The sequence below is a fragment of the Camellia sinensis genome, chromosome 4 (assembly GCF_055761805.1).
Source record: "Camellia sinensis isolate YWXY chromosome 4, ASM5576180v1, whole genome shotgun sequence".
Classification (NCBI taxonomy): Eukaryota; Viridiplantae; Streptophyta; class Magnoliopsida; order Ericales; family Theaceae; genus Camellia; species Camellia sinensis.
In genome coordinates, this window is record NC_138964.1 from 44897626 (window position 1) to 44969714 (window position 72089).

General features: G+C 36.7%; 1 protein-coding gene across 1 annotated transcript; it reads right to left on the bottom strand.

The window, feature by feature from the left end:
• Positions 1-17045: 17045 nt before the first annotated feature.
• On the bottom strand, positions 17046-27618 carry LOC114321550 (uncharacterized). Its single transcript, XM_082924721.1, has 2 exons — positions 24800-27618; positions 17046-17306 (listed from the first exon to the last, which is right to left on the bottom strand). Exon 1 carries the CDS (start codon positions 27495-27497, stop codon positions 24828-24830), a length of 2670 nt encoding a protein of 889 aa, XP_082780847.1. The 5' UTR covers positions 27498-27618; the 3' UTR covers positions 17046-17306; positions 24800-24827.
• Between the last annotated feature and the right edge of the window lie 44471 nt (positions 27619-72089).

Sequence of the window (72089 nt, forward strand, 5' to 3'; positions counted from 1 at the left end):
CCATGAGGCTAGCTGCTTATGTGATATAACTGCTTGAATGCCTGTGGGTGAAGGTTGGAATGTCTGAGTTGGAATAACTCATTGAAATCCGTGTTTTAGCCTACTTGCGAGTAGCAAATTCCAAAACATTTTTCCAAAACAAACGGATATGCAATGCTTATTCCCAAATTAGGCAATCTAGTCTATACTTTTGTGCTGTGTGCGTAACATAGTAATTCTAGGCTAATAATCGGGATAAGAACACATAACGTTTTCAAAAACGGATATCACGGTTAGTAGAGGCCGATCTTCGGATCGGGCGAGAGGGGGTGCTCATAGCTGACCTTCCCCAATCGTACCCAAGCTCCAGAGCCGAGGCAACCTTGGTGATGACGGACACGTGGCCATTGGCACCGAGTCAGGGTTTCCTAAATTCCCCCATAAAAAATATTTAGGTGGCGACTCTGTATCTGGCAAAGCAGTCCATGTTTGGCACTTCTTTTTCTAAAAATTTGTTTTCTCAAAACGATTTGCCGGATTTGGACTATTTGGTTCAGATTAAGGACCATGACACAAATCGAGTCCAAATTGTAGCACAAGGGCCTCACGCGGGCGCGTCTACAGATATACACGTTGAAGGCAAAAAGATGGGGCTATTCAAATTTTTGGCATGACGGTTGTAACAGGAGAACGAGGCTAATGGGGACACGCCACGTATCCTAGGAATGACATCGTGTTAGACATGCTAGATTAGTGGAAGGGCGTGCTGAGCAATCGACAAGACTTATTGAAACCGAACAACTTTTCTAGCTCGGCAGAGTTGGGCGTTCTTAGCTCGGCTGGAGGAAAATAATCCCAATCATGCTATGCAGATAGAATTAAGGGGCAGTTGAGAGGGTAATTTGTGAACAAATTGGACTGAGCTAGGAAAAATCTTCTTTGGGAGTTGGGCCACACAATAGGCTGAGATAAGAACTAGTGTAGCTTGGTCTTAGGCTAAGAAGACACTAGGTCGGTCAGAGATGGGTTGCCAGGGCCTAAACCTAGCCATCTGAGGGTAGTCCTTTATTGGACCGATGTGTTGTCAATGGAGAGGGCCGAGCTATGTATAGCTTGGCAGGGTGCCATTCGGTAGATTGGCTTCTGGTCACACGGCCCGAACCGTAGGGGACTGAGATAAAGCAGCTTAATCAGGAATCTATATCTGAGCATGAGGGTGTGACCATCTCACTTGGCTTGCAGTGATGAGGGTGTTTTGAGGATAATCTTTATCCTTGGGTATGAGACTCCTAAGAGGACTCTGCTAAGCAGAATAGAGTCCTACTAGGATTGTGCAAACCATCTCACTTGGTTGGTAGTGAGTAGGGTGTTATTAGGATAGGCATTATCCTTGGGAGTGTGATTCCTAGGAGAACTTCTTATAAGGAGAGTGAGAGTCCTACTAGGATTGTGCCAGATGAAATCTATAAAAGCTCATTACAGGACCTATGTACAGGTATCACAATTCTTATTCTCAAATACACAGAGTTTTTATGTCTATTGTCTATTTACTAACTTGGGCATTAGAGGGGTTTCCGGCACACACCCGCCGGCTAGCTCATATTTGGGTTTTCAGGTGGTAAGATGATGACGTTCAGAGGAGTGCAAACTTAATCAACAAGATTATACGAGACAGATTATTTCGTGCTCGTATCCATTTAGGTGGACTGTCAAAAAAATGGGGGGTTAATTGGTGATAAATCCAATATAAGGAGGGTATAAAACATTAGCTCCGAGAGATATTTTTTGTTGATGAGAGATCCATGCTTTGTGTAATCGTTTGGTGGAGAACATTTTGTTTCAAATTTTACCCTTTGCCTTTTTTTATCTGTTTGATTTTCGTTGACTATCTGTTGAAATTATTTCTATTTGTTGAAATTTTTTATCTATTAAAATTCTTATCTGTTCAAATTTTCTATCTGTTTATTTTTTTATCTGTTCAAACAATAGATCATCACCAAAGAAATCTTTCACTTTCATATTTAAATCTAGCTAATTGCTAGTCAGAGACCTCCATTGACAAAAAATAATAATAATAATAATAATAAATAAAAAAAATCTTAAAACATCTCTAACAAGCTTTTTGTTTCATCTCTATCAATCTGCATATCAGTTTTATCTAAAATAAAATTGACTGTTCCATTCTTCCATGGCCAAGAGAGAGAGAGAGAGAGGCGGGTAAATTTATCTACATCAAAACAATAGTAGAAAGAATCATGAAACACTATTATCACATTGGTTCAATTATAAAGTCAACAAATAAAATATAAAAAATCACTCCCTAGTCTATGAATCTCAAGAGTTTTAAGGCTCCAAGCAACTATTATTAAGCACTTAGATTTTATCATATAGGGGTGTATCATTTGCTCTTCTTATTTCCTTTGGAGCTTTCTAAAATAATGCATAAATTACAAGTTTATCAATTCTATCTATTGCTTACTGATTATTCAAATACACAAAAACAACTATTCAACAAATCATATATATATATATAAACATATATAGCACTAAGATAATAATATATTAGATCTATAGACATATTTTTCTATATTTGGTGGTGGTGATGGTGGTGTAGCTCGACTTTTTCGCACCCCCTTTCGAAAGGCGAAATAATCCCTACAATTCGGACTCCCGCGGTTCTGAACCTGATCTCACAAGTGCAATGCGAAATAGATAAACACCAAAGAGTCAAAATCTGGAAAATCTTTTGGAAAATAGATTTTGAATAAAAAATGCAAAAAATGGACTGGTTTTCCAGATACAGAGTCGCCACCTAAATGTTTTGTTTTTGGGAAATTTAGAAAAACCATGACTCGTGCCAAAGGCCACGTGTCCATCATCACCAAGATTGTCTCGACTGGGGAACTTAGGTACGAGAGGAGAAGGTCATGAATTGAGCACCCCCGCTCGCCCGATCAAAGATCGGCCTCTACTAATCATGATATGAATCTTTTGTATATTATATGCTCTTATTCCGGTTTATTAGGCTAGCATTACTATGTGATGCGCACACACACAAGTATAGACTAATTTTGAAAGAATTGGAACACTTGATTCATGTTTGTTTTGAAAATAGTTTTGAATATGTACCACTTGAAAAAGTGATCGCATAATGAACATTACTCAAATTATTCCAATTCAAGCAATTAGCTTCCATTCACAGACATTCAAGCAATTATAGCATTTAAGCAATTAACCTCGTGGCAAGCATGCTAAACGTGGCAACATTAACATGCGATATGCTAAAGCAAGTAAAGCCTCACCTAGTACTCCAAGCCAAGAAAGAAATGAGTTAGAAAAATACATGATTCCTAACTATGCAATATGACTAATGCAACACATGCGATATGCGATTACTAGGCTCGGCTACTAAACATGGCATATGAAGCAATTTGATAGCATACGGTCTAAGCACGTATTCAAAGAATGTTTAAACTTACAATGCAAGTTAGAATGATGAACTGAGTCTCGGTGCATGCAATACAAGTGGATGCAAACATGAAGTATGCTAAACAAAACGTGATGTTCCTAAACTAACCATCATAAGCAGTTAAATAAAAAGGAGAAAGACGTGGGGTTGGAAGACATACACATTATTACAACATTGCGCTTTCACGAAAAAGAGTCCGAATGAACTAACTAGCTAACTAATTAAAGCTAAGTTAATTATTACAAAACAAATGAAATTAGCTAAACTACTTAACTAATTATTACAATAACAAATGAATTAATTAACTAACTATTCTAGCTAATCAAATTACAACACTTTACCAAATTCAACTAGTTACAACTAATTAATTACAACAAATATTTAAGCTAAATATTTAAACTAAACAGGCTCTATATGCGAGGAATGCTCATGCACATGCTCGGTTTCCACTCAAAAAGGCCATTGTTTTACTTCTAGAAAGTCTCTGTTGCACAGTAGAACACTTATAATTTTGTCCACCTCCAGAATAGCTCTGCTCCGCTAAAAAAACACACTACTGAATTTTGCATTAGTGGCCGGCCGGCCAGGAGTGATGGCCTGCCGGCCACTGCTGCAGGGTTCATCTTGCTGCAACAGAGAACAAACAGAGCATGCATAGGGTATTCTTAAGGGTTGTCTGCACAACTCACCCCTCCTTATCATGAACAAATCAAAGGAGTAGTAAACTTGGTCCACAAACCACCAACTCAAGCAATTTCATTGCATGATGGCTTATGAATCAAAAAGTGCAATTTCAATAAATACAACAAAACAAGACACAAACCTCCTCCCTTTCATGAATTGATCAAGGGAAGTGGTGACCTTAGAAACTTGAACCATTTCATCACTTATGAGTATGAAATGCCTCAAGCTTCCATGAGTTCAATTAACGTCCGATTGAACACAAAACCAAATTCTTATCTTGTACTATTTTACGTCCCATTTTAATTACTTCATTTTAAATTACCAATCATCCTTTAATTCATTGTGTCCAAAGGGTGAAGTTAAGTCCTCTAATATAAAGAGGGCTCAAACCAAGTGTTGTCTTAGGCATGAAAGAGACATCATATCGTTGGTAATGAACCCCCTAAAGGATTAAACCATTAAGTATGACATCTCAATCTCATGCTTAAACAAACAAGTAGTTTGAAACCACTTTCAAAGCAAAACAAAAACCAAAAAAGGAGGGAGGTTGCAGAGGTGATTAAGAGTGATCACAAGTATGAAAAAGCCATAAATAAATGCAATCAACTCAAATAAGATGGTGTCCAATGTCTAAAACACCAAACTCATGAGGACAATTACACTGTAAGCATGCAAAACAAAGCTCAAATGTAACAAGCAACTAAAAACAGTACTAAATAAATCCTAAAACATATTGGAATTAAGACAAAAATAACTAGAACAATAAGTTAAAATATAGAGCATGCTAGGCTAGTAAACAAGATACAAGATGGGGAGGCAAACCCTTCTAATTTTGGATTTCAAAAAGTGTTTTTAGTTACTGAAATAACTCTGAAATTCAGTATTTAAAAGCTCAAAAAAAGGTGACAACAAGGTGGGAAACACAAGGATAAAGGCCTTGGAAGCTAGGTAGAAGTAATGGTGATCACTACTAGAAATATAGTTTTTTGCGTCTATTTTTTTGCGACCGATTGTTTAACCGTCGCAAAAAAAAAAAAAAATGCAACGGCAAATCAACCGAAGAGATCACTTCATCAACCGAAAAAAATTGCAACAGCAAATCAACAGTAATATCACTTCATTTTACTTGTCATTCAGGTGTCCAATTTACTTTTATTTATTTTCCATTTTACTTAAACCCCCGATCATGCCTAGACTCTCATTTCCCAAGAGATCGTGATCGATCACAGTTTCTCTGGCTTGTTCTTCTCTCCATTCACTTCTTATATACGAAGCACAGAGGAGAATCAAAGAGAGAAGGAGATCGAGGCCATATGATTTGGATCTCTTTTGATCTGAATCGATTTTAGGCCTTAGTGATCTGGATAGTCTGATGCAATTGCTTTGCCCTAGTTCGTTAGATGATCTGATTTAATCTAATCTAATGCTATTGTTCTGTTCGATTAGAGTTTTGATTTCAAAAATGAAGCAATGACCAAGGGCAATGAATAGGTATGGAGTTCTCTCTCACTCTCTTTCTGTAATCTCATCGTCTCTCTATTTTTTCGGCTAGGGTTTTTTTTTTAATGGATTTTACTAGTTTTTAGATTTTGTTGTTGATTTGAATTTAGTTACTCTATTACATCTAATGTTCATTTGAACCTACTCCAAATTGGAAAATTGAATTGCTCTGTATGTATATTGTTCATGTTTTTGAAATCAACTAGTTCCTATTGTCACCATTCAGTCTTCAATTATTGCTGCATTTGGTGAATTTTGTTATTTTGGGAGTTAAATACATAGCATCTGTGAATTTGTTGTTTCATTGATTATCAACTAGTTTGAATTCGTTGAGGCAAGAACTGGTAAATTTGAAATTGGAAGATAAAATGTCCAAGTGTTGAAAGAGAATAAAACAAATATGAGAAAATATATATATATATATATATATATATGTATGCTTAGTTTTCCCTAACAAATAACTCTTGCTTCCTGATTACATTGTAAAATAAGATCAAAATCTTGTTGTTACCAATTAATTTTACAAGAAATTTACAAAATTGTGGAATGGTTAGCAATGATATATAAAAGAAACTAAATACAATAATGACTTGGACCCCATTTTTTTTCTACCCCCTTGACCCCCTCTTCACCTGATTGGCTTTTTTTTTTTTTTTATTCCTTCTCCTTCAATCACCACCCGCCACGTGTCTATGGGGGTGGTGATTGGAGAGGGTCTCAATCATCACCCAACTAAATAAATGGTAAACAACAGCAAAAAGGTAAATGACAATCAAATTGCTTAATTTTTTTTTTAACTTGCATTTCATTTACATTTATCTAGGAACACAACAAGTTTATTCTCTTTTTTTTTTTTACTATAAATAATTAGTCAACCAGTAACTTAGTATCATTCAGTTGAAGAATAAAAAGAAAATAAACAACAGATTTCTAAGCTCAGACAGGTGGTCCGATAAGATATTTTTTGAAGGTTAGGAAAATGTACCCTGCATAGTTTCTATTTGATTTTAAACCCTTTCTGTATGTTTCATAGGAAGTACCTGTAATGTATTATATTATTATGTAGCGCATATTTATGTCCCTTGAAAATACTACTAGTTATGAGGAGTTCTTGTATATGTAGACACAATTTTATTACATGGAAATGCCCCATTGTGATCAATTTTTTTTTTTTTTTTGGGTCAAACCAAATGGAGATTGAATTTGCTCTCAGTTTTATTGAGATGAATGTAAATCATCTGCAAGTGACCATTCATGGGGGAAAAAAATTAAAAATGAAGGAACACTTATTGCTTTGTATATTTTGCAGATAAACCATTGCTTCTAGGGAATTGGGTTTACCATGTTAAACTCTATGCATTGGCTAAATCATAAAATACTAAAGCAAATTCTGCTTTAACATGCTACATGAATAGGTGTTTCTCTGGAGAAGGCACCAGGGCAACAATGTCTGATGATGATGTTTGATGGAAGTTTTGATGGACCTGACACCATGGGATTTGGTACTCTTATCCCTACAAAGAGTGAGAGATCCTTGATGGAACGTGTAAGGCAAGAGCTAAAGCATGAATTGAAACAGGTCTGGGACTAAATATTTGGTTGTGTAATGTTTTGTACATTTTCAGTGTCACTAACATTCTTTTCCTTTTATTTTTTTATTTTTATTTTAAATATAGGGTTACAAGGAGAAACTTGTGGACAATAGGGAGGAAATTTTAAGAAAGAAAAGGAGGAAATTTTAGAACATGAAAACAATTCATCTATCCTTGCATTGCTTCTTCACTATAGGAGGTTGCTGTGATTTTCTCCCTTGTAGCTTTTTTTTTTTAAGTCTTTGCATTTTTTTTTAATAATTATATTCAATAGCACATTTTGGAGATTTCCTTGTTTGTTAGTGATCTCTCAATCTTAGGACTTGTTACATTTTCATACCATTCCTCGAGAAAGTTTGCTTAAGAATTAGGTTAAATGCTATTGGTTTGAAATCTCTCTTTGATGTAAGATTTCAGTTGTCAATAGATGTCGCAATCCATGTTTCATCAACACCTAAGGTTGTATTTGTTTTACCGGAGAATACGGGAAAAATTAATTTCCAAGATATTCAGGTAATAAGGTTGTTTGTTTGGTTTGGAATTTCAAAATTTTATGGAATGATATTCCAAAATTTAAGCTGCCCGGACATCCAGTCATCAAAAAAAAAAAATTTAAGAAAAATATTGGAAAACAACTTCCTATAATTTAATCCAAATGTTATTTTCTAGATTTAGGAAAAAGTTATATAAGGAGTATCAAAACAAGAGTCCTTGTTGTATTATGATATTTAAAAAAACGAGACATGGTTGAAAATTTGCATCTGGTTAATTTCATTATCTAGCTCATGCTTCATACTTTCATAAGTCAATACAAAGGTTGTTGTAAGCATTGTTAGATAATGTTTTTGTTTTATACAAATAAATGGGCAAAGTTGATCATGTTATTTACATTTGTAACAAATTTAATGTCAGTAAATTCTAAAAACTTGAAAAGTTAATATTAAAAACTAATTGCCCTCTCCAAACCCCACTTTAGCGAGAGCCTCGTGTATTGGGTAGCCCTTTGTTATTGATGTCTTACAACACTTGAGAAAATCCTAACTTGCCTCTAGACATAGCCCATGAAGAACAATATTTGCGTAGGATACATTGCAATTGACAATATTTTGTTTCACTAAATATTTTGAAATTTTAAAGAAAAGCACTCTTGTATCCAAAATACCTCAACGGATACCATCTAAGTGATCTTTACAATCATGCCCCTATTATATTGCATCTGTGTTCCTGTTTTACATACAAAGACAAGTGATCTTCTAGGTTGTATTGTTTGCAAAATAATGAAAGGCTAGAGGCTTTGGGTGGAAGAGTGCAAATTCTCTATCATTGTTGAGAAATTCAATGGATCTTTAGTTATTGGGCCATCTCGTTAAACAAGGATTTTGATGGGGATGTTGCCTAGCCATTGCACTCATTCTCCACTTTGTTTTGGGCCTCATCTTCCCCCTACTTTTATTGATTGATATTCTTGTCAAATGAGAACAAATAATACAGTTAACTTTCATTGATTTTGATAATTATTACCTTTTAGGATCTTGTGCCATGATTTTGATGGGGATGTTTTAGGATCCAGAGGGCAAAGGGAGCTTGCACTTCTTTCTAAAAGCTAAAGGGTGGGGCAACTTCCATATCATCTGTTGTTGGGGATGAAGGGATGCACAGATCTTTGATAGCTTATATTTTTGGCATGTCTATACACCTCACTAACTCTGGCTTGGAAAAGGTAGATACTTGTTCTTACCCCTTACTGATTCTTGTGGAATAGTCTGCTTTCCTTTGTAATTTATTGCAACTCTTATGGATGGATCCTTTGAACTGAAAGAAAATTGCTTTAGAGTTGTGCTCATTTAAGGTTACTGCATTCCAGAATTTGACTTAGGTTGATGATTGGTTCTTAATTCTTATCTTTTACATAATGACTATCTTGGAGAAAAGAGAATTATTGGAAATATATAGTCAGTGTAAAACATATAAAATCAACCATCTTTTCAGGGAAGGAGGAAAGGTTGGTATGTGTTCCACTTGTACGTTTTCCCTTTAAAAACACCTTTATCTTAATATGTGGAAGGTATAATCGTAAGCATGCAGTTGTCTCTCTTTCTTTCCCATTCTCAACCAAATGTACTTGGGGAATTTTTTTTCTCAACCTTGCTTTTACCGTTTCCATCCTATCTTTCAATTGCCAAACCTCTTACTAATAGAACATCAAATAAATACAAAATCACTCAAGTGGAAGGAAATATGACCAGGCATTGTTATTTTTTATAGATGGAAAGCACTTACCAAAGGAAACTTTTGTTCTCCTTTTCTCTCTTCACTTTGTTGTAAAGGTTAGGTTTGCACCTAGTTCCCCTTGATTGATAGTGACCAGTTTTGACTAATGGCATTTTTTATGATGTTTCTTGACCAAAGAATCTAATTGACATTTTACATCCAAATAAAACAGGAATAGGATCTCCTATAGCAATTGTCCGCTCAAAGATATAAATTAATGATGGGCAGTATAGTATAGCAATCAAATGAACAAATTAAGGCTTAAAGATTTGAGGACCATTTAGTTCTTTTAACCTTACTGCAAGTGTACACTAGGAAGCATGAACACTTCTAAGAAGGTGGTGTGGCTTGTTGTACACTAACATGAAACTTGTCGGATACTTTCCCACACTTTTCATACACGTTTAAACGTATCCTACTATTTTTAAAACATTTCTAGACTCAAACACGCTTAAGGCATTTGGGAGATATGTGTTGCTTAAGACACAAATGAAACACTTTATAAGTTTGAATAAAATGACTTTGAATCTAAGGATAAAAGAAAATAATGTAAATTTATACATATTCTTTTCTCTTTGCCTATGGTGTTCTGCATCAGCAAGTTTTTATCAGCCTTGGAGATTCGATGGGGATTAAGGTAGAGATTCCTTCATGCATATTATAGGTGAAAGAAATGGCAAGACAAAATCACTTTTAACGCATGATTGATAACTGAGAATTTTTAAGCATACCTCTATTCTCTCTTCAAATTTCTCTTACTTCTCATCTCTTCTTCTCCTCCTTCTTTTAAACTGTCACCATTGCCTAGCTAGCACAATGATACTTCGTTGTCACCCATTACATACCTGCATAAATCTTATTGTTTTTTTAGATGTACTTTTTCTTGTTTCAACCTATTTTACTGATGTTTTGGCTTTGGTATGTAATACTGGTATGTAGATCTTTGATATCATTGGCTATATTTATCAATACCTTAAGTTATTGCGTCAAGTTTCTTCCCAAGAACGGATATTTAAGGAACTCCAGTATATTGGAAATATGGAATTTAGATTTGCAGAAGAACAACCTCAAGATGATTATGCTGCAAAGCTTGCAGGTTATCTTCTTTTTGTTCTTTTTACCTCTTGCATCTGCTTTATTATATTCAATTGACAGTCCCTTAGTTTGAGGTGTTTAAATTGCTTGAGTGCAATTATTTGCGATGAGTTTGGCCTCTTGCTGCTAGCTCAGAATAGACTTCATTCACTAATTCATTTGCTAGCACTGGTGCCTTCTTCTATCATATGTGGTCCATCATTTTGAAATTCTAAGTGCTTTTGCACTAGGAAAGTTGGTAATGGAAGTTGTTTGGATACTTGCGAACCAGAAATGAGATCAAGAACATATATTTTGCCAATGGCAAAGATAATTATTATGGATAGCTTTGACAATAAGCATGATCTTAGCGTCTTGTTGCTAGCTCAGAATAGGCTTCATTCACTAATTCATTTGCTAGCACTGGTGTGATAACCCTGTTCCGTATTATGCTAATTGGTCCTTATTATGAATGTGATTATGTGTTTGATATGATTTTGTGTGCCATTTATGTGAAAATATGTGGTTTTGAATTTCTATCTGTTCACCGTAGGAATATCTGTTTGATTATCTGCTTTGGAGTTTAAATTGAAGGCCCTATCGGCTGCGGAACCCTGAATTGACTACGCCATTGTGATTAGCGTAATTTTTAGAGCTTACGGTGAAATTTAATTGAAAATTGATTCGGATCAAAATAATTAGATTCAGAACGATTAATCAAGTGCTCAACTATTTAATATTAAGATAATGTGATTAAGATGTGCTATATAAGGGCCATTATATGTTCAATCCTTCTCTTTTATTCAAATTGGCTGATATTAACTCTAAGAAGAGTGAGAGGGTCGGCTAGAGAGAGAGAGGGAAGCAATTGGAGATTTGAACAAGAAACTTGAGTAATTTGAAGACCAACTCAAGATTTGACCATAAATTGGGAAGATTGAGCCCCTTGGTGAGTAACTAACCCTTAATTGATGAGTTTAATGTTGTGATTTTGAGAATTCAAGATTAAATGGTGAGTTAGATCATGAGTTGTGTTGATTTTGATGAGATATGTTCATGCATGCATAGAATTGCTATCAATTGCCATGATTTTGCATAATCTAACATGTAGCATGCCAATTATGCAAGATTGGGAGTTTGATCATACATGCAAGCATGGTTTTGTTGAGTTTCATGAGAATAGACACCATTTGCATCATTTGAAATGAAATTGAAGTCAAAAAACTGGCATGCATGTTTGAATATTGGAGATATGGAGATTATATGAAGTTTGAATGCATGAACTTTGATTATACAAAACAAGTGTTGAATGATTTGAGAATGTGACCATGATCTTGAGCAATTGACCTCATCTTACTTGTATACCCATGATATATGATGTGTTTGCATGATTGGGAACCAAAATTATGGGTTTTGAATCTTGGAAGGTCGAATTTGAGCTCAAGAACAAGTTCTGGAAAACCCAGAATTCATGATGTCCGCTCAAGCGGGGAAACTGCCGCTCGAGCGTAAAATACGAGCTCCCAGAATATTTTGCAGACTTGATGTCCGCTCGAGTGGGGATGTTCACGCTCGAGCGGGGAGCTATGTACGATAACCTTCAGCTCGAGCGTCCGAGTTTACGCTCAAGCGTAAAAACGAGGCAACCAGTACTTTTGCAGACATATTGGGTTCGCTCGAGTGGGGAAGTCCACGCTCGAGCGAGGACCCCTATTTCTGAAATTTTGTAAATGCGTTCTGTGTTTCGTTTTTCGTTCTCTTTCACTTCTAAGCACTCTTAGGCATGCATTGAGCATTGTAAATGAGTTAAAAGAATAAGAATGAAGCCTAAAGAGGAATATGTGAATTAAGAACGGATTGAATTGTTTGTGACCCATTGTGTTCATGGAATGTGTAGGGTCGAGCTACAGGGCAAATCATCCAGCCGATCACTGTGAGTAATATCTTAATAAAGATATCTGAAATATGCTATTTGTCCAATTGCTCATCTTCCTATAAGTCTGTTAATTTGAATTGTGGACAAATGTTTGCTATGCCGAAAGAATGCAAGTATGAATGGGCTACAGGCCAGTTCGACAAGAATGAAAGTATGAATGGGCCAAAGGCCAGTTTGACATGAGTGAATGAATGGGCCAAAGGCCAGTTTGACATGAAAGTATGAATGGGCCAAAAACCAGTTTGACATGAGTGAATGAATGGGCCAAAGACCAGTTTGACATGAAAGTATGAATGGGCCAAAGGCCAGTTTGACATGAGTGAATGAATGAGCCAAAGGCCAGTTTGACATGAGTGAATGAATGGGCCAAATGCCAGTTTGACATGAACGAATGGATGGGCCGAAGGCTAGTCTGACACGAATGAAAGAATGGTTGGGCCAAAGGCCAGTTTGACATGAACCAAAGATAAATGGGCCAAAGGCCAGTTTGACATGAATGGATTGGGCCCGAGGCCGTCCAACGTGTTTAGAACCGCAGTTACTTGACCTACATATGTATATATGTATGTATTAGATAGAAATATGAATTGGGCCTAAGGCCATCTGATGTATATTAATTGTTCCAATGTATCTTCTTTATTTGATATTATTCACTGGGCTTTCGCTCACGCTCATTCATGTGTTTGTAGGTGAGCCAAGAGAGGTCCAAACCCAGCCTCAGTGAAGTTTGTGTAGAACAACCAAGGTTTTGAAGAGTCAGCCCTTACGTCTCACGCACGAGACTCGTCTTCACCCTTTTGCTATCTTGTTTTATTTTGTCATGTTGGCGAGGATTTTGATTTATGATTGTATATAGTTTTGATTGGCTGACCTAGACTTGAATGATCCTGTGTGTACAGAGCTTTATGTTAGTACATATTTTGATGTAAGTTATTAACATGCATATGCATGGTTTGTTATGATGTGCCATGTAAGCATAGCTCTATGGACAAAGTTTTAAATTGCTTCCGTTTGGCCCCTTTACTCTGATGAGTTATGTCTTGTTTGGTTTGAGGCCATAGGTAATCCCTTGATTACTGGCCAGTTATATCCTTAACCCATAGGGGCGGGTTCGGGTCGTGACAACTGGTGCCTTCTTCTATCATATGTGGTCCATCATTTTGAAATTCTAAGTGCTTTTGCACTAGAAAAGTTGTGATGGAAGTTGTTTGGATCCTATCGAACCAGAAATGAGATCAAGAACATATATTTTGCCAATGGCAGAGATAATTATTATGGAGAGCTTTATGAGTGCATAACATCACATTAGTATTTTCTTACAGTTTGTTTCCAAAATCTTGTGTTTTATCAAATTCAAATAAATTTATGGAGTTCTCAGAATCTCGATGAACTAATTTTATTCTGTCCAAAAAAAAAAAAAAAAAAACAATGGAAAAGGAGTTTTTTTCAACAAAAAAAAAAAAAAACACCAGAATAATAACAATAACAATGGAAAAGGACTTTTTTTTTTCTTTTCTATTTTGTGTTTCTTTTCTTTGAGGTAGTTTCCATGGTGTCAAATAATCTTGAATGTTTTGATTTATTTATGTAATATAGTTAGATTTTTTTTGAATTTTCTCATCAAGCTAGCAATGGATATTGTTTATTGCAGATAATCTGTTGGTTTATCCGCCTGAGCACATTATTTATGGGGACTATGCATTCAAGGTATGGGATGAGGAAATGATTGAATATGTTTTGGGTTTCTTCAAACCGAAAAACATGAGGGTTGATGTAGTATCAAAGTCTTTTGCTAAGTCACAAGGTAACTTGCAATTATTTATTGTTTGTAGGTTTTGTATGTACATTGGAAGTCTTGCTTCTTATGTATATTCTAGTACAGGAAGCTTAAATGTTATTTGCAAGAAGATTTATTTTTTGTTTGCAGGATGTAATAGCTCCAAGTGGTTTCCTTTGCATAACATTTAAGCTTGAAGGTCTAAACTGTTTGACGGTTTAAAATGAACCTCATAGGTGTTTATTGCTCAAGCAAAGATAATTTGAAAGATGTCTAATATATTGATGTATATTTTTGCAGGTAGTGTTGAGGGAGTAATTGATATGATTAAATGGGTGATATTGAGAGCTAAACAGAGATTTTTTTTTTCTTTTTTCTTTTTGAGTACTTGAATCTATTAGTATTTTCTATAAATACTTTTAAGGATGGTTGATGGATATTTGTTTTGTATGTATAGAAGTTTATATTTTGTATGCACATTTTGTTTGTTTGTTTTGTTTTTTTTTTTTTGAAGAAAGATAATTTTGTTGAGGGAAGGGATGAAAAATAATACATGAGTATTAGAATTTTTGCAAATATCACTTCACATTTATTGTATATAATATTTTCGTATATATATATATATATATATATGAGAATATAGATTGTTAAAACATTGTAGGTATTTTTTTTTTCATTTTTTTGTGACGGTAACAAGATGGTTGCTAATACATTGTAGGCATTTTAAAAAAAATTTTGCGATGGCAAAACATTAGTTGCCATAAGTAGATTAGGTGGTTGCAAATAGTTTGCGATTGTTGTTTTGTGGTCGCAAAAAGTATTTGCCACCCCCACATTTGGGACCCTCATTTGCCGTCGCATGGGCTTTCACAAAATGTCTTTTGCGATTGTTATTTTATTATTTGTGATGGCTACAAGCCGTCGCAAAAAGTACTTTTTTTAGTAGTGTAAGCCACCCCTCCACCCTTGTTGGCCTTAAACCACAAGTTTCAACCCAGAATTTCAGAGTTTAGACAGTCCAAAAACAGCTTAAAAACAATATGAAAATGTGTTGGAATGAAGACAAAAGTGGCTAAAATAATAAGCTAAAACATGGAGCAATTTAAGCTAGTAAACAAGCCAAAGGAGGGGTGGCTAACCCCTCCCTTTTTGGGACTTCAAAATCACTTTTTTAGCCTCTGAAAACCTTTGAAAATCAGTGGTGAAAAGCTCAAAAAAAGTTGATGAAGAGATGAGAAACACAGGTGTAAAGGCTTAGAGAACAAGGTTCAAAGAAGGGTGATTAACCCCTCTACCTTTAATAGTGTTAAACCATAAGCTTCAGCTAATAAAAACAGTTGAAAAATAGTTCAAAATCAGCAAGAAAATATAGAAAAGATATAGTGCAAAGGTGCTCAAAATTATACCTCTTGGAGAGGAATAACACTTTCATTCACAAACTAACAAGTTCTCACTCTCAAGGGTTGAAATTTAGACTCAATAATCTCAACAAAGAGAGCTCCAATATTGGTTTAGGAAGTGTAGAGAGAGGGTGTATAGGTTGCAAGATAGAGATAGAGAGAGAATTTCAAGTTTTGGCCCTTAAGGATTTTTTTGTAACCTTAAATCGTGAAGGAAGGCCCTCTATATATAGAAAAACAGCCCTTCAGGTTGAAAATATCAAGCCTGGAACAGCTGGAGCTTTTGGGGGATAGCTGGCCAAAAATATCTAGGTTTTTCACCAATAGACGGCAAGCCAGAAGTGTGAATTGCCGGCCACCAAAAATCTGTTTTCAGGCCCGACTTCAAACGGGCATATCTCCTTTATCCGGACTCGATTTTAGGTCATTCTTGAGTCTAGATTGAACCCTCCGGAAGTCTACTTTCCAATGGTGGCAGTCTCAAATCTAAATTCTAAGTGTGTAAAGAGATATGCCTATTTTAATGAAGGTTACTCATTTCTATCTTAAACGGATTGATGTCCAACTTCAAACTGCCATATCTTCCTCATTCGGATTCGGTTTTAGGAGATTCTTGCATCTAAATTGAATCCCCAAAAGTCCAATTTTCAATGGTAGTGGCTTCACAACTAAAGTCTAAGTATTCAAAGAGATAGTCCAGATTTAGTATAGGTTGCTCAACTCTCTCTCTTAACGGTTTCATGCTCAACCTCTTCGCCAACTAGTTTTCTTCCATCATCTCTAATTTTCTTCAACTCCAAACCTATAAATAAGAGGTTTAAAAATATTTTTCAAAGAGTTCACCCTCCTTCCATTTATTTCTACTTTGTTCTTACTAGGTTTACTAAAAAGTGCAATATTTTACGAAATGCGAGCCTCGGAACATCGTAGAAACATTTGGAAAAATATTTTGAAAGAGAGGGTTTTAAGGTCTAAAAAGAGTTTCGGTCCAAAATAGAGTATAAGGTTGGGATTTAGAAGCTCTTCTTATTGAAGAAATCAAACATTTGCACAACATAACTGTCATTATCGAGTGATCAACCTGAGGCGCTCAAGTCTTAAGGGCGGTCAAAAATGGGATGTCTACAGGTGACCGTGGTGATGGCAGTGTGGTGGTGGAGGTGAGACTGGCGATGGTAGTGTGGTGACATTAATAAGACTTTATTCTGAAAAATATTTGCTATCTTTTAAAAGAGAAACATTTCATGCCCAAATAAGCTTGTTTTTTGTTGATCATGAAAACTATTTTTCGTTGACTTTTGTTTTCCATTATATCAAACGCCAGTAAACACAGACCAAGCAAAAGGCTCGAACCAAAATCTTTAATATGAGAAACACCTTTATTACTTGAGCAGCACATAACATATTTATTTTTAAATTGAAATTAAAATTTATATTTTACAAATTTAATAGTACACTCATCGATAGACACCCACCCACTAATATATATATATATATACATATACATTCTAACCTTTGATACTGTATCTTCAACTTCCCAGCATTACGTAATACATCAGCTTGACCACAATTCGCCATGACTCCGAAAGTTGTGCCGCCAAGATCAAATTGAAATGCATCGCAACTACAACGCACAAATCAAAGATAGCTACAGTTACTGAATTCCGTGAACATGCTGGATTTGATATGCATGCCACCCAAATATATTTTGAAAACCATATATGCTTATTAGATAGCTTCAATTAATGTATGAAAACGATGGGAAAAAAAAAATGAAAACAATGAAAACACTTCTGGTGTTTCTCAATTTTAATGGGGAAGGATTTTCTTCCATCCACTGTTTTACTAGAGGGTTGTTTTACTAGAGAGGTGTTTGTTTTTGATATATAATTTAAAAAAATTGGATTTATTCGATAATCATATTTATATGTTTTCATTACATTTGTTTAAAGAAAATGAATAATAGGTATAATTTTGAAATTATCCATTCATTTTTTAAAGACCAATATGAAAAAAAATTATATGGATAAAAATATGGCATCAATCTAAATTTTATCGTGCACGATCTAGACAAAAAAATCATACAAATTATACGATTCAGATCTTCGAAATGATATTTATAATGTATCTGACGAACCAATTATCAGACTTGTATTTCAACAGTAAATTAGGTAGAACTCCTTCCCATATTAATAATAAAAAGTAAAAACATGAAAGAGGGCTTGTTTTCTTCAAATTTTAAGAGAGGTCTATATAATTTACTGTACAACCAAACACCTATTTGTTTTATGCATTATTTGAGAAGAGGGGTAGAAGGGAATATAGGTGTTTGGTTGTAGAGTGTGAGCTATCTAATATTGTTTAATATAGTGTGAACAAGAAAATAGGGGTTTAGTTGTACGATTTAAATTTTCTAAATTCTTAAATTACTATTTTTACACATTAGATTAAATTTTCACTATTACTGATTTGTAGAGATTGTCTTCAATTAGACTATATTGTTAGGTTTTATTCTTGGCAACCCCGTTTGACAAAACTCTTTTAAGTTGTATTTGTTTTCGCACTTTTTATTTCAGTGAGGCTATGAGTTTTTAGATGCGAATCCAACCCGAATTGTGCCTTGCAAAGAAGTTTGTGATGTTAATGCTTTCAAGATTGCCACTTCGCTGATTATGACGAGGATCGAGCTGCCCGGTCAGCTCGCGGGGGTCGAGGGGGAAGCGCCCCTTGGCGGGTCCGGGGCTGCACCACGGCGAGGTCGAGGGGCAGCACCCCCGAAGCAAAATGCAAAAATGCATTCAAAGTTGCCTCCCCGCTCGAGCGTCCATTCCCTCGCTCGAGCGGAGAATGGTGATTTCCAGAAGTATGCGTGTCTACAAAAATACTGTGATTCGTGTTTTCACGCTCGAGCGTCGAAATCCCCGCTCGAGCGTACATCCTGGTTTGGAACACGTCATATAGTGTCCCCGCTCGAGCATCAATTCCCACGCTTGTGCGGACCTTGCGATTTCAGATTCTATAAATTCACAAGTTGCTCCAAATCTAGAATTACTTCTCCAGATCTTCTTCTTGGGTTCTAGGGTTTATATCTGGGGATATTTTGCTAGTTTTCTTTGATATTTTGATTGAGTATTCAACTGATGGTTTAAAGAGTATACATCAAAGGATTATTTGTTTGTTCTACACAAAAGGGAGAGTTGTTCTTCGGTGTATTCGGAAGAATTCGAGCCTGAAGCTTTGGTGGATTCCGAAGTGGCTCATTGTCAAGACAATTTCGAGGTGAAGACGGGGTTGGAAGAGACATATAGAGGTTGGTTCAATTCGGGCGTGGATTCGTTAGGTAATTGAGAGTATACCTGTATAATTCCTTTATATCTTCTTAGTGGATTGTTTTGTGGCTGTTGCTCGTGGTTTTTTTATCACAATTGGAGGTGTCTAATTGTGGTTTTTTCACGTAAAATCGTTGTGTCGATTTGTCTTGATTGTTTGTTTGGGATTGTTGTTTACTGCTTAAAATTGATACATAATCACAAATCAACATCTAGGGGATTTCTAGATTTTTTAATTGGTATCAGAGCAGGTCGCTCTTTTGTTTTTTAAAAAAACTTTTGCGCGAGATCTTGTTTGATTTGTGATAATGGATTCAATTCGTGAGGGAAATTCTATGGTTCGACCACCCCTACTTGACGGATCCAATTATTCTTTTTGAAAAGCTCGGATGAGATCGTTTTTGAAATCTATAGATGAAAAAGTTTGGCAATCTGTCATGAATGGGTGGACCGAACCAACAATTACCATTGATGGAGTAACTTTCTCCAAACCAATTGATAAGTGGGACACAATTGATTATCAAAATAGTAGCTGGAATAGTAAAGCTATCAATTCTCTCTTTTGCGCTATCACACCTGAAGAGTTTAGTTGTATTTGCAATTGTGAAGTCACAAAAGAGGCTTGGGATGTCTTACAAACTATTCATGAGGGCACTCCTTCTGTGAAACGCTCAAAACTTCAAAAGCTCACATCTAGTTTTGAAAACCTTTCAATGAAAGATAGTGAGATCTTTGATGAATTTTACGCAAAGTTGAGTGACATTGTAAATTCCAACTTCAATTTAGGTGAAAAAATACCAGAATCCAAAGTTGTGGAAAAATTTTTGAGATCCTTGCCCGATCGGTTCCAACCAAAAGTTACGACTATTGAGGAGGCTCAAGATGTTGACAACCTTAAGTTGATCACTTGGTTGGAAATCTCCAAACTTATGAAGCACATAGGAATTTCAAAAAGAACAAAAAGATGCTATTGCTTTTAGTAGTGCTCATAGAGTTGGAAATGATTCTGATGAGGATTGTGAGATAGATTCCAAGATTACGGCTGCTTTTGTTAAACAATTTAAAAAATCTTTTCTGAAAAAGAATCCTAATCTTTTGAAATCTACTCATACTCATAAATCTAAAGGCAAAGATAAACTCAAAATTAATTATATAGCCAAGAAGGAGAAAGGAAAGATACAAGGGAACTCTGAAAGAGTCCAATGCTATGCCAAGGATTTGGCCACTTTGCTTCAGAATGCCTCACTCGTTTGAAGAAGAAGAAAGTCCTCGCCATCATTTAGGATGATGAATCAGAATCTGATGAAGATGAAAGTGACAACGATGATCAAGGCGAAGAGGGACATAAACAATTCCTTGCTTTCATGGCGGCTTCTGAAACTGAAGGACGAACAGAGTATCCGAAGAGTCCGGTTGAGAATGGCACTGATGATGAATCCTCGGGAAGTGATGATGAAGAGCTTGAGCAAGCTTATGAAAAGTTGTATAAGGAATCTCTTAAGTTATCTAAATTAAATGACAACCTCACTATGAAACTCAAAGCATGCGAAAGTGAGAATGTCAAACTTAAGGAGGAGATTTCCGAGGCTAGGAATGATGCCCTTAAGATTTCTAATGATCGACAAGCTCTTTGTGCAAAACTCTTGACTTGTGAGACAGAGAGGAATGAGTTGCAACAAATCTATGCAACATATGAAGAAAAAATTAAAACTCTCGAGATGTCTCAAGTTGCTTTGGAAGAACTAATGATCAAGAAAGAGGAAGAACTCAAGTGTGCTATGGCTACCGTTGGTCTTTGGAATAGAGGATCAAAGACTTTGGACAATATCATTGGGTCTCAACAAATTTGTTTTGACAAGAGTGGCATTGGCTTTGGTGGTAAGAAAGAGCAAAAACAGAGTGCTTCCACATCTCATGATACAAGAACTCAAGGAAAGGGAGAACAAAAAATTCATCATAAGGATGGACTTCTCAAACTTCCTAGAGTTGGTAAGGTAAAAGAAAAGAAGGTACACCCTGTTTTTATTTGTCATCATTGTGGTATGCATGGTCATATTCGCCCTTATTGTTATAAGTTGCATGGGAGAGTGTATTTGCCTAGACCAAAAAAAAGGAAGTTGGAAACCAAGTCAAGACAAGTTCCCATTGAAGGGGAAGGGAACCACAACATCAAGACATCACTCAAAAACCGCAATTCTCACAACTTTGTTCATACTAAAGCGGTTTGGGTGAGAAAACTTGACTTGTGTTAATTTGTTTTTTCGGTTTTGTTTTCTGTGTGTTTTTTTTTCTTTTTGAGTCATTTAATGTGTTCATGTTCGTTTTTTGTCTTGCTTTGTTTAGAAAAAGAAAAAAAATAATAATAAAAAAAAATCCAAAAAGATTTTCTTAGTATGGTTTTGTAAGCTTAAAATTTTTGAGTGGTCCTTGGTGCATATTGGAATTGATAAGAATATCCATTACATGTTAATATGTGTGTGCTTTCTGTGGTCATTACTCATTTTGGAGTGTGTATTTTTTGATTAGTATGTCTCATTCTGTACACACTCTTGGATTAGCAAATATCGGAGTCTTCCGCCTTAGTGATTATTTTTTTTCTATGGACTTCTGGCATTGTATCTTTTGCTTTTCTAGAGGAATTGACCTATACTAGCATATCTTGGGTGATGTTGAGTCTCTTAACCATCTTCCATCTTTTTGCATCTCCACAGCTTTCTCCTCTATTCTTTGTAGTCCAGCCATGACGAAAAGGCTACCTCAGAGTCACCAACCAGGCCATTCTTATTATATCCATGCTTCTCTGGTTCGGTTTCCATACTCTTGAGCGTGTCAGCTACCAATGAGTGTGCAAAAGAAAGGAAAAAAAAATGTGTAAAAGAAAGAAAAAAAAAAGATGTGCAAAAGAAAGAAAAGAAAAAGATGTGAAAAAAAAGGAACAAATAAAGGATTCATTGATTGAGGGGGAGCCTCCGCCTTTACTCACCAAATACCCCTTGATTCTTAGTGGTTTGACTTTCCGTAGTTGTGCTTAGATTCTCTTGACGGAGGTTTAGCATTCAGATCACTACTAGGATTGAATCTAGTGTTTGTCGAACTCCAAGAGTCACACACCCACTTTTATCATGGGATCTATGTTTTTCACATAATGCATCACTTTCTTTTATGAGGAATCTTCTAGAGCTGTGCACATTGTGTTTTCAAGTAATTGTACTTCTTAGATAGTCTTGTGTGTTTTAAGGTACTAGTCTGAAATTCCTTGCTTGCTCTACCATATTATTTTTGTCGTTTTCTCATGTTCACTGTTTTCAATGTTTGTGGTTGTTTTTTGTAAGGGGGAGTTATTTTGTCGGGTGCATGTGTCTTAGGTTTTCATGTTTTTCATCTCATGCTTCAAGATAATCTAGTCATATGTTTATTGGGTTTTCATGTTTTTTCATCTCATGCTTCAAGATAATCTAGTCATATGCTTATTGATTTTTCCTATACTCTTGTGAGACAAATAGTTGTTTTGGAGATTGTGGCAATAATAACTGTTTTGCAGATCATGACCTTGAGAAAGAAGTTGGCTTTTGTTGGCTGTAATGGGTTAGGGTGATTAGGATTTTATTTGTTAAGTGTGTTTTGTCACGGCATTGCCAAAGAGGGAGATTGTTAGGTTTTATTCTTGGCAGTCCCGTTTGACAAAACTCCTTTAAGTTATATTTGTTTTCGCACTTTTTATTTCAGCGAGGCTATGAGTTTTTAAATGCGAATCTAACCCAAATTGTGCCTTGCAAAGAAGTTTGTGATGTTAATACTTTCAAGATTACCACTTCGCTGATTATGACGGGGATCAAGTTGCCCAGTTAGCTCGCGGGGGTCGAGGGGGCAGCGCCCCTTGGCGGGTTCGGGGCAGCGCCCTTGAAGCAAAATGCAAAAATGCATTCAAAGTTGCCTCTCCGCTCGAGCGTCCATTCCCTCACTCGAGCGGAGAATGGTGATTTTCAGAAGCATGCGTGTCTACAAAAATACTGTGATCTGTGTTTTCACGCTTGAGCGTCGAAATCCCCGCTCGAGCGTACATCCTGGCTTGGAACATGTCATATAGTGTCCCCGCTCAAGCGTTAATTCCCACGCTCGTGCGGACCTCGCGATTTCAGATTCTATAAATTCGCAAGTTGCTCCAAATCTAGGATTGTTTCTCCAGATCTTCTTCTTGGGTTCTAGGGTTTATATCTTGGGATATTTTGCTAGTTTTCTTTGATGTTTTGATTGAGTATTCAACTGATGGTTTAAAGAGTATACATCAAAGGATTATTTGTTTGTTCTACACAAAAGAGAGAGTTGTTCTTCGGTGGATTCTGAAGAATTCGAGCCTGAAGCTTTGGTGGATTCCGGAGTGGCTCATTGTCAAGACAATTCCGAGGTGAAGACAGGGTTGGAAGAGACATATAGAGGTTGGTTCAATTCGGGCGTGGATTCACTAGGTAATTGAGAGTATACGTGTGTAATTCCTTTATATCTTCTTAATGGATTGTTTTGTGATTGTTACCCGTAGTTTTTTTTTTTATCACAATTGGAGGTGTCCAATTGTGGTTTTTCCACGTAAAATCGTTGTGTCGATTTGTCTTGATTGTTTGTTTGGGATTGTTGTTTACTGCTTAAAATTGATACATAATCACAAATCAACATCTAGGGGATTTCTAGATTTTTCATATATGAATTGAAATAAGAAGCAATAGGGACCAAATAGATGCATCTATTAATTTATGAATGAAGTAAAAAATGTGACTATAGTTTAGGGTATAACAAAATGTGACAATTTAAAAAAAATTCGTTAAATACAACAAAATATGAAAATGTATTGAATTTTGATATTTTTTTTTATTATTTGGTGAATTTTTAAAGTTTTTGTTTTCACAAATATTACTCTTTTTAAGTGTATATAGATTAGGTGTATATAAGAAATAAATTTTTTTTTTGTAAAATATTAAAAAAAATCACTAAAAAGGAAAACAAAAAAAAACTCAAATTTCTGAAAAATAAATTAAACCAAATAAGGTAAATATAATTTTTTTCATCCATATAACTAATGAATACTGATGCAAATAAGCCAAGTATAACACCCACTGTGATTGGGAGAGGTCAGAGTAAATTTACCTAGCCAAGCTCTCATTCTTTTATTCATTATTTGAAGTAGAGAGAAATATGGGTGTCTGGTTGTAGAGGGTAAGTTGTCTAATATTGTGTTAGTAAGAAAATAGTTATACAATTTAAGTTGTGTAAATTGTAAAATTATTTTTTTAACCATTAGATTAGATTTTTCTCATTAATGATTTGGACAGATTGTCTCCAATAATCAAACCATATGAACTAAATTCATAAACAGTATAGACTAAATATATGCAATTAATAATTTAAGAATGAAGTAGAAAAAGTGACTATAAAGTAAATTTCAAAAAATAAAAAAATAAAATAAAAAAAAGACTCCTAAAAAAGTGCCCAAGTATTGTACCTCTTTCAATTGCAGCCATTAGAGCCAATAGCAAACCTTTATTTTCACTACTCACTTATTACTTATTTTCACTACTCATTTATTACTTCCATGATTTTATTTTTTTTTAATTTTTCGCAAGATGATTTCCAATCAAGTGCTTTGTATAAACATCAAAGGAAATAAAATAGCTTTATTTTGTATGATGCAAATAAAGTGCTAAGAAACTGAAAAAAGACTAGATAGCAACCATAACCAAGCTATAGTTTTTCGTGATCAAGCAAAAGAATGCATAAATTGATTGTAAATACTTACCAAAGGACACCACTTGCATTGGCTAAGTTCACCTTGCACTGTTCCCATGAGAATGTTTTTTAAATCGTTTTCCGCTTTTGTTTTGTTCACCTTCAATGATCCTCATAAGCCATTGAGGTTTTCCTCTAGAGAACATAAAATATCCCATAACAAGTCCCCACACCAGCCCACATATATAACCCGGTAATATGACTTCCCAATTGAATCCACTTGAAGTATTGTCTTCTTGTTGAAACATCAAGGGTGGTGGTTGTGGTGTCCTTGGACTACATGCATTTAACAATGGAGGTCCACATAATGCCAAGTTGTCAATGTAGGAACCATTTAAAAATGTATTAAATTGGTTGCCTTGTGGTATCGGTCCTACTAGTTGATTCTGCGAAAGGTTTAAGACTTCAAGAGATTTCAAATTCTTTAGTTGTTGAGGGATCTCCCCAGTGAGTTTGTTGGAAGAGAGGTCTAACCATTCGAGCATTGTCAAATTAGCAAGAGATGCTGGTATATGACCTGTAAGGCTATTGTGAGACAAGTTGAGTCCTCGGATTGAATTTAACTTTCTAATAATCTGAGGAATCTGACATTTGAAATTGTTTTTCGATAAATCAATTGCAGTGAAAATGGTTAGGACTTTTACCATTTCTATTGTTGATCCTTTGATTACTATAGTCAAACAATCATTATAGTAATATGTTGAAGGACCACCAAACATCCCTAAATATTTCAATTTAAAACTAGCTTCGTCAACATTCATCATAGCATTGAGATTCTTGAAAAATTTTCTTGGCAATGGACCAGTAAAATAATTGGTTGATAAATCCATAACTCGCAAGTTGGGAAAGGGAAATTTGAACTTGGAATTTGGTATAGGTCCATGGAATTTGTTAGATCTCAAAATTAGAACTTGTAGCAAAGTTAAATTTTCCAACCAATATGGAAATTTATCGGAGAACTTGTTACATCCAAGGTCTAGCACTTGTAGCATTTTGCAATTCTCTAAAGATTTTGGTACTGGCCCCTCAAATCCATTGCTATCAAGGTTGATAGATTCGAAGAAATTTTCCTTCGCAAATGTATCAGGAATGGTGCCAGAAAAATTATTCTTTCGCAGATCGAGTACAAAGAAAAATATGCTGAAATTTCCTAAACATTGTGGAATAGAACCATTAAAGCTATTACTAGATAGGACAAGAATTTGAAGGGAAATTGCATGACAGAGCATGTCTAGCTCACCACTGAAGTTATTTGATGAAAGAATGAGACTAGAAAGGTTCACGAGTTTGAAGGTTGAACTTGGAAACCTACCATGTAGGTTGTTATTGCTCAAATCAACAACAATTAAATGACTGGATTTGAACTCTTTTACATGGCCAGTCAATTTGTTATTACTGAGGTTGAAGTATTTCAATGCTGGTAAGTTGAAGACCCAAGATGGAATTGTACCATTGATTAAGTTATCATCTAAACGTAACTGCACTAGATTTGGAAGTCCAATCATTTGTGATGGAAAAGGTCCTCTTAGCTGAATATTCGACAAACCTAACTCAACAAGTTTTGTTAGGTTTGCACCCAATGATGGAAATGGACCGCTGAAGCTATTTGAACCAACATATAAATAAAGAAGACTTTTTACATTAGGTAAAAAATCTGCTATTTTACCTTCAAAATTATTACCACTAAGTTTCAAGTAGACGAGATTTCCAAGGTTTGAAAGTGAAGATGGGAGCATGCCAGTGAAATTGTTATATCCGATGACTAAATCAGTCATTTCCGTAAGGTTTCCGAGCGATGTAGGGATGGATCCATAAAATTCACAACCAAAGGCAAGCAACATTTTCAAGGACTTCAAATTCCCAATTGAGTCAGGTAGTTTTCCAGAGAAATTAGTGAATGAAAGCACAAAGTACTGGAGAGGACTGCTCGAGTTTATGAACTCGGGAAAATAACCCGAGAGAGCAAGATTATCCCATATTCTCAGCTCATTCAGATGTGGTAAATGGACTATTCCGTCAGGAAATTTTCCAAGCAATCCACACGAACTAAGATTGAGATGTGTTAAAGAAGTGAGATTGAGCAAGGAATTCGAAACCACTGAATATATGTCTACATTCGCAAGATTAAGTTCTCTTACCTTGATTAAGTTTTGAACAAGTAATTCAAATCCAGGTTCTTCCAACCTCAAACCATAATTGTTAGAGAGATCAAGCGAGATCAATTTGCTCAGGAAGGAGACTTCTATAGGGACTTTGCCAGAAAAACTAGAGCTAGAGAGGTTGAGGTGTGTCAATCTGCTGAATCGACTAAATTCAGATGAGATTCGAGACATACCAAAGTCATTGAATGCGAGGTTGAGCCTTTGGAGGTGAGGAAAGCAGTTGAAGATGGTGCTATTGGGGTGGATGGTGCCGTTGAGCCAGCTGCAACTGAGGTCGAGGCCAATTACTTGACTTGTCTTGTTGTCACACTCGACCCCTTCCCATGAGCAACAATCAGAAGCTTCCTTCCACGACTCCATCTTCGGGTAAGAATGGTATCCGCCATCGTCACAACCAATGGAAACATATTTATCGAAGGAAAAGGGTCGTTTAAATTGTAGCAATGCAGAGCGCTGCTCTTGAGTGCACAGTTGGGCATGCAAACAAGTAATCTGGAAAAAACAAAGAAACAAAAAGAGGTGAAAGAGTTGATTGTTAGAGACCATCTTTGCTCTTAGATTAAAAAACAAAGGTTGTAATGCTTGCTGACTATTAACAGGGGGAGAGGCCAAATGCTTTATAGGCAAATGGGCAAATTACAAGCACCCCGACATTCGGAAAAAATACAGATTTCTTTTGAGGTTTAAGAAATTATAAATTGTTTTCTGAAAGTCAAATTTTTATAATAAATTAGAAAAACTTAGTAAGAATTTGTATGAAAATAAAAATCTCAAAAAATAATTTATTATGAAAATATAAATTTCAAAGAATAAAATGTAATTTTTCAACCCTCAAAACAAAATTTATATTTGTAATTTGCCCTGGGCAAATCTAGGTGACTTTGACTAGTTAGTCTTCCTTGAGGTTTACAGAGCTGAACCCAAAATGCGTGTTAATGTCATAAATGTAGGTGACTTTGACTGAATCCGGATCCTCCGTCGCCCTTTCCTGCGGCACATCCCTGTCGCCCTCCAAAACGACGTCGTTTTGGAGGATTTTTTTTTTCTTTTCTTTTCTTTTCTTCTTCTCACTGATAACTCTCTCTCTCTCTCTCTCTCTCTCTCTCTCAGAGTCGGTTCTCAGTGCTCAAGTCATGGTTTTGGGTATGGTGAGCTTGGTGGTGATTGATTAGCAATGGTGGATTGAAAATCTGAGGCTTCACATTTGAGCATTCAAGTGGTGGCTGCTGTTGTTGACATTGCTGCGGTGGGTTGTAATTTGAGGGTTTGGAAGCTTGTAATTTGTGAAAATTGGTGTGTTTGGGGGGAGAGAAAGTTTCTTATTCTTAATAGAGCCCATAAAATTCCCAACACTTGAAACCATGTCTAACCCAAAACCACTGCCAAATCTTTCAGAATATATATATATATATATATTTTAACATTTCTATTTGGCTTTTTCCAGATTTGAAAAAATAATACAAGTAATCTGTGTAGATTTGATTTTGCAGCTATGGTAATTTTTTTCAACACAGCTATGGTAATCTTTCTGAATTAGATTTGTAGATATGTTTGAATCAGGTTTCCAGATCTGTAAAAATCAGGTTTCCAGATCTGGAAAAAAATGGTAAATTTGTTGATCTAAATTTGTTTTTTTTCAAATTTTTGGTGAAAAATCTGTGGATCTGCAGAAGATTTGTTTTCATCATGAAAAATCTGTGGATCTGCAGAAGATGATGAAGAGAAAAAAGAAAAAATTTGTTGATGAAAAATCTACAAAAAATCGCAGAAAAAAGAAAAAAAAAATTTGTTGATCTAAATTTGTTTTTTTTCAAATTTTTGGTGAAAAATCTGTGGATCTGCAGAAGATTTGTTTTCATCATGAAAAATCTGTGGATCTGCAGAAGATAATGAAGAGAAAAAAGAAAAAATGTGTTGATGAAAAATCTGCAGAAAAACGCAGAAAAAAGAAAAAAAAAATTTACTTGTGTTAATGGTTTGCTGATTGATTCTGAATCTATGATCCTCAAGTTTTTTTTTTATATATGTACATAGCCGCCGCCCAAAGAAGAAGACAGGGTTGAGGTTGAAGTAGGAGAACTTGGGCTTCGGATGGTATCCAGGACAGAGGTAGGCTCAGTGAGGAGAAGAAGAAGAAAAGAAAAGAAAAGAAAAAAAAAAAAAAAATCCTCCAAAACGACGTCGTTTTGGAGGGCGACAGGAATGTGCCGCAGGAAAGGGCGACGGAGGATCCGTTTTCGACTTTGACTAGTCAGTCTTCCTTGATGTCTACAGAGCTGGACCCATAATGCGTGTTGACATCATAAATGTTGATCATAATCAACAGCGTAAATTGATATATGAAATAAAGTTTGACACATCTACCCGGTACATACTTAAAAAGACAATACATCACATCACAGCACAGTATAATTATGATGTTTTGTAATAACCACCGCAACATATTGTAATTTTTAGCACTGAATTGATTCGTAATATTTTTTATCATAAATAATTTGTGACATTTACGTTACACCATTCATGACATAATCATAATAATACGTAATTTTGACTTTCGAATGTATATCATAAATTTATTTATTCATAATTTTTAGACAAAATCACATAAGACACTCACTACAAATTATGTGACTTTTATTGTAGAAAATTTTCTTATGACAAAAAGGTGGGTGCATACTAGCAACTTTTTTAAATAAGGATCACTATATATCACTTGTTTTTTTTTTTCAACATTTTATATCACCAGCCAAGATACATGACAAGGTATCATTGGTTTATATTAATTTCTTAATAATTATCTTCAAATGAAGTAACTATTAATAAGTATTTGGCAACACAAAATGATAATAGATAATCTGCAATATATAACATTTCTCTTTCTAAAAGGCGTCATTTGTTTATATTAATTTTTTAATAATTATTTTCAAATAAAGTAACTATTAATAAGTAATTGACAATACAAAATGATAATAGATAATCTGTAATATATAACATTTCTCTTTTTAAATTCACTTATAGGGCAAGTAGTTAGTAAGTGAGAGACCATAAATAAAATGAATTTTAAAAAAAGTTGGAGCAAGGAAAAATCCTCTCCAGTCCAATTTTTGGATTAAAAGATATTGTTCGGACCTTTGGAGTCTATTACAAATCTAATTTTAGTGATATAAGTTGTTCATCTTGTATGCTTTATTTAGTCAAATTTTTTTAAAATTGATATGATAATGGAAGCTACATCAATTTATGAACTTTTTTTTTTCTCCTCTCCTAAAGGAAAATTTAAGAATTGATTATGAGACAACATAGTTGGTTAGATCCCATATTTGGAAAAATTATTTGGTACTTCATGGATGCCGCCTGTCTATACTCCCCACTAATCATCATATATCATATTCCTTGCTATTTCTCAATTACTCAACATAAAATCATGAATTCCACCTTATTCTCTATACAAAATTTAAAAAACACCACATCGCCATCCAATATCACCAAATAACTTCTCTCATATTTGCAATGTGAAGCCTACAAAACTAAGCTAGTCCTCACTCATGTCTATAGAAATTAACCCTCGAGCGTGTTTCACGCGTCAAGGACCACTTTGACTTCATAAATCAATAATCAATTGCTTAAATGCAATAGTGGATGTTTGAGGTTTGTTTATTTGGTGGTTATGTTTTTGATTTTTCTTTTCATTTTTATTGAATATTTTTAAAAAAAATTAAAAAATTTTAAGTTTCTAAATTTAACTTGATGAGACGACCCACCAAATTTAAAAAAAGTCTAGAAAAGACAAAAGTAAGCTAAAAAAAAAAAAAAGTGAAGTCTTTTTGGCTTTCTCATTATTTTGAAATTTTTTTAAAAAATATATTTTTTAGATTTGTCTATGCAAGACGGCCGGAAAAATTAAAAAAATTTGACATAATTTTGAAAAAACAATTAGGACGAATTACACTAACAGTCTTTGTAATTTAGAACTTGTGTGACTTTGGTCCTTAACCTTTTAATTGTGATACATTTGATCTTAAATTTTGAATCTCGTTCCAAACAAGGATAATTGAAGACATTTTTACACAATTTCAAGGTAAAGTCGTCAATTTGATAAAATAAAAATTAGTTTGACAAAAATAAATGTCAAAAATTATTTTTAAATTTTTTAAAATTATTTCTACTCACCAAAGATAAAATTATATAAAAATAATAAATCTTTTACATTTTTTCCCAAATTAATTTTTAGTATGTGTTTGGATGATGATCATGTAATGCATGGTTGTTTTCGTTGATATTTTTTGATGGTTATCATATAATGGATGGATATTAGATTTTTAATATATAATCAATATATTTAATATATGAAATGTTTTTAATTTTTAATTTTTTTATTTAATGGATTGGTTTAATAATAGCATCAAAGTTATCGTTATATTTGATTTTTTAAAAAAATAAAACTAATTTAATGAAATTAAATATCCAAAAAAGTTTATTTTAAAAAATTATTTCTACTCTCCCAAAAGATAAAATTATATAAAAATGATGTGTTTTTAATTTTTTTCAACAATTTAATTTTCAGTTTCTTAGAAATTCTTTCTGAAAATAGATTTTGAAAACCAAACTAAACAGAACTTTATAACTAAAAAAATTCTAACATTATTCATTAAAAAAATGCCATTATATTTCAAATAACATATAAGTTAACTAATACAAAATAGGTTGTATGATGACTTTATCTTTCAAATGGAGTAACAATGTCTTCAACTGTACTTATTTGGAACGAGAATTAAAATTCAGAGTCAAATGTATCACAATTGAAAAGTCAGGGACCAAAATAACACAAGTCCGAAACTATAAAGATTGTTAGTTTAAAAAAAGTTATTAAAGACCAAAAAAAAAAAAAAAGGAAAAAATTTGAGGCTTTTTTATGACAATCTCATCCTTAAAAAGACATACACCAGGGCCTGGAAAATTCTATAATATACACTCAAATTTGGGTATGTAACTCATGCTTAGTTATAACTTTTGTATTTTTTATTTTGATCTGTTGTGGTGTTGGTTATATCGTAGTTATAACTCATTGTGGTGTTATGTAACTCGACCTTTCGTGCTCCTTTTGAAGACGACTAGCCCTACAGTTCGGACTCCCGCAGTTTTGAATCTGATCTCACAAGTGCAATGTGAAATAGATAAACACTAAAGAGTACAAATCTGACAAATCTTTTGAAAAATCGATTTTGAATCAAATTGTCAAAAATGGACTGTTTTGCCAGATATAGAGTCGCCACCTAAATATTTTTGAAAAATTTAGGAAACCCATGACTCGTGCTAAAGGCCACGTGTCCGTCATCACCAAGATTGTCTTGGCTTGAGAACTTAGGTACGAGAGGGGAAGGTTATGAATTGAGCACCCTCGCTCGCCCGATCAAAGATCGGCCTCTGCTAATCATGATGTGAATCTTATTTACATTATATGCTCTTGTAAAGATTATTAGGCTAGCATTACTATGTGATGCGCACGCAAATATAGACTAATTTGTAAGAATTGGAACACTTGATTTCATGTTTTGTTTTTGAAAAGAGTTTGTGAATGTGCCACTTAAAAAAGTAGGCTCAAATGTACATTAATCAAACGATTTCAATTCAAGCAACTAGCCTTTATCTACAGACGTTTAAACAGTTTATCACTTAAGCATTTAGCCTCATGGTGAACATGCCTTGACATGGCAATACTAACACATGCAATATGCTAAAACAAATAAAAGCTCACCTAGTATTCTAAGCCAAACAAAAAAAAAAAAAAGATGACAGAGTTAGAATAATGCATGATCCTAACTATGTAATATGACTAATGCAACGCATACAATATGTAATTACTAGGCTCGGCTACTAATATGGCATATGATTCAATTTGATAGCATGCAGTCTAAGCACGTATTCAAAGAATGTTTAACTACAATGTAAGTTAGAATGATGCACCAAGCTTAATGCATTCAAGACAAGTGGATGCAAAGCATGAGAGATGCTAAGCGAAACATGATGCCTTAAAACAAACCATCATAAGCAAGTAAATAAAAGGGAGAAAAACGTGGGATTGGAAGACATACACATTATTACAACTGTACCCTCTCGCAGGAGGGTCCAAATAAATTAACTAGCTAAGCTAATTAACTAGATATTACAAAACAAATTAACTAATTATTATAAACCAAATAAACTAACTATGCTAGCTAGTTATTACAAAACCAATTAACTAATTAACTATGGAACTAACTAATTAATTATAAATTAGAATTAACTAATTAATTGCAACTAATTAATTACAACATGAAAGAAGTAACTAAGCTAACTAATTAGCCTCGGGAAGTGAGGAATGCTCATGCATGCGCGGATTTCCACCCGAAAAGCCCACTGTTCTGCTGCTTGTTGCACAGTTGGAACATCTTTTCACCTCAGCCTCTGCTCTGTTCTGCTCCAAAAAGTTGTTGCTCAATTTGACAAAAGTGGTCGGCCGGCCACAAAAGGTAGCCTGCCGTTCAAAAGAAGTGGCCTACCGGTCAGAAAAAGTGGCCTGCCAACCACTAAAGCCTGGTTCCTCCTGCTGTAACAGAAAGCATACAAAGCACAAACAGGGTATTCTCAAGGTATGTTTGTCCACCTTGCCTCTCTTTATCATCAAACAGTTTAAAGGAGTGGTGAGCTTAATTCGCAAGCCATCAATCGATGCAATTTCATTGCGTGATGACTTATAAATCAAGGGACACAATTCAATAAATGCATAATTTAAAGACTCTCAAAACCCCCTCCCTATCATGGATTGATCAAGGGAAGTGGTCGACATTGACTCTTGAACTGTTTACATCACTAGCAAGTATGAAATGAATCCAGACTCAATGGGTTCAATTAACGTCCGATTGAACCCAAGTTGATTTTATTATCTTGCATCACTTTTAGTCCCAATTTTATTATTTCATTTTAATTACCATTCATTCCTTAATCAATTAAGCCAAAAAGTGAGCTTTAAGTCCTTTAATGGAAAGGAGTACCAAACCAAATATTGTTTTAGGCATGAGAGAAGTGTCATGTCGTTGGTAATGAACCCCCAAAGGGATTAAACCATTGAGCATAACACCTCTATTTCAAGCTTAAACAAGCAAGTAGTTTGAAACAACTTTCAAAGTAAAGAAAAAGCCAAGCAAGGAGGGAGGTTGCAGAAGTGATTAGAGATGAAAATAAGCATGGAAAACAAGAAATAAACATTATCAACTCAAATAGGTTCGTGGCTAAGGCTTAAACCACCAAACCTATGAGGACCATTACATTACAAGCATGCTATACAAAGCTCAAATGTAATGAACACTTAAAAATAGTCCTAAAATAGTCCTAAAACGTGCTAGAATTAAGGTAAAAATAGCTAAAATAATAAACTACAACATGGAGCAAGTTAAACTAGTAAGCAAACACAAGGAGGGGAGGCTAGCCTCTCCATTTTTGGGACTTTAAAACATGATTTTAGCCTATGAAAAACCTCTGAAATTCAATATTAAAAATCTCAAAAAAATTTGACAAAAAGGTGGGAAACAGAAGGGCAAAGGCTTGAGAAGTGAGGTGCAAAGAAGGGTGATCCACCCCTCCACTACTAATGGCCTTAAACCACAAGTTTCAGCCCAAAAATACAAAGTAAAAACAGCCAAAAACAGTAAGAAAATATAGGAAATAAGTAGTGTAGAGATTCCCAAAATTATACCTCTTGAAGCAAGGTAACTCTTTTGTTCACAAACTACAAAGCTTACACTCTCAAGGGTTGAAATTTGGACTCAATAATCTCAGCAAGGAGAGCTCTAATATTGGTTTAGGAAGTGTTTGGGTAAGCTGTGTGTGTTGCAAGATAGAGATAGAGAGAGAATTTCAAGAATTTGGCTTTTTGGAATTTTTTTTGTCACCTAAAAACATGAGAGAAGGTCAAGTATATATAGAAAAACAGTTTCTCAGGTCGGAAATATCTGCATAGGAACAGTTGGAGCTTTTAGGGGATAGTTGGAAACAAATATTTAGGTTTTACGCAAGTGGCCGGCAAGCCAGAAATAGTGGTTGGCCGGCCACTAATAGTGGGCGGCCGTCCACAAATAGTGGGCTTCCGGCCACAAAAATCGGCTTCCAGAACCGATTTTAAACGGGCATATCTCCTTTATCCGAACTCGATTTTAGATCATTCTTAAGTCTAAATTGAAGCCCCAGAGGTATGCTTTCCAATGGAAGTGGCCTCACATTTAAATTCTAAGTGTGCAAAGAGATATGCTTATTTTAGTGAAGGTTGCTTATTTCTATCTTAATCAAATTGATGCCTAACTTCAAACGGCCATATCTCTCATCCGAACTCGGCTTTAGGAGATTCTTGAGTCAAAATTGAAGCCCCAAAAGTCCAATTTCCAATGGTGGTGGTCTCACAACTAAAGTCTAAGTGTACAAAGAGATATGCCTATTTTAGTGAAGATTGCTCAATTCTCTCTTAACGGTTTCATGCTCAACAATTTCCCCAACTAGTTTGCTTCCCTCCCCTCCTATTTTCTTTAACTCCAAACCTATCAATAAGATGTTTAAAAAGATTTTTCAAAGAGTTCACCTCCCTTTCATTTATTTCTACTTTGTCATTACTCAATTTACCGAAAAGTGTAATATTTTAAACGAAATGCGAGTCTCAGAACATCGTAAAAACATTTTTAAAAAAAAAAAATTTAAAAAGAGGGTTTTAAGGTCTACAATAGTTTGTTTCAAAAATGGGATGTTGTTGACACCCCATTTTTGACCGTCCTTAAGACTTGGACGTCACCGTTTGAACACTCGGTGATCATCCATGTTTGTGTTCGTCTTGAGTTCCCGGAGGTCTCGGCTATGCGCCTTACCTCAGGATCTCTCGACTCGACTGTTTTGTGTTTGGTTTTGCACCAAACACTTGTGTTTTGCCTTTGAGGGACAGGGAGTGACTTGTGGGCCATCCCCACACCTCACCGGCCACAGATTGATGCCACCGACCAGTGTTTTGTTGCCATCGGCCATATATTTGGCCGGTCGACACTCTTTGTGGTCGGTCGGCCATGTATTTGGCCATTTTGGCATTTTTAGCTGGCCGACCACTGTGCATCTGCTTTTGCAGATATTTTCACGCCAGCTGTGCTAGCTGGCATACACTTTGCACCCCCTCCATACACGTGTATGGAGGGATTTCACTCTTGCTTAGCTTGTTTTGTAAGCTTTGCAAGAGTAAAGCTCTATAAAGAGGAGGCTTCTCCCCCCTCCTCTAGGGTTACAAAAAAGGTCCAGAGGAACTCTGAATTAGGGTTAGGTCATTAATGTATCTATCTATCTCTATCTCCCTCTCTTTTTGCCTTAAGGTGTTTTGTGCTTAGTTTTGCACACAAACACCTAAAGTTACACTTTCCTTTGGCTACTGAGGTGCTAAGGAGTAATTTTCAGAGTTCTTGAGCTGGTTTTAAACTAAGGAAAGCAGCTGGAGCTCCATCCTTAAAGAAGTCTTCAAGGGTAAGAATTTCACCCTTTTTACCCCATTTTTGCATAGTCTTTTTTCCTACCTTGCATATATTTTTGAGCTTAGTGTATAACATATAAAAGTCTTGTTTTTACTTGCTTAAAATAGTTGTTTAAGATTGCTTTGAGCTTTGGGGTTGTTTGACCCCTCTTAGGCCTTGTTTGCCCCCCGTTTTGTGCTATTTTGGTGAGCTCCGGGACCACCTTGTTTGGGCCTCCTCACTACTGAAATCTTGAGGGATTTCAGTGGTGAGGATGGTGTCTTAAGGCCCTAAGAAGGAGAGGGCCATCCCCTCTTCTTGTTGTCTTCAAACTTGCCATTTTAAGCCTCATGTGTGAGCACCATTTTTTGAGTTCATGTTGGCCATGTTTCAGTAGGTATTTGGTAGTATTTTGCCATGTTTTACCTCTATTTTAAGTTGGTTTAGACACACCATGCATGCTTAGCATACTTGTCTTGTAATGCCATAAATTTGCCTTAACATGCTTTAGGTTTTGACCTTTGTTCTAGCATGATTTTGGCCAAGCTTTGTGAAGCTTTTGTGTATGTTTTAGTGTGCTTTAGCTCTGTTTTTAGTTGCTTTGGCCATGCTTGACATGCTTTGTATAGCCACCTTGTATTTTGGTTTGTTAGCCTTGGGTGTGTGAGTGTTGAGCATGCATTACTTGCATCATTTCAGTGGTTTGGAACCACTTAACATGCCATTTCAGTCCTTGTGGTGTGTTTGTATGCTTGCATTTGATGCCCCTTTAATGCTTTAAAAGGGTGTTGGCCTATGCTCCATGTTTGTGTTATTGTGTACGCCTCTAGGATTAGATCATTTAGATGCCATCTAAGTAGTTTTTGGGGCTTACTTGTGCATGCCTTAGGACTGTTTTGATTCACTTTGATCATTCGCTTCATGTGTCACATGATCATGGTTTAAGTCCTTGGGCTCGGTTGCATGCCTTGCTTGCATTGATAGGTTGATTTGGCATCATCCTTTGTGTGTTTGCAGAGCTTACAATGCATGTCATTTGTCCATGTTTAGTATGCTTAAGAGTCCCTCCTTTATGCTTAAGTGTGGAACCATGTTTGCATGCATGATTGTATGTTTAGATACTTGGTTCATGGCATGTTGTTGCGTGCTTAAATGGTGTTGCACTTGGCATGCATTTCTTGCTAAGTTGTCTAACATGTTATATGCCTTGCATGTGGGCATGTTGACATTACACTTTGCATGCTTCTTAGTTGAATTTTTGCATGTTTATTTGCATGTTCACGTTGCATGTTTAGATTGCATGCTTAGGTTACATGTGACATGCATGCCTTGCCTCTTGAATTGAGTATGATAGAGGTTAGGCTTTATGTGTTTATTTGGTTTGCATGTCATTTGAAATCAAAATGTACAACTTGGTTCCTTGGGCCATCACACATTGAAATGCGCGATTGGTGGTTCGAGAATCGAGTACCATGCTCATTTGAGTCATGAATATGATAAGGAGTGTGGTTGGTGCAAACATTGCTTGAAATGCATTGTCATGCCATGTTTTGCCCTCTGCTGCTATCAAAACAGGTTTCTGCAGGAAGCTTTGGCCGGTCGACTGAATATAGTGCCGATCGACCAAAAGTTTGTGGCCGAGAGCTACACCAATGGTCGATGACCACCCTGTCATGGCCGGTGATGATTCCTCATGGCCGGTAGCATTCTCTAGTGTTCATAAAGTGCTCCCTGGGACTTTTGCAATTTTCAGAGGAGCAGAGTAGGGAAAACAGAGGCAGCTTGTGCATGGCATTGGATTTCCAGGCGAAGCCAATCCGAGCACGTGTGTATCCCTCTTCCCGAGGCCTTTTAATGCTTTCCTTAATTTAATTGATTTGTTAATTTATTAGGTGGTCCGTAAATTATTTAATTAGCTTGTAGGTTAATTAAATTGTATTATTCTTTTGGTCCCTCCGAGTGAGGGCGAATTTGTAATAAGTGTGGGTGCGTGTGTGCATGTCTTCCAATTCCCACTTCTTTCTCCCTTTTACTTACCTGCTTTGATGGTTAGTATTAGGGCATATTTAATTTAGCATACCTTATGCTATGCATGCGTGCATCATTCATCAGTCTTGCATGCACCGGGCTTAGCGCATCATGCTAACCGCATAGTATTTTAATTCCAAACTTGAATACGTGCATCGAGTTGTCGCATTTCGCATGTCATCCTTAGATTAGCCGAGCCTGTTCTAATGACATTCAGTATGTGATGCATTAGCCATTTGTTAACATTGAACTAGGATCATGCATGATTACTAACGAGTTCATTGCTTTGGCACAGAGTACGATGTAAGTATTTATGTTTTAGCATCTCGCATGAGTGTGAATGTTAACATGATAGCATGCTTACCATGAGGCTATGTGCTTATGTGATATATCTGCCTGAATGCCTGTGGGTGAAGGTTGGCTGATCTAAATTGGAATAATACATCAACTGTGAGTTTTAAGCCCACTAGACAGTGGCAAAATCATGTTTTCTAAGCCCACCTAAAGGTGGCAAAATCTGCATTTTAAGCCTACTTGCGGGTAGCAAACAGTTTTCAAAACAAACATGAAATGTTTTGTTCTAATTCAGGCGACCCAGTCTATACTTGTTTTGCTGCGCACATCGCATAGTAAATCTAGGCTAATAACTGGAATAAGAACGCATAATGTTTTCAAAACTGGATATCATGGTTAGTAGAGGCCGATCTTTGGATCGGGCGAGCGGGGGTGCTCATAGCTGACCTTCCCCAATCGTACCCAAGTTCTCGAGCCGAGGCAACTTTGGTGATGACGGACACGTGGCCTTAGGCAAACGAGTCAGGGTTTCCTAAATTTTCCCCATAAAAAATATTTAGGTGGCGACTCTGTATCTGGCAAAGCAGTCCATGTTTGGCACTTCTTTCTAAAAATCTGTTTTCTCAAAACGATTTGCCGGATTTGGATTCTTTGGTTCAGATTTAGAACCGTGACAATTTGAGAGTCCAAACTACAGTGACCCACAGATGAACAGAACGGGACTCATCCTCCCGGGGCATTCGGGGATGTCTACAGGTGTAAGGTTGGGATTTAGAACTCTTATTCCTGAAGAAATCGAACGTTTGTACAGCATAGCTTTCATCATCGAGTGATCAACCTGAGCCGCCTAAGTCTTAAGTGTGGTAAAAAATAAGGTGTCTACAGTTGCACCTCTTTGACAGAGCTCGAAGCCATGAAATGGCGTGAGTGAATGTCAAAGCCTGAAGACGACCCATTTTGACAAGGCCGTAAGACTTGGGTAAACAAACAAAATAAAACTCCAGTTGGTTGAACCTAAGGGTTGCCTGTGTATCCCTTTGCAAGGAATCAAACCGGCGTAGTTCAGGGGCAGAATGCAAATGATATACAGCACAATGCAATAATATAATCAAACCACAAGCAGTGCTTACCACACGAATACCATAAAGGAATAGAAATGTAAAATCAAACTATGTTTTCTATAGAAAAGAAGTGGGCACAGCCAAATGATGCCTAACACAGGCTAAGTGCCTACATCCTCAATACTGGCTTCAGCTTAGTATGGATGCCTATACATAACAGAACCATATTTCAACGTGAAAGGGGTACGGACACATGCAGAACTATGTTTTTCACAAAAAGAGTACAAGTAATTGGGTGGTATGATATCAGTGAGGAATGATCTACTAGGGAAAGATAATGATCCTAAATGCTGAATACAACAAGATAAAGTACGATGTAATGAATGCAATGGATGCAGTGAATAAGACGCGCAAGCCGAACCACATCTTACCTAGAAAAGGCCTAGACACAAAACAAATCACGTCTAACACAGAAAAGGTGTTGGCACCCTCAATACTAGCCTCAGCGCAGCATGGGTACTTACACATGACAGAACCATGTTGCATCGAAGGAAATGTATGAGCACATGCCAAACTAAGCTTAACATGGAAAGGATGCAGGCGATAAAATGGAAAATGCAGTGGATGCGATAGATAATGTAGTAAATGAAGAGGGTAACATACTCTAACCACGCTGGAATCATGAGAGGAGGAAGAACAAATCCTAAACACATTGAAATCGTGTGAGGAATGGAACACTCAAACCACGCCGAAATTGTGAGAAGAGGTCCTACCACACAAGGTCGCGTCTCACGCGTCTTGAGATAAATTTCAAACACCCTGAAATCGTGTGAGCAAATGAACACTATAACCACGCTAAAATCGTGAGAAGAGGTCCTACCGCTCAGGGTCGCGGTCCACGTGTTTTGAGATAAATTCCAAACACGCTAAAATCGTATAAGGAAAGGAACACCCTAACCATGCTGAAATCGTGAGAAGAGGTCCTGAGAGAACCGCTCAGGGTCGCGTTCCATGCGTCCTGAGAAAAAATTCCAAACACGTTATAATCGTGTGAGGAAAGGGGAACACTCTAACCACGCTGAAATCGTGAGAAGAGGTCCTACCGTTCAAGGTCGTGTTCTACGCATCCTGAGAAAAATTCCAAACATGCTGAAATCGTGTGAGGAAAGGAACACTTAAACCACGCTGAAATCATGGGAAGAGGTCCTGAGAAAACAGCTCAGGGTCGCGTTCCACGCGTCCTGAGAAAAAATTCCAAACACGTTGAAATCGTGTGAGGAAAGGAACACTCAAACCACGCTAAAATCGCGAGAAAAGGTCCTGAGAAAACAACTCAGGGTCACGTTCCACGCGTCTTGAGATAAATTCCAAACATGCTGAAATCGTGTGAGAAATGGAACACTCAAACCACGCTGAAATCGTGAGAAGAGGTCCTGAGAAAATCGCTTAGGGTCACGTTCCACGCGCCCTAAGATAAATTCCAAACATGCTGAAATCGTGTGAGGAAATGAACACTCAAACCATGCTGAAATCGTGAGAAAAGGTCTTGAGAATACCGCTCAAGGTCGCGTTCCACGCGTCCTAAGATAAATTCCAAACACGTTGAAATCATGTGAGGAGAGGAACACTCAAACCACGCTGAAATCGTGAGAAGTGGTCCTGAGAAAATTGCTCAAGGTCGCGTTCCACGTGTCTTGAGATAAATTCCAAACACGCTGAAATCGTGTGAGGAAATGAACACTCAAACCACGCTGAAATTGTGAGAAAAGGTCCTGAGAAAACTGCTCAGGGTCACGTTCCACGCGTCTTAAGAAAAGTCCAAGGGGACAATGATTCAGCGTAAAAGGATAAATAATACAAGATAACGCAAGATGCAAATGAATGCAATGTGTGATAGAAAATATGATGTGTGAGTATAAGAAATGTAGCGGATGATGTTTAGAGAATGCAATAAATAAACAAAGCGGCACTTAGAAAGCACCTCACGGGATGAGTGACGATGAACTGCTCTACTTTGACGAGGATCTCCCTCTTGTATTCTTCAAACTCTTACCTTCAACTCACAGTTCAAAGGCCCTCAAATGCTGACGAGGGGTAACCTCTGCATATAAAAGCCACGAATGTCGCTTTTCTTCTTGATCATATTCACAACTTTCCATATCCTTCAACGGTATGTCAAACTAGGTTGGTTCAGTATCCAGAATTGAGACGTACACATGCTATCTCATTCTATGGGGCTGCCATACAGATTTCAAGCCGAGGATACACCCCTGGGTATTCAAACCAGACTTTAGTCTCGAAAATTGTGAACCTTTGTGTTCTAGGCATCGCCATTCGAACTCTAGTTTCCATTATTGCAGTTGATCTCCTAAGAACTCATTACAAACACAGCTACGATGCCTCTAATGGGGAATGGTGTTCAGGGAGAACACTATGATCGCCATTCTGACTTGAAGCAGGCTTGAGCTTGAACTTAAGCTCGAGGTATACTCATACTCTAGAGAAATGACAAGACCTGAAAAGGTGCCTCCAGAATGCAATCTTGGAAATTGCTAAAATTGAAACAAACTCAGATATTTCAAATTTCTCTTTTCTCTTTTTCTTTTGCAGTTTGGAACCTATGTAGCTTCAGATAGGTCCTTGTTCTAATGCTCTCTCTTGATCGAGATTGAATCCTGCAATTTATGAAAAAAGGAATTCTATTTGTACATCATGTTGGGAATGGCACAGCACTCTGAGCACAAAACAATTTATTTTTGAAATTGAAACTATGAATGAGTTCTTAACCGAGTATTGAGCCTACGATTGACCACAGTACACCATGACTCAACAAAGGAAAAACAAAGTAAAACAACCTAAACATGTCTTATTTACACCTACCGAAATCAAAACGACTCAAAACAAGACTTAAAACAAAAACCACAACCATAACACTTGGATGTCTACCACCGGTGGGAGACCACTCAATTCACGGGGAGCCCATTGCTTCTCCAAGTATTGTTTCCCACTCTTTCTCATTTGTGATTCTCACATCACTTTGGCACTCAATCTTTATTTTCTCTGAAAACTTTTTTCCTTACTTTTTCTTTTAGCGCACATCTCTCTATTCTTTAATCTCTCTTATTTTTTTTATTCCTTCCCAGGTGTGGTTGATAGATAAGCTGTAAGTTGTGGACCTTATGAGGCAGGTCTAATATCCAGCTTCATTTCCAGTCAGTGCTTCGCACTTGGCTCGATACCTCACTACTTGAAGGATAAAAGAGTTTTTGGCCTCTGCTGCTAGCCTCAGTTGTGCCCTTTTTGGCGAGTACGTTGACAATGGGGAAAAGACAGAAAACCTGACTCGACTGTGCCCTTAGTTCATCATTTTGTCCATTTTTTGTTTTTGGCTTATGCTAAAACAATTTTGACCAATATGAGAGTTAGATTGACATGCTTGTTCGACTTTTTGCTTCGAAATCATGTAAGTCAGGCTATGAACATTGAAAATTTCCTTTTTGGATCCAAGAAATGGTCCAGTTTTGAAAAAAAAAACGCAATAATTTTCAAGAAAATTAGTCAACTTCTTTAAAAATCTTCAAAACTGTTTTTGCAAATGGCCATTGCTTAACCAACGTGGAATCTACTCTTGAGATGCATGACCTCAAATCTGAACTTGATTTGTCTTGCAACTGAATCTTTTAACGAAATATGACACCCGATTTGAATGAAGATGGGCCAATTTGACATAGATACGATAGCCGAGTTGAACAAGCCAATCAACATAGATGAGTGTCACGACCTAACCTGCCCCTATAGGTTTAGCGTCGTAATCGGCCAGTAATCCTTGGATTACCAAAGGCCTCTTAATAGAATAACATATAATTAGCGGCTGCAGAAGCAAATATATAAAATATACATAGTCGATTGAACTGTGAAGACATACATGGGACAGATGACTTAAAACTTTTATAACTTACGAGTGACATTAAAAGATACAGTATTTACACGTCACTCCATGTACATACTAATAGAAATCTTATCCAAAAATTAAAGAAAACAACGCTTAATACATTCACAAAAACAGCCACTAAACTTGACTTAATCCGAAACCTCCTCGGGAGGCGTAGAGGTTGGCTGACAAAAACTGAGACGCTAGGTCCTCAACTCTGAGCCTAGTCATGTGCTTGGTCACCTACATACATAATATAAATAGTGAGTGGGAGCCCAGTGAATAATAATAGGGTAAAGGATTTTAATGAATGACGTCCATCATAGAGTTAGAAATCAGAGTTATTCAGATTTCAAATCAGAAACAGATTCCTATACATGTTCGTTCTCATTTTCAAAGTTATACATTTCACATCATAGTACGTGGCATATCCATTAACGATAACAAATCCGATGACCTATAAAGGGACAGCCGTGAAGGCATTCCGATGACCCATAAGGGACAGCCATAAGGCATTCCAATGGCTCATGTGCACAGAGATGTTTCCTATGATTTATAAAGAGACAACCGTAAAGGCATTCCGATGACCCATAAAGGGACGCAAAATATCACATGATGCTATGGATGCCACGAGTATATTTCAGAAACTTGGACGATCATTTATTCACACAAAACATAGCATCAGAAAACTGATCATTTCATATCATCAGAAAATAATTAAAGTCAAACATAACTTTACAGAGTTATTACTCACAAATAACATATGGCTCCAAACAGACGAATAGCGTAGGTGATTCAGATATCTTGTGGCGTATGACCTACACAGGTACAAAACATATACATACTGAATTACACACCCGGAAACATTTACTTTGTTCTTTCTTATCTTGGTGTGTCTCTACTTTAATCCTTATTATTGTGCCTTAATCATGGCCTAGGAGTGCCTTAATCATGGCCTAGGAATGCCTAGGATAGAATGAGGATGCAAAAATGCACTTGAAAACACTTAACAAAATTTGCTAATAACAAGGTCCTCGCTTGAGCGCAACTTCCTACGCTCGAGCGGACATGCAAAATGTGAGTGGTCGCTTGAGTGCAAGATTTGTTGCTCGAACGATCTGTAAACTTTTGCAAAAGTGCTGGTTGCTTGATTTTTCCACTCAATGCTCACTCGACGCTCGCTCGAGCGTGAGAGACATGCCCTCGCTCAAGCGTAACTTGTTGCTCGAGCGGACTACAAAACAAAAGAACTTCTAAGAGCATGTATTTAACGATTCCTTCGCTTGAGCGTAGGAGCATAATTTTGGAATTTCCAAAATTGTTTCCAAGCTTCAATTTCAACCCCAAAGCTGTAAATTATGGTTTCTTGGGCCAAAAACTTGAGAAAATTCTTGTAAACTTGGAAAACATGGTGAATTCAAAATCAATTTCATAAAATCAAGGTTCAAGAGCATGTGATTTATGCAAAACCAACCAAATTCTTTGAAAACATAACTTGACCATGACATGCATGATATGAATTCTTAAACAACATGCTCTAAATGCAATGTAATATACATGCATGTATGTATACGCCACTCTTCTACTTCATTAAGCTTAATTCTTGTCTCAATTTACTTAATTCTTTTGAATACATGTGTTAAGTATTCTAAGTACACAACTAAGGGCTTGATTTCTTGCCGTAGGTTCTTAATTCCTTGAATCCTAGTGAGCTCTTATTCAATTTCTTCAATTCTCCTTAATTCTCTAGCAAGTTCAAATTCCTTTGTTGAAGACTTCTCTCCAGTATCTTTCTCTCTCTACACGTTATGTTGTGCTAAAAAATGATGAAGAAAAAGTGATTCAAGTGGTGTAGAAGCCTTTTATAGGCTTGATTAGGCGAATAAATTAAACTTACCTAAAGCTAATCAAATTGACATTAACTAGTCTAATTTAATTCGTTCCAAATCGAATTTCAATTAACCCTACCACAAAATTTTAAAAATTTCAAATAACACATATTTTAAGTCAATTTCGTGATCCAATGCCGATAAGGCCTTCAATTCGCACACCGAAACGGGAACGGAAATAGATATTTCTACGCTAAACAGATATAAACACAAATAAGGCAACACACTCATGCAATTAATTTGAAATTTCTCTTAATTACTGATTAAGCTTATTTAACCACGAATTAATGTAAATCTGAGGTAGGGATTGTTACAATGAGACTAACAGGCTGAAAATGGTTGAGGCCGAACTTCAGGATGAAGTTGCCTACGTATCCCAAAGATGGGAATCATGCCTTACATAGTTCCTAGGTTAAGGTGCACTCGAGTATTAACACTCTCTTTTTGCGCTCAAACTTTTGCTAAAGCCGCCCTTCCGGGTTTTCAACCTAGCAAGCTCTATTTTTCCTTTTCCTTTTTCTTTCTTCTTTTTTTTCTTTGCTTTTTTGCTTTGTTTCCTTTTTTTCTTCATTTTTTCATTTTTGTTCTTTTCTTTTCTTTTTTTTTCTTTTTCTTGCTCTAACTTTTGCCTAGGTTGCCCTTCCGAGTTTTCGACCTAACAAGCCTATCAAGGATAGAAAGTTTAACTTGTCCATGTTGATCGGTCGTAGGATCTCTAAGCCATCTAAATCCAGTAGAATGGCTATTGTTCCTGACTAAATAGTCTTGATGGTGTAAGGGCCCATTCAATTGGGGTCTGAATTTACCCCTAGTGTCGTGGATAGGAACCTGATTGTCCTTCAATGAAACAAAAATTTCTTTGCTTAGATTTTGGGATTTGGCTTTCTTGTCAATCTCCATTGGTTTGCGAAATGACCCATTTTTGAATCTTTAAGCATATCTGACTGTTTTGCCCCTAGTTTAAGGGTTGCTTCTAATCCAACTATGCAAGTTTCCTTTGATGACATCTGACCTTCTTGCCGCTAGTTCAAGGGCTGATTTAAGTCCGGCCATGCAAGCCTCATCTTTTGGTTGATCGTTGAACATTTTGAATCAAAGTTGGAAAGCAAAGGGGTCGACTCTCGAGGCTGAGAGTGATCCTACGTTGTACAATCTCAAGATCAATTCTAGGCATGTCTCCGTAGGACCACGCAAAACATTTTTTTGAATTTTTTTTAATAAAATGACTAGTCGCTAATGCTCTTCTAAAGATAATGTAGAACCAATTTGGATCAAGCCAGGATCCTTCTCAGTACTTATATTAAAAGACATGATCTCAATCGTTAAGGGCTTAGCACTCCTCTCTTCCTCTCAGTTGATCAAATTTTTACAAATCCCGAGGAATTCTTCCCTCTTTGTTTTCATCACAGTGTTAGAAAAGTTTTGAAAAACTTAGGTCAATGTAATGATTTAAAAGCATAGAGAAACAAGTGGAAATTACTGCCGTTTCATTCAGATCTTCTGGCTCAACTGACTCAATGATAGAAATAGACGCAAAAGAAAGAGTGAAAAGATAAACAAAAATAGACAGGGAAGTGGTGTCCGAGTTAACACCCCCGAAATCACCAACCTCCGACACAACAAGAATGACTCAATACAACGCGACTATTGTACTTCGAGTTGGAGTTGCAAACCTGTTTGAGCCTTGAATTGAAGAATGAAGTCAATTCGCTATCTTCTGGTTTACAGAAGCCCTAGCCAACTATGATCGATCATTGAGATATGAATCCCTAGTCGAGATATGAACTTATTTGGAAGTTTTTTTTCATATCCAAACTCTTTCTGAAGCTTCTATTCAGGTCCGAGCTTGACCATTGGTTAAGAACTGAACTCGATTCAAAGTTCCTGGTTAAGATCCGATAGATGGAGCATACGCTGAAGATTTGCGACTTTGATCTCACCTTTACTTCGACTTGGTGAACTGAAATAAAGTGTTTTTAGTCAATTTAGCAATCTCGATTGAGATTTCATAAAGCCTTAGCAGTCGTGATTGGATTTCTGATCTTATCAGCAGATTTGAGACTTGGTGATAAGCTTGGATTTCGATCAATGGGCTTATTGATGGTCTGTTGTCTTTGATCTATTAAGTGTTTTATTGTTAGTTATAATTTTGTATCAGTGGCTTATTGAGATCGAGATTGTAGAGATGGATGAAATAGCAGTTATGTTATGAATTTGGGTGAATATACTATGATGAATCTCTCAATTAGAAGGAAGCCATGACGCTACTCCAAATCAAACTCATAATCAGCAAGATGAATTGAAGAAAATGGGTGGACGACTTGTCATATTGCAAGCCGCCATTGAAATTTTTGAAAGCTTCAAAGAAATTATTTGAAGTTTATCATTGGGACTCTTTCATACCTCTTTACGAAGTTGTTTTGAGTTGAATAGGTTGTTTCTTGTGTGCTCAATTCACATTTGTGCCAAGGGAGGAAAGAAAGAATGCATGCAATGCCGAATTCCAGCTCGTGATCAGCTACTCTCATGATTTTGCCTAGTGGATGCATCGTCTATCCTATCGTTGTGTCAATTTTTTTCTCTCAGCTTTGCTTTGGAAGTTGTCATTTGCCAGCCATTGGTCTTATTGCTACAGAATGAGTACTTTTTTGTACGAGTATGCAAGTTAGAGGTGAAGGGGTTTGGAAATGGGAGTCTATCCGAGTTTTAGTGAGTGGATATGGACACACTTATGGCTGTTGAGCCAAGGATGAAAGATAAAGTTCAATGTATTTGCATGTGGCTAAGTTGAGAGAATCATGTTTATTCTCGAGTAAGGAAATGCAACACCTATTCTTTACCTATGGTTACATGAGTAGTGTTACATTGAGTTTACTTAGTTGCTACTTAAACTTGAAGACAAGTTTATTAAAGAGGGACAGTATGACGTAGTAGAATAAATGGACTAAGAGTTTGTTAAATAGCTTATTAGTTGTAGTCTATAAATAGGTGATGTAATACCCATTAAACTTAGTTTTTTCGAATAAAAAATATACATTAAAATTGGAGTAGAGCTTAGTTTCTCTCTTTAGCCCTTAGAGGTTTTACCCCTAATTGGGGCATTTGTCTTCTCTCTCTCTATTTAATTCTTGATTTTGCATTTGGAGTTCATCAGAATTGTTCTCAACTCAACCACTAATGTATCTGAACCACTGATATGAAATAACGAGCCCCTATATGGATCCTCATACATAGCGCATAACAATTAAGGCAAACAAAACACCCCTATGAGGGCTTGGGTTACCCTGTCCTATTTTTTTAGACGAACTAGGGCTCCACTATTCAATCAAATGGCATCACCACTTCTTAGACACAGGAAAGCATCATATCCTAATTGTGGAAGTTGCTAGAGCCGAATATAGGTACTAAGTCAGTCTGGTTAAAGAAGCTACCTCAGTAAGACACCTGATATACCTACCCTACCCAACATCTATAAATAAAGGGAGGATTAAGCAGCACGTTGGCGATCCAGATCCGAGGCTTGTATTCCCACCATAATAAAGCCCATGTTCGGCAATCCATCCGGGATGTTAGATAGCAAATACAGTGACTTAGCGTACCATGCATGAAATGTAATGAATATATATATATATATATATATGAAAATAAAATCCACATCATGAAATTTGAGTCAAGTTCTCTTAGTATCCCCAGCGGAGTCGCCAAAAACTATGGGATGTTTTTAGGGTTACCAAATGCGCCCAACAATTCAGACTTCCAATCTCTTAATCTTCTCTCATTAATGCAATGTGAAACAGAAAATGAAAGTTCAAAACTGGCAACTTTTATAGAAAATTCATTTTTTGTCAAAACATGCCAGAAAATGGATTACATCACCAGATTTCAGAGTCGCCACCTAATCTTTTCGAAAAATTAGGAAACTCATGACTTGTGTTAAGGGCCACTGTTCGTCATAACCAAAGTGTCTCGACTCGGGAACTTAGGTATGAGAGGGGAAGATCATTTAATTGAGCACTCCTCTCACTCGATCAAAAGATCGACCTCTATTAAGCCATGATGTGGTTTTTATAATCAACATATATTTATGTTCTGATTATTTATTAATGCTATCATTACTATCTAAGGCATGCATGTATGGATTGTGCCACTAATTTTGGTTATACTTTGATTTCATGCGTTTTTCTTTTGAAAAACCTTTTTGTACAAACTCAGAAGCATAAGAATCAATTACATTCCAAAACAATCAATACAATCTCTATCCACTGGCATTCAAATAGATATCTCATTTAAGCACTTAGCCTTATGATATAGCAACAAATATAATAAGGAGCATGCACATGCAATATGCTAAAGTCAAAAATTCTCACCTAGTACTTCGAGGTGAGTCACAAGAAATGTTTCGATATATACGTATGCATGATCCTATATACAATCGACTAATGCAATACATACACAACATGCACCTAGAAGTTTGGATACTAATATATGACATGGATATAATCTCAAGACATGGAATAACACATGTATTTAGCTTGAAAATAATAAATTCCCCAAATGTGGATGAACCGGACCCGAATGCATGAAAAATTAATGTAATATACAGGTATGATAAATAAAACATGATGTAATACTGAAAGAATGTATAAATAAAAGGGTTAGAAAGACATGGGATTGGGAGATATGAGACTAGAAAAATCTTTTCACATGGATTGTCGAGATCCAACGAAGAGATGAGCTTTACCCCTGTAGATCTGCAAAGATGAACATAGTCAACGCCACCCAACCGGGGTTGTCTGCCGGAGACACTTCGATGATAAAGTTAGCCCTTGGAATCAGAGAAGGAAGATGAAGAAAATGAAGAGTGTTTGTGTGCTATCTGGCAAAGAGATAAGGCATACATTCATTCCATGGGATGCCCTCCTTTTATAGATGGGGGTGTGATATTTACTTGATGAACTCCCTTGTTTGCGCTAGGGCCATTGTTAATAAGGTAGTCTTTTTTTGGCCACCATAATTGTCTCAAAACTTTCATTATCTTTCGTAGAAGGAATGAGAGTTTTTATTGCCGAACTACGTTGTTCAACAAGATGTTAGGTTTATGGATAAAGAACATTTTACTAATAAATAAAATGAATGAATGAATGACTATATGAATGCATGTATGCTCGAATGTATGTATAAATGTATGTTTGCTGAGGGCCATAGGCCGCGGTATTATAACCCTCGGGTGAGGACATAGGTCGCGATATTATTATCCACCGAGCGAGGGTTATAGGCCACGATATTATAACCCCCAGACAAAGACCGTAGGCCGCGGTACTATAACCCCCGGGCAAGGGCTACACTAAGGATGCCACAATTACTATATGTATGTTTTTCTCCGAATGCGAAGAACTTTGTTGATTTTAAGTGGCGACCAGTTGCCAATATTGCAAGGATTTTAAATAGTGTATCTTGTGTCATTGATTGTCTGTACCAAATGATGTAGACTTGTTAAGTACAAATAAGTGGAAAGTTGAAAAACTAGCACCAATGATAGAGCATTAAAAAATAGCATCGCTTCGTTATAAGGAATTGCTGAGTGGTTTTTGGATGCAGATTCCCTATTGCTTGTGAAGGAAAGTTGTTATTCGGAGGAATAGACTTGAGCTAAAATTGCCAAATGATGTAGGTTGTTATATAGGCGGGAAGACGCCAAAATTGTTGAATTCAACATTGATCAAACTCCAAGTGTGGTAACAAAAATGTTGTTTGAGCTGCGATGGATATGGGGCAGGGCATGTAAAATCTACAAATTTTTGGTATAGAAATTGCAAAATCCGACCATACGGATGTGTTTAGAAGACTCCTAATGGCATGGTTTTAACTGAAATAGAACTGATGGCTTAGATTGGTTGAGAATAGTGCTCTGTGAAGCACTGGATAATTGCTCCTATATCACTGAGTTAGACGGCTCAGCTTGGTGGCTGGTAGCATGGCTCGGCTAGGCTAGGCAGCTTGGCAAAAAATAAAAAGAAGTTGTTGTTGGTGAGAATTGAACTCTCACTCTCTTGGTGAAGGAATAACACTAAACCACTTTGCCATGACATAGCCTTGTGTATATATTTTGCACATTATATATTTGAACTTGATTGTTCGGCTATGACAAGAGGTAACTTAGCTGCAATGCACACAATAATTTCTTAGATTTACCGACTCAAGTCATCTTCTTCAGCGGAATAATGACATTGCTTGGCAAACTTCGACAAGCTCGTACGGCTTCGTTTGAACTCTGATTTCGACGTGGTTTGTTGTGTTGGACTTGTCTCAATGATTACTTCATATTGGTATGGTCAAAACTTGATTTCGATAACCTCAAAAATGTCAGTGTGCTAAAAATTTGGTCTGTTTTGCAACAATCGACTTTGGTTAAATTGTGGCTCCTGGTTGGTGTGTTTGAATGCCTCTAGTCGACTCGAACCTTCCGGTTAGCCAGGTAATTCCTGTTGTATTGCCGACATATTGTTTGCATGAAGAAGAATGTAGACCCAATTTGTAGAGAGAGAATGGGTACGTAAATGTAGCTGGCGACACTTTGGTTAGCCGAAACACTTGGTTCTCGGCATTGTAGCTGACATGATTAAAAATGTATGTATTTCTCATGATGATTAGTATTGCCGACGAGCTTGAGGACAGAGTTGTAGCACCGAGAGTCGACAAACAAGCAATTTTGTGTCGAAAACATGTATACTTGATTCAATGGAGAGCTGAGGAACTTGAGTGGCGTGTCGAGCAACTGGTGCCAAAACACCTGGGTCCGTCTCATTTATAATGTGACTTTGCCGAGAGATTGGTCGGCAACACTTGGGTCTGCGATTGTGCCAATTTTGTGGTCGGCACCTTTTCTCAACTATGGTACCAAGATATCTATAACCTATATCATGCAAAATATTTAATGAAGTGCACATTTTTATGTAAACAATGGATTCATGAATTACATCAGAGAAAAATAGAAAAATAGAATGAAAAGCTCAAGGAAATATCGTAAGCCATTCATGATATATCTACATATATAAATTGCTACCAAGTAATGTGGCCGAGGAAGTGATGTTGCTAAATGGTAGTGTCATCGTTGGGCTTTGACGTAAGTTGACTCTTCGATGTTGCCGAGTAGGTGTAGTTGTGAGAGTCGAATTTTGAGTGAGCTTATGATCACGATGTTGTTGACGACTCGGCAAGCTTGTTATGGATGAGCAATATCTTCCTGGAATGTAGGGGCTTTTGGATGTACCGAAACTCTTGGTCGGCAATTTCTCTTAGTTTCACGGTGTACCAAAACACTCAACTTGGTTTATCAAAACGAGGAAGTGAAAGCATTGATCTTTGACAACGCAAGAAGAATTTGGCTATTTGCTACAAGCATTGATCTTTGGTCGACAACTCGGCAAGATAAATTCAGCTATTTGCTCGTTCGGTTATTCTCGGCAGTTGAATGACCGTGCATGGCTATTGAGCTTGATGGTGTAGATTGGCTCCATTCTTGAGGACTGTAATTGCCAATCTGTGAGTGAATGGTATTCCCTGTGAAGGATCCGAATAGCCTTGGTGCTCTATTTTTCTTGTCAGATAGCTTCCTAGAAAGAAGATAGTGTCAATGATGCTTTAAAGCATGGTTGCCACCCTTTTGCATTTTAATCATTATTGAATATCAATGGTGGGGCAACTCTAAAATAAGTCTTGTGAGACAATAAATAAAGACCCATGGGTGAGTTCAGTTGAACAATTTGTATTCTATTGCCGAAAAGCTACTTTCATAAAGAAGAAAGTCCAACCCAATTTTAGAGAGAGAAAATCAAGACGCAAAAGTAGACCCATAAAGTCTGTGTGGTGTTAAAACTTTTTCATCAAGAGTCACAGTGAATAAAAATTTCCATAGAGTTTAAATGCAGACACATACGTATATACAATTCAAGAACCCATTTAATCAGAGAACAAATTGATCACCATCACAGTGTTGTTGAATTTTTACTTACAATACCATGTTTGCTATTTCCTTCGTTGACCTCTTTCAGACAATTCCCACAGACGGCACCAATTGTGAGACCAGAAAAATCCTCTCATATGGATTGTAGAGATCCAATGAAGAGATGAGCTTTGCTCTTGTAGATCTACAAAGATGAACATAGTCGGCGCAACCCAATTTGGGTTGCCGGCCGGAAACTGTCTGATGATAAAGTTAGCCCTTGGAATCAGAGAAGGAAGATGAAGAAAATGAAGAGTGTTTCTGTGCTATCTGGCAAAGAGATGAGGCATACCTTTATTCTATGGGATGCCCTCCTTTTATAGATAGGGGTGTGATATTTACTTGATGGACTCCCTTGTTTGGGTTGAGACCATTGTTAATAAGGTAGTATTTTTTTGGCTACCACAAAAGATTATTACGATAATTTGACTGAGAAAGGAGAGAGAGAGAGAGAGAGAGAGAGAGAGAGAGAGATTATTATATCATTTTGAATAAATAATAAAAGAAGATGAGGGGGGTTAGAGGAACATTGAATTGATTTAGCGAAACTACTACTAAATCTAACAAATCATACTAAATAAAGCCAATTAACCATCCAAGAGCTCCAAAACTACCTAGGAGAGCACTCCCCAGAACTTGTTTGATTTGTTCTTAGGGTGGTCATTCGGCTAGACACAAAATGAGCTGGTCGAACAGGAAAGTGACCGGCTGAATTATTCTTCCGATTGAGATTTAGGCTAGTGAAGAAATTCCATAACAGAATCCAAAAAACATTTTCTAAGGGGTGCTTATCCCTTTTACCCCCTCTACTCACAAGAATCACTTAGGTAAGAGGTAGATGGGCCTTAATTCTTATCCATAGCATAACAAATATATACAATATATATTTTGTAGTAAATCAAGAAATTAAATGGATCAAATCAAGAACAAATTCAAGCCGAATAAATGGATAGGAACCTACATCTTCTCGTTGTGAATAAGGGCAAATTAATACCCAAATCCATGCTATTAAGTGAAGAGTGTAGATTAATGCAAATCATTTCTTGATGGAAGCTTTGCTTTTAAAATAAGGGATTCATCAAAGTCATTGAAAACTCCTTATCTATTCATAGAACAAGGATCTTTCCACCCTTTTTCATGTTCATGAATGATTGAGAAGGGAGATTGCAATACCCTTTGACCCAAAATCTCTTGTTTTAATTTAAAAAATAAATAAAAATAAAGATAACACAACTCTTTCAATATCAAATCCTAAGAATCACTCAAACAATCCTATGAAATAACCATTCTACTCATTATCATTGAGCATAGGTTAAAATGCATAGACTGATGCACTTAAGAGATATGATATGTGACGAGGAGTGTGACAATAAGAAGAGCTACTTTGCTTATTGAACTTGTGAATTGATAGCTAATAGCTACCCTCAACCACATCCACAAGGGTTCAAAATACATAAGAACTAGAAATTAGAGCTAAGAAAAGCAAGAAAATAAAGAAAAAGCTATCAACTCAATGGATGGGTGTCTAAATCTACTCCTTTCACATCCATGAGGACTTGTTACATCTTTACAACAATTACATAATGAAAATAAAGCTTGAATTAAAGAAAGAAATGGAGAAAGAAGGTTAAAGGTATGAGAATATCACCTCTTAAAGAGGATGGGTTCTTTTGATTCACAAACTTCCTTTTAATTCCCTCAAGTCACTTTAGATATGTTGTTCAATGTCCAAGGGTCTTAGCCAGAAGCTTAGGATCAAGCTTCAATGGAACTTTAGTGTTCAAAGCCAATTGGTGGTAGGTAGGAGGTGCGATTAAGAGAGAGAGAGAGAGAGAGAGAGAGAGAGAGAGAGAGGTCAAAAGGCTCTTATGAGCTTTGGGAAAAATTTCCAACTCTTTGGAATGAGCTGCCGAGCTCTATTTATAGAGCCTAGGGTGTAAATGTTTAACATATTTGTGGAAAGTATCCTGGATAAGCTGAAATTTTCGAAAATACTCTGTACCTGGAACAATCAGCCGGTTGTTCCCTTTGGTGTTATAACAACCCCAACCTCTGATTAACGTTAATCCGTACTTAATTATGTCTGATGGTAATTTGGGAAGGATTTGGGATTAATTTGCATGTGTATTGCATTATTTTTGTGTTTCTATCTGTTTGCGATAAAATGACGTGTTCATGCCTTTGACCTTAAACTGCGAATTGAAAGCCTTATCGGCGACCGATTCAGAAATTGAGTAGTGCTTTATACTAGTAAGAATATATGTGATTTTATGGTAGGTTTAATTAAAATTTGGTTGGTATGATTAAATTAGATTATATAATACTAAATTACATTAGTTCAAGTTAATTACCTAATTGCCACTTAGTGGGCCACTTTTAAAAGCCTTGTTTGGAACTTATTGTGCATTATTCTATCATCCATTTCTTGACCAAACCGTGGGAGAGAGCTAGAGATAGGAGAAATTTTGGTTTCAACAAAATTCCTTGGAGAATTGGAAGAATTGTAGAGGCTTTGCATATTTGAGCTTCTAGGCTTGGAATTCAAGACCTAAGGTAGGAGAATCATCTTTTTGATTGTGCATTTAAGTTATACCTTGCATGGTCCATGGTAAAATTGAAGATTAAAGTCAAGAATTGGTTGAAAATGTTAAATTGAAGTCCATATCATGCATGCATGTTCATATCTTAGCATTTTGAAGTGTCTTCATGGAAGTTCTTGCATGCAAGCCCATATTCTAGCCTTAGTCCATGAATTCATCATGATTTTGAGCTCAATCTTACATTTGGTCATGTTTTAGAGCATTGGATTTAAAATGAACACTTGTATGTTAAGCTCTTGTTTTGTTCTTGAAGTTCTACTTGAAATTGTGTTTAATTGACTCACGTTTGGGCTTTGATTTTACAAATTGATCTTTGAAACATCTTTTACTATGAGTTTGCAAGTGTTTTCCAGAAAATGGGTCCAAAGGGTTGAGATTTGAGGTGTTGAATGCTTGGTTTGAGTTTGGGAGGCAAATCTGGAAATTCCAAAATTTGGCTTACTCGCTCGAGCGAAGGATTCCACGCTCAAGCGACTATCGTTTGTTCAGAGCTTTGCTCGAGTGAAGGAATAAATTGCAAGTTCTCAGGTTTTGGTGCACGCATACGCACGCTCGAGCGACGAGACCTACGCTCGAGCAAAGAGCTGTGCCTCACGCTCGAGCGAGCATCAAGTGTAAAATTTCAACAACCAGTACTTTTACATTTTTACAGACCGCTCGAGCGAAGGAGTCTACACTCGAGCGACCCCTCTGTTTTGACAAGCTCGCTCGAGCGAAGGAATCCACGCTCGAGCGAGACCCCTGTTTTCAGCAAGTTTTGAAAAATGTTTTCCAAGACATCTTTGCATCCTCATTCCATCCTAGGCATTCCTAGGCCATGTTTAAGACTCTATAGTGAGGATTTAAGGTTAGAAACACACTAAGAACCAACGACATAAGTTTTGTGCAATTAGAATGTGTGTTTCAAGTGTGTGTCCGTTATGTGTTATGTAGGTCACGTGCCGCGTATCGTGTGATCAATCTGCTCCGTCTGTCTGTTTTAAGGCTAACTGTGAGTAATAACTTAGTAAAGTCATATTCAAACTGTATCTACTTTCTGTGTGATAAAACAAGATCTGTTTTTCGAAATGATATGTTCTGTACAATGAATGATTGTTCAATTTCTGATATGTATTCGTGACATCCTTAGCATCATGTGATATCTGTTAGCTGTTACCCGATATCGGAGGTTCCTTTATGGAACTTATTTCTGTCTGCACTCTGTTACCTGTACCGGAGGTCCTGTCACGGGGGCTCAGCTTCTGTTTTGTTGCCCGGATCCGGAGGTTCCTTTATGGAACTGATTAGTCGTAACCTCACGTATATACGTTCTGTTCTGTTCTGTTAATGCTAATGGATGTATCACGTAAACTTAATCATGACTTATGATTTCTGTCTGTATATGATCTGGACAAATGATGAATTTGATACAAATCTGAATTATGATTTCTGAATCTGTACGAACTCATTCATTGAAACCCTTTACTCTATTATTATTCACTGGGCTTTCGCTCACAGTTTATATTATGTATGTAAGTGAGCCGGCACATGACCAGGGCCAGAGTTGACGGCTTTCTGTTTTGTTTTTGCCAGCCAACTGTTGTGCCTCCCGAGGAGGTTCCGAACGAAGCCTAAAGCCATGGCTGTTTTTGTATTCATGCTAGTCTTTGTGTATGCTCTGTAAAGTTAGGTCTTGGGAAGTACATTCTGTAAATACCTTGTAAATATTGTATACCTGGACTTGTATGTTTATGTATATATAAATAAGTTTTGAAATGTTCTGTCCCATGTACGTTATCATAGCTCATTGGACCTTGTCTATTTTGTATTATGGCTTCCGCAGCCCCTTATTATTTGCTAATCTGTTCAGAGGCTTTTGGTAATCCACATATTACTGGCCGGTTACGGTGCTAAACCTACAGGGGCGGGCTTGGGTCGTGACAGAGTGGTATCAGAGCACGTGTTCTACAGCACACACAGGTTCGTATGAGCTTAGGATGTCCTAGTAAGGGTTAAGGGCATTCCATCTGCATGTGTGAGTGTGTGGTAATGTAACTGAATATGAAAATTGAATGTACATTTGAATCAAATGAATTGAAGGAAACGAATAAGATTATGCCTGCGTTTATTATCATTTGATGTCTGTATAGTAAGATGGAGAATGCAAGGGGAAGTGGTGAAAGTCAATCTTCAGAGGCTCGCATGGGCCGAATGGAACAGATGTTAGCAGCATTGACTAAAACCTTGACACAACAACAGAGACAACAACCTTTGCCCCCTCCGCCTCCACCGGCACAAGCCGAGGCAGATAATAATGACATCATCAATCTGACACAGAAATTCATGAAAATGAAACCGCCAACATTCTATGGTGGAATTGAACCTTTGAAAGCTGAGATGTGGTTGCTTGAAATGGAGAAACTGTATGAGGTGTTTCTTTGTTCTGAAACCCAGAAAGTCCTCCTAGCCACCTACACTCTGAAAGATGAAGCCGGCAGGTGGTGGTTACTGATCCGAAGTGGCAATGGAAATATGACATGGGCACAGTTTAATACTATCTTCTACGACAAGTATTTTCCCCAATGTTTCAGGGATCGAAAAGTGTCTGAATTTCAGGAACTCAAACAGGGAAGAATGTCTGTAGCAGAATATGAAGCTAAATTCACTGAATTGGCACAGTTTGCTCCGCATATGGTGGATACCGATTACAAGAAAGCACGAAAGTTTAAAGGTGGATTGGATCTAGACGTGTTTGATTGAGTAGGCGTCCTGAAATTGCCTACTTATGTGGAAGTTCTAGACAGAGCCTTAATGGTAGAGGCCACCCTAGCCGCCATGAAACAAAGTAAAGCCCCAGCAACTACAACAACTGAGTAGAGAGGAAAAAGATCCGGGTTTGGTTTTACAAGAGGCCGGTCCTTTGGCAGTAAGAAGCAAAACGCAGGGACTTCGAACAGCTCGAGTCAGAGTAGTGGGTCTATTCCGGTCGGTTTTGATTGTGGTAAAAGGCACAGGGGTGTGTGCTACCGAGTGTCCGGTGCTTGTTTCTGGTGTGGCCAGCCAGGTCATGTAGTGAAAAGATTACCCGCTCAGGTCTGAGACTACTAGCCGTCTTGCAGCAAGTTTAACGGGATCCGCTTCTGTGGCCAAAACCAATGCCAAAGCCAATACTGGGAAAGAACCTCTGAGACAAGGCCGAGTGTTTGCCTTAGTGCTCGGTGACGTACCGAACACCTATACTGTGGTGTCAGGTACACTCCCTATATGTTCTCAAAATGCATGTGTACTGATAGATTCTAGTTCTACACATTCCTTTGTATTGCATGCTTTTTCTCGAAAATTGACTAGACCACTAGAACTTATGACCTATGTGTTATCTGTGTCTACGCCGTCTGGGGATTCTATGATATGTGCTCATGTTTATCCAGCATGTGATGTTATGATTGGCGATATGATGTTATATGTAGACTTGTTACCCTTGGACATTAATTATTTTGATTGTATTTTGGGGATGGACTGATTGACTAAATATTGTGCTACCATTGACTGTGCAAATAAAACTGTTGTGTTTAGACCACCGGGTATGCCTGAATTTACTTTTATTGGGAATGGGGTAGTTCCTCCCCCATATTTGATTTCGGCTGTGAAAGCTATAAAACTGCTTAGAAAGGGATGTAGGGGTTATCTGTGTTGTATATTGACTATACCATCTGACAGTACTACTGTAGAAACAATCCCTGTTACTTGTGAATTTCCCGATGTGTTTCCGATTGACTTACCTGGGGACTTAGTTGATAGAGAAATTGAATTCACTGTTGAGGTGTTTCCAGGGATACAACCAATTTCCAAGACTCTCTATAGAATGTCTACCTCTGAATTGAAAGAATTGAAAACCCAACTTCAGGAACTGTTAGATAAGAAATTTATCCATCCGAGTACTTCACCTTGGGGTGCTTCAGTTTTGTTTGTCAAAAAGAATGATGGATCTTTAAGATTGTGTATAGACTACCGAGAACTGAACAAAGTGACTATCAAGAATAAATACCCTCTGCCCCGAATATATCAACTTCAGGGTGCCCAAGTGTTTTCAAAAATTGACCTCAGGTCCGGGTATCATCAATTAAAAGTTAGAGTTGATGACATAGAGAAAACTGCATTCCGAACTAAATATGGACATTATAAATTTTTAGTAATACCGTTTGGGATGACCAATGCACCTGCAGCTTTCATGGATCTTATGAATAGGGTGTTTAAATCATATCTGGATGACTTCATTGTTGTATTTATTGATGACATTTTGATTTATTCTAAAGACAGGGAAGAACATGGGAACCATCTGAGAACCACCTTGCAGATTTTGAGAGATAAGAAATTGTATGAAGTGTGAATTCTAGCTTGACAGTGTGGCATTTTTGGGACATGTAATCAACAAGGATGGAGTTTCTGTTGACCCTCTGTCACGACCCAAACCCGCCCCTATAGGTTTAGCATCGTGACCGGCCAGTAATCCTTGGATTACCGAAGGCCTCTGAACAAATTAACAAAATTAAGGGGCTAGCGGAAGGAAATGCATAAATATAACTGTCCAATGAGCTGTGCTGACTAATATGAAATAGAATAATTAAAAATTTCATATACATAACCGGTGGTCAACCATATGTTATACCCACACACATTACAGTATTTTAAGTACATCCAACAACATCAAATCAAGTCTTATACATAAACAGGACCCAAAGGACTGAACATAGGATACTTCGGGAACCTCCACGTGAGGCGCAGTGGTTGGTTGACAACAGACACATAGATTCGAACAAAAGCCTTCGGGCTTGAACTCCAGAATGCTCACCTATATACATATATATAGAAACAGTGAGCTAAAGCCCAGTGAATAACATTAAAGTAAAGGGGTTAGTGAACGAAATCTGAACATATCATAAGCGAAAAATAGATCAGAGCATAGTCATTCTCATATCAGAACATAATAATGGTACATCCCATAGAACACATTACAGAACGTTTTCCGGCTAGAGTAATCGGTTCCGAATACCGATTAAACACATATCACCACAATGAAGTGGCTAACGAGATCTCGTAATTACTTGTATGTCATGGACCCGCATTTTCATGTCGTCCCCCATGACTTAAGACTATCTATGGATGCCATAATAGATTTCAAACTTGGAATGTTCGTTCACATAAACAGATATTATTTCAGAAATCATAGCTTATCACATTTCATTTGGAACATAATTTCATATAAACGTATCTTTACGATAACGTTACTCACAGTGGTTCCAGCAATAGTCAATCAATCTTTGAGTCTTGACCTACAATCACAAAATACATAACACAAGCATGTTTTATTATTACACATTCAAGTGGCCATTAAGGCTTAGCTTTCATTACATTGATTCTTGTTCTTCATTAACACATTGCTCAAAACACACTCTTGAATCCCATGACTTAGTACATTCATTCCTTAGTGTGTTTCTAATCCATAACCTCATTACTATGGCTTAATTAAGGCTTAGGAATGCCTAAGATGCAATGAAGATGCCAAAACATCCCTTGGAACACTTAGGCAAAATTTCTGAAAATGAGGTCCACACTCGAGCGTAGCTTTCCTTGCTCGAGCGGACATGCAAAATGTGAATGGTCGTTCGAGCGCACATTCCTTCCCTCGAGCGATCTGTAAAAGACATGAAACTTCTAGGAGCTTGCAATTCACGCTCGAGCGGACTTTTGGCCGCTCGAGCGAAGTGCACGCACTCAGAGTGGTCGCTCGAGCGTGGATGCAAATTCTGGAATTTCCAGATTGTACCTTCAAGCTCAAAACTCGAATTCCAACCTTCAAAACACATCTCTTGGGCCCCAAAACTTGAGATAACATAGTAAACTTGTAAAACATGAAGAATTTAGGATTATTTCATAAAATCATGGCCCAAGGGTTTGTTAAAAACTCACAATTTCAACTTAAAACATGATGAATGTTTATGAACACAACATGCATGAATTTTTCTTGTATCAAACTTCTCAAAACATGATCAAACACCACAAAAGAACTTGAACTTAATGATTTCCCCAAATGGAGATGAATTTCAAACATGCAAGAGAGGCTTCATGGAAATCATGCTCAATTTGTAAGAAAATGTATATGCATGCATGAATTGCCACTCAAATCTTCCTTCTAAGCTCAATACACACCCTTAAATACATAATCTTCATGTTGATAACTTAGATTCATAATTTAGGGGTTGAATTCATACCTATAGTCTTGAGTTAATCTAGCTCTAGCTTAGTTTTGATGAATCTAAGCCAAGGTCTTCAATTCTCCTTCAATTCCTTCATCTCTCTCTCTCTAGAATTGCTCACACTCTCTCTCTCTAAAAGAAACCTCAGATTTTTCCACTCAAGGGAGATGAAACAAAATGAGTTCAAATGAGCTTATTAGGCTCATATAAGCTTATGGTGTTAAAACACATTAATTAGAACATAAGGCTTGCCAAACGTGACTTAACGAATCAGACTGAATCAATTTTTAATAAAATTTGCCATAAGGTTCTAAAAATTCCAAATAACATATCGGTGTAGTCAATTTCAATTTCAGATGCCGATAATTTACATATTAAAGTGGAATTCCAAACAGATATTTCTACAAATAACAGATAGTAAGCCAAATATCATGCAAATCACATAATAAACCATAATTTATTTTATTTACTTAATTAACATCCTTAAGTATCGATTAGTGGCTAATTGTGGATCAGGGTTATTACACCCTCAGAAAATTGAAGCTGTTGTGGATTGGCCTAGACTGACAAATGTGACAGAAGTCCGAAGTTTTCTAGGACTTGCAAGTTACTACCGGAGGTTTGTGAAAGACTTTTCCAAGCTTGCCATTCCATTGACTCAATTAACTCAGAAAAATGTGCCATTTGACTGGAATGAACAAAGAGAGGCAGCTTTCCAAGAGTTGAAAACCAGGTTAGTGACTGCACCAATCTTAACCTTGCCTAATGGTACTGATGGGTTTTAAGTGTACAGTGATGCTTCCTATAAAGGCTTGGGGTGTGTACTAATGCAAAACGGAAGGGTGATTGCCTATGCTTCTAGACAACTTCGATCTCATGAAAAGAATTACCCAACACATGATCTTGAATTAGCGGCTGTGGTGTTTGCTTTGAAAATATGGCGTCACTATTTGTATGGGGTAACTTACGAGGTGTATACAGACCATAAAAGTTTGAAATATTTCTTCACCCAAAAGGAATTGAACATGAGACAGAGACGATGGTTAGAACTAATCAAGGATTATGATTTGTAAATCTTGTATCATCCAGGAAAGGCTAATACGGTAGCAGATGCCTTGAGCTGAAAATCCAGTGCGAATTTTTCATGTTTGCTATCCAACCGAAAAGAATTGTTGACTGACCTAGAACAAGATGGGCTATTAACTGCTATTGCCGCTCAACCTACCATTCTTGACGAGATCAAACAGAAACAGTGCGAGGATGAACACTTGAAAAAGATCACGGAGGAATTTGATTCAAAGCCGAGGCCAGGATTTGTGTTTGAGAATGATGTGCTGAAATTTCAGAACCGTCTTTGTGTGCCCGATTGTTATGATTTGAGGAAACATGTTATGACCGAAGCTCATAGTAGTAAATTAGCTATGCATCCAGGGAACACGAAGATGTATCATAATTTGAAACAGAATTTTTGGTGGCCTAGAATGAAACAGAGTATTGCAGACTTTGTGGCTAGATGTCTACAGTGCCAACAGGTTAAAGCTGAACATCAACGACCCGCTGGTTTGCTACAACCACTCCCAATACCGGAATGGAAATGGGAACACATTACCATGGACTTCATTGTGGGATTGCCTCGTTCTTCTCGAGGTATGGACTCTATCTGGGTTATAGTTGACCGTTTAACTAAGTCTGCCCATTTTCTGCCTGTCAAAACTATTTATAACACTGATAAATTGGCCAATATCTATATAACTGAAATTGTGAGATTGCATGGAGTGCTAGTATCTATTGTGTCTGACAGGGACTCAAAGTTTGTATCGAGATTTGGCAGAGTTTGCAACAGGCTTTGGGGACTGAATTGAGACTGAGCAGTGCCTTTCACCCACAGACAGATGACCAAATTGAATGAACGAACCAAACTCTGGAGGATATGCTCAGAATGTGTGTGTTAGACTTTCAAGGGAATTGGGAGACCTACTTGCCATTAGCTGCATTTGTGTACAACAACAGTTACCATTCAAGCATTGGAATGGCTCCTTACGAAGCTTTGTATGGAAGAAAATGTCGTTCTCTGATATGTTGGGCTGAAGTAGGTGATAGACCTTTGTTGGGACCGGAACTTGTGCAAGAAACAATCGAGAAAGTGAAACTGATACAGCAGCGTCTGAAAACTACACAGAGTCGGCAGAAGAGTTATGCTGATGTTCGAAGAAGAGAGAGGGAATATGAAGTTGGGGACCACGTGTTCATAAAGGTGACCCCGATGAAAGGTCAAACTCGGTTTGGTGTTAAGGGAAAATTAGCGCCAAGATATGTTGGACTTTATGAAGTCCTCGAAAAGATCAATCCGGTATCGTATCGAGTAGCCTTACCTCCAGTAATGGAACACATGCATAACGTCTTTCATGTATCGATGCTACGAGAATATTTGAGGGATCCACTCCACGTCATTGAACCAACACATGTGCTTTTGAAAGATGACTACACTTATGAGGAAAGACCTAGCCAGATTGTGAATCGCTAGATCAAAAAGTTGAGAAATAAAGAAATACCGTTGGTAAAAGTTGATTGGAAAAACCACGGAGGAACTTATGCAACCTGGGAAATTGAAGAAGACATGATGAAGAGATATCCGAATTTGTTCCTATTAGACCCAATGTTGTTCCCGAATGAAGGTAATTTGAGTTTGGAGGACCAAACTCTTTTAAAGAGGGAAGACTGTAACAACCCCAACTTCTGATTAACGTTAATCCGTACTTAATTATGTCTGATGGTAATTTAGGAAGGATTTGGGATTAATTTTCATGTGTATTTCATTATTTTTGTGTTTCTATCTGTTTGCGATAAAATGACCTGTTCATGCCTTTGACTTTAAACTGTGAATTGAAAGCTTTATCGGCGATCGATTCAGAAATTAAGTAGTGTTTTATACTAGTAAGAATATATGTGATTTTATGGTAGGTTTAATTAAAATTTGGTTGGTATGATTAAATTAGATTATATAATGCTAAATTACATTAGTTCAAGTTAATTACCTAATTGCCACTTAGTGGGCCACTTCTAAGAGCCTTGTTTGGGACTTATTGTGCATCATTCTATCATCCATTTCTTGACCAAACCGTGGGAGAGAGCTAGAGATAGGAGAAATTTTGGTTTCAACAAAATTCCTTGGAGAATTGGAAGAATTGTAGAGGCTTTGCATATTTGAGCCTCTAGGCTTGGAATTCAAGACCTAAGGTAGGAGAATCATCTTTTTGATTGTGCATTTAAGTTATACCTTGCATGGTCCATGGTAAAATTGAAGATTAAAGTCAAGAATTGGTTGAAAATGTTGAATTGAAGTCTATATCATGCATGCATGTTCATATCTTAGCATTTTGAAGTGTCTTCATGGAAGTTCTTGCATGCAAGCCCATATTCTAGCCTTAGTCCATGAATTCATCATGATTTTGAACTCAATCTTACATTTGGTCATGTTTTAGAGCATTGGATTTAAAATGAACACTTGCATGTTAAGCTCTTGTTTTGTTCTTGAAGTTCTACTTGAAATTGTGTTTAATTGACTCACGTTTGGGCTTTGATTTTACAAATTGATCTTTGAAACATCTTATACTATGAGTTTGCAAGTGTTTTCCAGAAAATGGGCCCAAAGGGTTGAGATTTGAGGTGTTGAATGCTTGGTTTGAGTTTGGGAGGCAAATCTGGAAATTCCAGAATTTGGCTTACTCGCTCGAGCGAAGGATTCCACGCTCGAGTGACCATCGTTTGTTTAGAGCTTTGCTCGAGTGAAGGAATGGTGGCTCAAGTGTAAATTGCAAGCTCTCAGGTTTTTGGTGCACACAGACGCACGCTCCAGCGACGAAACCTATGCTCGAGCGAAGAGCTGTGTCTTACGCTCGAGCGAGCATCGAGCGTAAAATTTCAACAGCCAGTACTTTTATATTTTTACAGACCGCTCGAGCGAAGGAGTCTACGCTCGAGCGACCCCTCTGTTTTGACAAGCTCGCTCGAGCGAAAGAATCCACGCTCGAGCGAGATCCCTATTTTCAGCAAGTTTTGAAAAATATTTTCCAAGACATCTTTGCATCCTCATTCCATCCTAGGCATTCCTAGGCCATGTTTAAGACTCTATAGTGAGGATTTAAGGTTAGAAACACACTAAGAACCAACGAAATAAGTTTTGTGCAATTAGAATGTGTGTTTCAAGTGTGTGTCCGTTTTGTGTTATATAGGTCACGTGCCGCGTATCGGGTGATCAATCTGCTCCGTCTGTCTATTTCAAGGCCAACTGTGAGTAATAACTTAGTAAAGTTATGTTCAAACTGTATCTACTTTCTGTGTGATAAAACAAGATCTGTTTTTCGAAATAATATGTTCTGTACAATGAATGATTGTTCAATTTCTGATATGTATTCGTGACATCCTTAGCATCATGTGATATCTGTTAGCTATTATCCGATATCGGAGGTTCCTTTATAGAACTTATTTCTATCTGCACTCTGTTACCCGTACCGAAGGCCCTGTCACGGGGGCTCAGCTTCTGTTCTGTTGCCCGGATCCGGAGGTTCTTTTATGGAACTGATTAGTCGTAACCTCACGTATATACGTTCTGTTCTGTTCTGTTCTGTTAATGCTAATGGATGTATCACGTAAACTTAATCATGACTTATGATTTCTGTCTGTATATGATCTGGACAAATGATGAATTTGATACAAATCTGAATTATGATTTCTAAATCTGTACGAACTCATTCATTGAAACCCTTTACTCTATTATTATTCACTGGGCTTTCACTCACAGTTTATATTATGTATGTAGGTGAGCCGGCACATAATCAGGGTCCGAGTTGACAGCCTTCTGTTTTGTTTTTGTTAGCTAACTGTTGTGCCTCCCGAGGAGGTTCTGAACGAAGCCTAAAGCCATGGCTGTTTTTGTATTCATGCTAGTCTTTGTGTATGCTCTGTAAAGTCAGGTCTTGGGAAGTACATTCTGTAAATGCCTTGCAAATATTGTATACCTAAACTAGCATGTTTATGTATATATAAATAAGTTTTGAAATGTTCTGTCCCATATACGTTATCACAGCTCATTGGACCTTGTCTATTTTGTATTATTGCTTCCACAGCCCCTTATTATTTGCTAATCTGTTCAGAGGCCTTTGGTAATCCACGGATTACTGGCTGGTTACGGTACTAAACCTACAGGGGCTGGTTTGGGTCGTGACAGATGTCTAGCGAAATGGATTTTGATTGGCCAACTTATGGTGTCTGACCAGTCAAAGAATACACAATTGGATCAACAAGGTAGCGTTAGCCTGGATTGAGAGGAGAAACAGGTATTTTAGAGAATTTCACCATTTCCATTCATTCTGACTATGTCCTTTAACTCAGTTTGTTTTGAAAGAAGACAACGCCTTGATTTTGAAAATGTGAGTGTCAGAACACTGTGGTAATGCTTACAATTACACCACTAAACTTGTTTTGAAAAGGTTTCCATTTTGGTTGAAAAACATTTTGTCCAAAACAAGCATTTTGATGATGTAAAGCTTGATCCTTAGGCTTCTTGTTGAAGAACTTGTAAGATTAACACATCTTGTTTTCATCATTGGGAACTCAAAAGAGAGCGCCTAAATCTTAAGGCTATTCAAAAATGGGGTGTCTACAGCTACCTTTGGAGATTTATAGAGCAATATCAGATGATTAAAGTGTTGGTGATGAATGAATTGTTTTGAGATAATTCGGGTGATATACAATATGCTATCTCTAAATCTCTTTGCAAAGAGTTTTTATTTTAATTACCTTCAATTTGTTTTTCTCTTGATTATTCTAGTCATTTGATAAATTATTTATAATTATTCTCTATTATTACGTTTGATTATTTTGGTCATTTGATAAATTCCTGTGAAGTTATTCTGAAAATGTTGATTTGTCTAACTAAATGACATGTAATTGCTCCATACATTTCGGATAAGTGGTTGCGCTTGGGTGAGGTGGGTGAGGCTGTAGAACCTGCTATTTGGTCATGGACAAGTTGTTATATGTTGAGCTAATCTATTGTGCAATTTGGTAAATTGCTTTTGTGCAATGTCGTACTTTATTGGCTCCCTATTGATTTGTTCTCTATACGAGCTTTGTTATTCCTGTCGTATTGTATACTTCTCGAGTTAATTTATTTTTCAACTGTGTTAAGCAATTTAGTGACGATTGGATTTGAAATACTAAACAGACTAATTGAGTTAGATATTTGAGGGGCACTTTTTTTTGGAGATTTGTACAAATTATGTTCTAGAGACATTTGTGTAATTAATTTTGGAGGTGATTTGTATATTTGAGGTTATGAGTTATCTGAAATTGTAAATTTGAGATTCATTTGATTTATTAACGACTTGGAAGTTGGGGCGTTACAGAATGGTATCAGTGCGTAGAGATTAGGTCTTACACAGGATTTGTTCGGAGGTTGATATTTGAGGTTAAAAAAAATGATATATTTGAGGTTAAAAAAATTTAGTTGATAAAGATCGTTGTTTATATCAGAGTGCGCAGTGAAAGCGTGTGATTTAAAGACTTATTCGTTACAAAATCTTGAAGTATTAAGGATTGAGAATTTCGAGGATGAAATCTGTTTAAGGGGGATAGATTGAGAAATCTCGCATTTTTTAGGTACTAAATATTTTAATGAAATGTATTGTTGGTTTGTTATAATAATTTGGTGGTGATATTTTTAGATGAGAACTTAATTTATTTCCTTATATTTATTTTATCTCCACTTCATTACTATTCATCTATTTTTGAAAATAGATTTTTTTTATTTTTTTATTTTTTTTACAGGGAAATCCTCCAACCCTCCCGCAGGTCCAAGGCAGCGCTCCATGAGGAGATCACCAGGGTGTCCTGTTGTCCGTTCCGAGTAAGAGATTATAACCTGGAAGCTTGTCCCGACCTCCCAAGGCAAGCTTCGATTAAGTCAGGACTCGCACAGCGGGAGAGCATTAAACCCACACCAAGTAGCTGATTAGGCATCCTTGAGGTCCAACCTCCTAACCAATAGTGATTCGCCTAGGAGATTGGCCCAAGGATGGAATTGAACTTGTGACCTTGGGGCTTAAACCCCAAGGCCTTACCACAATGCCACAACCTCTTGGGTTTGAAAATAGATTTTATTCTCATTTCCAAGCTTGTCTTCCTCACCAAGAAAACAAAGGGGGAAAAAAGTACCTTCAATGGTCGGTAGACCCAAATGCGCTGCCATGCCTTCATATTGATTTGATAATGCCATATCCCTTTCCTATTTCCACGTCCCTTCTTTTTATTTTTTTATTTCTTTTTTTTTTCCTTTGCCCCAAGTTTGCTTCTCTCTCCATCCTTTTGTTAGCAAAAACTTTGAGTTTAGTTGGAAAGTGTTTAGAGTAAGGGTTAATAATTTTTTCTAAGAAAAGAGATGTAGAATTTGTCAAACCTTACATACCTATTATCTTAAAATTTTGGTCAACTACTTTTGGAGATTTATGGAGTAATATCAGATGATTAAAGTGACATGACGGAGGAATTGTTTTGAGATAATGGGTGGTATACAATATGCTATCTCTAAATCTCTTTGCAAAGAGTTTTTATTTTAATTACTTTCAATTTGTATTCCTCTTGATTATTTTAGTCATTTGATAAATTCTGTAGAATTATTCTATGTTGATACATTTGATTATTCTGATCATTTGATAAATTCCAGTAAAGTTATTCTGAAAGTGATGATTTGTTTGACTAAAGGACGTGGAATTGCTCCATACGTGGATCGAGTAGACCCTGCTAATAACTTGCACCAATATGCCAAGCAGTTGTGCTTGGATGAGGTGAGTGAGATTGGTCACTAGTCATGTATTAAGTAGGACCAGGTATTTGGTCCTGGACAGGTTATCATATGTTGAGTTAATCTGTTTGTGCAATTTGGTAAATTGATTGATTATCGAATCGAATCGTTTGTGGAGTGTCGTAATTTATTGGATCCCTGTCGATTTGTTCTCTATCCGAACTTTGTTATTCCTGTCGTATTGTATACTTCTCGAGTTAATTTATTTTTCAAGTGCGGAGGAATTTAGTAGCGATTGGATTTGATGTACTAAACGGATTAATTGAGTTAGACAATTGGGGGCTATCACTATATATTATTTTTGGAGATTTGTGCAAATTATATTTTGGAGACATTTGTGTAATTATTTTTGGAGGCGATTTGTATATTTGAGGGTATGAGTTATTTGAAATTATAAATCTAAGGTTAATTTTATTTATTAATGGCCCAGAAGTTGAGGCATCACAGAATGGTATCAGTGTGTAGAGATTAGGTCTTACATGGGATCTGTTGGGAGGTTGATATTTGAGGTATAAAAAAAAAGTGATTCATATTTTAGGTCAATATTTGAGGTTAAAAAAAATTTAGTTGATATTTGAGGTGAAAAAAAAAAATATTGTTGTTTATATCAGAGTGCATAGTAAAAGTGTGTGATTTAAAGACTTTTTCGTTACGAAATTTTAGAGTATTAAGGATTGAGAATTTCTGTCACGCCCCAGATTTTTGAGATTCAACCCACGAGAATAAGCTCGTAAACGATAAATGAAAGACAACGAGAAGATAAAAGAAAGTAACATTTCTCATGCAAATGACTATTATAAAGTCAAACAATACATGAGTTCATTCGGATAATCCTAGTAAAATAGCATAGTAGCTTGTATAGTTACTATTATGAACACTAGCCCGGGATATTTACCTATTTTATTTGTTATCATTTTGACTTTGAAAATGATGTTTTGAAAATGTTTAGTAATGTATTTACTTTTGCTCAGCAATGTATCTGTTTTTGGTTTAACAATGTATTTGCTAGTTGGTATCGTGATATACAGAATTATTTTTGGAAAGTGGTCTAGCCACACAAATGTTTTGATAATGAAAAATGTTTTGAGCAAGCGTAAGGTTTTAATGAACGAAAAGAAATGATTGTTTGACTTTAAAATCGGATGAACTCATGTATTGTTTGACTTTATAATAGTCATTTACATAAGAGATGTTACTTTCTTTTATCGTATCACTATCTTTATTTATCGTTTACGAGTTTATTCACGTGGACCAGATCTCGGAAATCCGAGGCGTGACAATTTCGAGAATGAAATTTGTTTAAGGGGGATAAATTATGAAATCCTGTATTTTTGAGATATTAAATAATATAATGAAAAGTATTGACAGTTTGTTATAATAATTTGACGGTGAGATTTTTAGCTGAGAATCTAATTTATTTTCTTATATTTGTTTTATGTCAACCTTATTATTATTCATCTTTTTTTGAAAATAGATTTTATTCTCATTTCCCAACCTTTCTTCCTCACCAAGAAAACAATTGAAAAAAAAAAAAAAAAGGTACCTTCAATGGCCAGCAAACCCAAATGAGCTGCCATACCTTCATAATATTGATTTAAGAAAAATGCTTGGGAGCACTAAAAGGGGATCACTAAAGGGAGCACTAATGATGTGGCAGTGGGCCCTGCCCACTTTCTATGCCTTGTTTTTATTTTTTTATTATTTTTTTTGTCATTTCCAATGTATTA

Excerpts from the sequence above, each read along its gene's own strand:
- LOC114321550 (XM_082924721.1), bottom strand. The coding sequence starts at position 27,497 with ATGGTCTCTAACAATCAACTCTTTCACCTCTTTTTGTTTCTTTGTTTT.